Source organism: Podarcis pityusensis (genome assembly GCF_964106645.2).
Source record: "Podarcis pityusensis genome assembly, chromosome: 11".
NCBI lineage: Eukaryota > Metazoa > Chordata > Lepidosauria > Squamata > Lacertidae > Podarcis > Podarcis pityusensis.
The window spans coordinates 51,857,809-51,927,654 of NC_138036.1; the positions used below are offsets into that span (position 1 = coordinate 51,857,809).

Below are 69,846 nucleotides of genomic sequence, written 5' to 3' on the forward strand. Positions count from 1 at the left end.
GCTCATGTTCCTGTTGGGCCACAGCTCCCTCCATCTCTGGCGCCCAAGATTCAGCAACATCCTCTTCCCTCATCTGTTCTGTCAGGGCACACTCCTGAATTTAATTCCTGGGTGGGCTCCATATATTTTCCCACTGCCTGTTCAAAATTTCCCACTGCCTGTTTAAAATTTCTGATCGAATCAGTCATCAAATCCGTCTTCTCATGTAACTGTTCCAGTAGGGCATTTGTTTTATAGAAAGCACACAACAGAGCTTCTGAATACATTGTCCTGCAAGGTCAGAAGTCTATTCCCACGATTGTAATCTGTAACAGCTGCAAGCTCCCCGGAGTTGGTTACAGTTTCACAGTCTCCCTCTAGGGGGAAAACTTCTATTTGTTCTTTCTTTTAAAGACAAGTCTAGCAACAAAGTTTCCTTTTTCAGATATTTTGTCAATATTTGTTCCTTTAAAAAGCGAAGGGGAACAATGGAATCAATGTTTCTCTTCTTATAGCTATCTGTCAAAAACGTTGTCTCTGGTCAATGAGCTTCAAAAAACGTCAGTCCTAACACCCCGCTCCAGGATCAGGACGGTGGAAAGTTACTTTACTTTACCCTCCCTTCTGCAGGTTTAAACAGTCCAAAAAAATCCCCCCTCTTCTCCTGCTTCTGAAGGGGGTTCAACAATTTTAAATGATGAAAGTTAATCTTTTACAGGCGATTTTCTGAGCTCTAGTTTGCCATGTCTTTGCTTTAATCTATCTACAAAGAAACGGAAGGCTGACTTCCTGTTTAGACCTTCCCGTTTCAGTGCCAAATTGAGGTAAACTTTTAAGTCCAATTTTCCTTTCTGCTCACAAGTCCTTATTTAAAGTCCAATTGTCCGAGTTTAGGTACTCACGGTTGATTATTTTAGAAGCCAAATTGTCCCAGGAAAAAGGCAGCGCTCTCCGGCAACGGCTGTGCGGCTTCGCTCCACGGAAGAAGCAGTTGACTCTCAGCACCGCGCCACTTCCCCCTCTTCGCTTCAGAGCCCGTTAGTGGGTTCCTTTGCGGGTTGGGGGGGCGCTAAGGGTGCCCGCCGAGTCCCAGGGTCACAGGCTTCATCCGGCTGTGATTTTTGAAAGGGTCCCCGCTTCGCCGTAGTGGAAAAGACCCGTTTCGCATGGAGCTAGTCCCTCCAGATCAGAGGGAGTCCGCCATTGCCGATGGCGCCACCCCGGAAGTCCTAGGGATTTGAACCTTCTGATCGGCAAGCCCAAGAGGCTCAGTGGTTTAGACCACAGCGCCACCTGCATCCTAACCACTCCCACTACCCCACTCTTGGGTCTATGGTACAGAACACCAAGCTACTGTGAAGTGGGCATTTGATATTTGTGGGAACTTTAAGCAGAAACTATCCTGCAGAACACAGTGACCTACTAGATATTTAGAGGATGTTCTTTGGTATGAACAAATTTTTATCTCTCCTTCCATCTAATCTGGTTCATACTTCCTGATCTGTCCACACTTCCAGATCTTGGGGGGGGGGGGAAACGTCCTCATGATACCTCAAGTTATCTTCCCCTGAAGTGTGGGTGCCCAGCAAGAATGCAGGCCACTAGTGAGATTATTTATAGAATGAAATAAATGACACAAATACCCCTTGACCACCTCCAAAACAAGTTGAGTGCAAAGCAAACACTTGAGATGTACTTTCCCCTTCAATAATTTTTGAACACCCTTTCTTTACTAATTAACTGGTGGAGAATGGATGGGAGGAAAGGGGGAGAATTTTTTGCCACAACAGCACTAGTTATAACCAGTTTGTCCACATTTGTTAATCAGCTGGCTTCACACTTCCATGCAATGAATACACCAAGTGATTATTTTGAGGACAGGGCCGCAAAGTCTGATGCCATTCTCACAGTGCATTGGATAAGGGGACTTTTCCACCTCTTCTAGTAGCACAGGCAAAGCACAAACAACACAAAGAATCCTAGAAACTGGAGATCATTACAGGTGCTGAGAATTGCAGTTCTGTGAAGGGTAAACTACTGTTACCAGGATTATTGTTTTTGGTCGAAGGGGGGGTTGCACTTTAAATGTGCTTTAAATATGGTGTCTGTATGCAGCCACTTTCTACTTTCAGATCCCTTAATTGTGGTGTCCCTTAGTTATGTAATTGCATTTCAAACTTGTGTTCATTTTGCAACAGAAGATGACTGTGATGGCAGCCCGTGTGTCAAATATTTGTCTGCTGGGAACTCAGGGCACACTGTAGTGGGATCTAGTCCACATTAGCCCAGTAATTACTAACTTTGAATGCTTCACCTGTAGGTGCATAAATCATTTAATGTGTTAATACAAATGGAAGTCATTAAAACTGCAGTTGCGATATAAGGGATTGGTATTTTGACTGGAGCATAATGGAAATTTATATGATTTTGGAAGGCAAAAATAAATCATCAAACCATTAATTCTAGCACATGGGGGGGTTGGGGGTTGGTCACCTAAATTGTATAATTTGGCATCTTAATGATTGGTATTATTAATTGTATTATAATTTGGCATCGTTATAATGAGGCTATTATTGGATTGCTGTAATTGAAAATTAATAAAAACTATTATTTTTAAAAAAAGAATTCCCAAGTTGAATCTGAGGGCGTGAAGTTGAAAACTGTACAGGAGCAGTGAAGTTGTCCCAACAAGTTTTCCCACACATCTGGCAAACTTTATAGTCAAGACGGGGCATATGCCTTACTTATGAGAATTAGCCTTGTGAGAAGGTCTAGCCAGCAGGTATGTGCTCTGTTGGGACAGATTTCTTCTTCCCATGGGCAGAGGCAATGCTTGGGCCTGGGGAAAAATATTGTACCCACCTCCTCCTCTGAATCCTGTTTGGCCAAGGTACATAGCTGTCAACTTACAGATTTGAAAATAAGCGACCAGCAGCCTCGAAAATAAGGGATCAGCAGCCAAAATAAGGGATTTTCCCGGCACAGGTATGTTCAACTTCTGAGCCCCTCCGAGCCAAAGGCAGAAAGCCCAGCCAGCAGCCAAACGAAGCCTCAAGCAGTGGTTCCCACAGTGCAGCAACCCGGCAAAGGGGACGCAGCAAGGAAAACCACCGTCACCTCTCCGCTGGGAAGTGCTGAGCAAAGGCGAGTCCCCAGGCAACGCGGCCGATTTGATCGGCACAAGTCATGCAAGCTCCATCCCCCAGTCATTCTTAGACTCCTTATTGGGTGAGCAATGCAGCCAAGCAACACAGCTGGAGCCTCCTTCCTCCCTGGCCGGCAGGCAGGGAGGGAGAGGAGCTGCTTCCTTTGAAACCCGGGAAATTTAAGGGACATCATCAATAAGGGACAGCAGCGGGACACAGCTGGGATAAGGGACTTTCCCACCAAATAAGGGACAGTTGACAGCTATGCCAACATGTCTCCCCAGCCTCCAACAGCACTACCTTCCTCACAGAGAGTGAAGAAGCAGCTGGGTGTCTTGCTTCAGCATTACTGCGTGATAGGGAAGAGCTTTCCTCAGACTGGTTTCATTCTGCTGCCTCAGCCTCCCTTCCGCATGCTTGCCTGTGTTTATTTACTCCAAAAGCAACCGACTTCCACCAATTTAAAGGAGGAGAATGTTAGTTCCCTTTAAAACAATATGCTAGGGACAAATGTCCTGAAATACGCTACCAGCAGTTCAAAGCACACCTCAGGAATGGCAGGAAATGAAATTCTAGGCTGAGTGCTGCTTTCTCCTTTCGTGCTCACACACAGGCATTGACAAGAGATGTGTGCTAAAGGAAAGATGTGTCCATTTACCCCTGAAGGGATTTACAGAGCAATCGGGAAGGGGGAGAGTTGTGGCCCTTTGGATGTTACTGGGCTCCATCTCTCTTCATCCCTAACAAACGGCCATGATGGCTGAGCCCGAGGAGAATTGATGTGTAATAATATCTAGTAGGCCACAGCTACCCCTTTCCTGAGGGAGCTGAATTCTAAAGAACTGCACAAACAACACACTCTAAGGCATTTTTAACAAGGCAACTGGAAGCAGCAAGAGAAAGGGAGAGAGTTTACTGGGGAGACTGACCTGAAAAGAGAAAGGCAAAATGTCTCTTACTTTCAGCAAGATGCTGACAACACAGAGCGTTGCTTTATGTGCTGGGCTTTTGCCAGATGGCAAACCATCACCCTCACTTCCAAGCCCTCTTGTGAAACAAAGACATGTTGTGATATATATATATATTTAAAGATTTCACTCAGAGTTTGATGCCTTTTAGGAGTGTGCCACAAAACTAGGTCAGCACCACCCAAAGCCGTGAAGCGTGGCTTTTTAAAAACACACAGTTTTAGCTTAAAGATGACAGATGTTCATTGCAAGAGCCATGCTGTCACGATAAACAAAAATCATTTCTAAAGAAGTATTAAAACCCATTCCTGACTTCTGTAACCCTAAAAAATGGCCTCTCTGGCAAGGCAGCACCCCCCCCCCCCCGAATGCTTATAAACAGCAGATGGAGCAGTTAACCTACATCAAGGGCTGGGGAGACAAATTCAATTTAGTCCTTATTTAAAAGCAAACTTGACTAATTCCCACCATCCAAGGCAAGATCTAAACCAAAACACAGCCACCCTTTGAAATTCTCACTTCTCCCAATGCTGCCTTGTGTGGGTGTGATAGATCTGGCAATGGAGCTCATGGCAGAATATCTCCTCCTTCCACTCACCTGTTTGCCTCCTCCAAGTGGAAGAAACCTGGGCAGTGCTGAATGTCACATCCATTGCCAGCTGTGTCCTGTTGGAAACAGAAAAGGCCTTTCCCCTTGGGCTGCCTTTATATCCCCTCAGTTGCCAAGTGCTTTTGTGACATCACAAAAAACCCACAGCCAATGGCAACATCTGGGGAGGCATCATCTTCATTGCTTTGAGCCTCACAATGGCAGGTGCATCTATCAGTGATTGTGTGCTTGTTTATTTGGGACACGGGTGGACACGGGTCTAAACCAGTGAGCCTCTTGGGCTTCCCAGTCAGAAGATTGGCGGTTTGAATCCCTGTGACAGGGTGAGCTCCCATTGCTCTGTCCCAGCTCCTGCCAACCTAGCAGTTCGATAGCACATCAGTGCAAGAAGATAAATAGGTACCGCTGTGGCAGGAAGGTAAACGGCATTTCCGTGCACTCTGGTTTCTGTCCCAGTGTCCCATTGTGCCAGAAGCTACTGTTAGATCCATCATGAGACGTCTGCCAGCTTCTAATCACAGATACCAGCAGCCTTCAAGCAAGCAAACTTGCCTTATTATCGCTCCCTAGCATCCCACTGCCAGAGGATTGCCTCCTTCCATTCACCACTTTGCCTCCTCCAAGTGGAAGAAACTTGGGCAGTGCTGAATAGCACATCCATTGCCAGGTGTGTCCTGCTGGAAACAGAAAAGGGCTTTCCCCTTGGCCTGCCTTTATATCCACTCATCTGCCAAGTGCTTTTGTGACATCATAAGAAACTCACAGCCAATGGCAACAGCTGGGGAAGCATCATCTTCATTGCTTTGAGCCTCACAATGGCAGGTGCACCTATCAGTGATTGTGTGCTTGTTTATCCAGGACATGGGTGGCGCTTTGGTCTAAACCCCTGATCCTCTTGGGCTTGCCGATCAGAAGGCTGGTGGTTCGAATCCCTGTGACCGTGTGAGCTCCCGTTGCTCTGTCCCAGCTCCTGCCAATCTAGCAGTTGGAAAGCGCACCAGTGCAAGTAGATAAATAGCTTCCGCTGTGGCGGGAAAGTAAATGGTGTTTCTGTGCACTCTAGTTTCCATCACGGTGTCCCGTTGCACTAGAAGTGGTTTAGCCATGCTAGCCACATGACCCAGAAAGCTGTCTGTGGACAAACGCTGGCTCCCTCGGCCTGAAAAGCAAGACACAACCCCATAGCCACCTTTGACTGGACTTAACCATCCAGGGGTCTTTTACCTTTTTTTTTACCTTTGTGTCCCCCAGACACGGCACATGATTGTTGGCGTGAGGTTTTCTCCACCCCAGGGTACTTCATGAGCCTCTTGACAAGAAGATGTCTATTGTCAGTGCATGAGAAGGACGCAAGGGCTTTGAAGGTTTTTGGACAGTTGTCTTGTGTCACCAACCATAGAATGAAGAAAAGGGCTTCTTAGACTGGGGAAGAATCAAACCATGAATGATGAGTATTTTAAAAAAGTATTTATTTATACTTTTCAAGTTTATACTTTTCATTAGTTTTACAATCAATGTAACATTTCAAAATTTACTTCTTTCGCCCTCTTTCTGCGGTTCCTTAAATTTATTTTTTAATATCTTCTGCATATCAAAATTCATTTAATTATCTACTTTCAATATATACTCTTATGAAACTGCAGGTTATTGCAATAATCCTGCTAATGTTTTTATCTGTTTGCAATTTATCTGTAAATATTCAATAAACTACTTCCATTCTTTTATAAAAAGTTTGTTATCTTGATTTCTTATTCTTCCGGTAAGTTTCACCATTTCTGCATATTCCATAAGTTTTTATATCCATTCTTCCTTTACTTTTGCTGCTGTAGTAGTATACTTAAATAAGTTTCTATACAGTTTGGGTAGTTCTGTCCCTATAATTTCCGAAAGAAAAGCTTCTGGGTTGTTGTTTGTTTTACAAAGGTAATTTTGAACATCCTTTTCAATTCATTGTATATCATTTCCCAGTAAGCTTTAACCTTACTACAAGACCACCAAAACAATGAATGATGGTAAGAGAAAAATCTCCTGTCCTCAGGGAGGCTCGCCTGGTGCCTTCCTTACATATGTTTAAGTCAGTGGCGTGTGGTGAACTTTTTCATAGGGAAACAGTTAGGACCAGAGGAAGCAGCTTGCAAGGACCATGGTGGGGGGTGATGTTGTGCCTGTGAGCACCATGTCGTCTTCCCTAAGCTGGGCAGAAGCTTCCTGGGCTTGGGGAAGGAGGCACCAGGCTTCTGTCAGAATGGCAGAGCCCTTCTGCCTCCTTCCTAAAGCTAAGTGGGTTTTGGGAAGGTCACAGGAGGGCTATTGGACCTATTGGAGCATCATTCCTCTCTTCCTAAGTGAGGCAGAAGCTTCCTGGGGTTTGAGAAGGAGATGCCAGAGGAACGTTTAGGGGACTAGCCCCGTCCCCCTGGTCCAATGACCACACAGTACTGCTTTAAGTGCCAGGGGCCAGCTTTGGTGCCCTGAGTGAGGACAAAATTTACCTCCCCCCCAATAGTTTTTATTTCCACAATAATTCCTCTTGTTACAGTTGCTTTTTAAATGGATCTTCTCAGTTGGTACCCTCAGCTTTGAACCCTGTGCAGGCGAACTGCCCACAACGCCCTAAATCCGGCACTGCTGTAATCCTTGGATGAAGAGCGGCATATAAATTTATATAGGGATGCAGGTGGCGCTGTGGTCTAAACCACTGAGCCTCTTGGGCTTGCCAATCGGAAGGTTGGTGGTTCAAATCCCCACAATGGGGTGAGCTCCCATTGCTCTGTCCCAGCTCCTGCCAACTTAGCAGGTCGAAAGCACACCAGTGCAAGTAGATAAATAGGTACTGCTGCAGCGGGAAGGTAACTGGCATTTCCGTGCGCTCTGGTTTCCATCACGGTGTCCCGTTGCGCCCGAAGGGGTTTAGTCATGCTGGCCAAATGACCTAGAAAGCTGTCTGTGGAAAAACGCCAGCTCCCTCAGCCTGAAAGCAAGATGAGTGCTACAACCCCATAGTTGCCTTTGACTGGTCTTAACCGTCCAGGGTCATTTACCTTCACCCTTAAAATTTTTTAATAAGAATATTATAATATAATTAATATAATATAATATAATATAATAATATAATATAATAATATAATTATATAAATAAACAAATAATAAATAAATAAATATATTTGTGTAAAGTGCATTAGATATGGGCAAAATTGCATATAAAAATGTGTCTCTTTAGAGAAATTTACTCAAAAACACCGATGAACTTTCACGAGGTTTTTTAATTATTATTTGCACGCATTACTTAGTGTTGCAAAATGGGGAGAAACGCCCATTTCAAAGGATGTTTGTGTATCATTTTGAAAAGTGTGACTTTGATAAGTTCACGTTTGAATGCCAGCCTATTCCTATCCATAGCGCAGCCGAGCGTTTTGAACAGTGCAAACTCAGATGCTAAACCGGGTCATCGTTAATTTTGGCAACATCGCCATTCTGAAGAGAATCTGAATGAAAGGGGAGAGATTATTCTACAGAGTTCTCTAGAGTGGTAGCAGCATGAGACCAGAGCTGTTAAAGGAATGACATGGCGCTGTGAAGAAAGAGAGAGAAGGAGACGTCTTTGCCAATCGTTTGCCTGAGCCGACTACAGAACAGGGATTTAACAATCTGATGGCATCTTGGCCGAATCACAGTTTGAGCCAAGTTCCTGAGCTGAAATCACCACTCTGATTTGAATCTCCTACACCTGGCCCTGTCTTCCACAGCACTTTTGCTGAGAAAGCTTCCCCGCGGGACCATCCCTCCTCTCCATATCTGAAGGTTGCTGAGGAGCAAGTCCCATGTGCTGGTCCAACTGCAACCTGCCAAAAGCAACACTCACAGCTTGGAGGCCAGCCCAGAAATGAGGCGGGTAGGACATTTGGCAGCAACTGTGCCCAGGAGAACGAGGAGTAGATCTCAAAGTCATCCGTTATCAATGATGAATCGAAAACTTTTGGGGCAGAACTTCCTCAGAGTTGAGGGGCACCATTGCTTATGTCTGACAAAGGAGCCAGTTGTTGTTTTTCCCCAAATACGTAATTTGTACTTGAGTAATAAGTATACAGTGGTACCTCGGGTTACATACGCTTCATGTTACATACGCTTCAGGTTACAGACTCCACTAGCCCAAAAATAGTGCTTCAGGTTAAGAACTTTGCTTCAGGATGAGAACAGAAATCGCGTGGCGGTGATGCGGCAGCAGCAGGAGGCCCCATTAGCTAAAGTGGTACCTCAGGTTAAGAACAGTTTCAGGTTAAGAACGGACCTCCAGAATGAATTAAATACTTAACCCGAGGTACCACTGTACTCATTTGGTAGCATTTTGTGTGTGAGTGGGAAGGCACTTGCTCAGAGAGAGATGTTTGTTTGTTTGTATATGTGTGTTTGTGTTTGTGTGTGTGTCCCAGGTTTCTCAGATGGGGGCATTACCTAGAAAGGCAACCAGAAATAAGGTAACATCTACACACCTGAACACAACCCTTAGTTCTAACACTTCACTATAACAATGGCAGTGTGTGTCTTTTGGATGAAATGTAATAACAAAACAGGCTATCCTTAAGCATATACAGAGTGTTTTTCCTCACGCAAGTGGAGTCAGGCTCCATACGCCTGTGGTTAGGGAGATGGATTTCCAGGTCAGAGTGTATCCTTTCAACGCAGGCTGCAGCTCTAGCTGACTCTGTCGCTATTTTTTAAGACCTTGATAACAGAGAATTGCTTTTTATTTATTTATTTAAAACATTTCTTGCCCACACTTCACTGCACAGTAATTCCGGAACAATTTTTTAAAAAACGTACACCTTTAGGCACCAGGCAAAAACGTTCTTTTTTAACCAGGCCTTTGGTTGATTTGATTTACACCCTATGCCTTTTTAAAATGTTTTTTTTTTGGGGGGGGGTGTTATTGGGTTGTCGTTTTTATTTTTATTTTGTATTTTGTGGTTTTATATCTTGATTTTATTCTGTGAACTTCCCTGGGTATAGGGTGGTATATAAATTCAATTAATAGTAATAGTAATAATAATCTTTCTTCTGACCCACTAAATGTAATTATTTATTAACTTTAAAAGGTCTGGAAGGTAGGGAGTTGACAGCAGCATTCCTTCAACACAGTATCGACCACAATCACGTTCTATGTAATCTCTAGAGGAATTGAGTCAAAAGTTATTGGAGGACATTTTTTTTTCCTGATTGAAATGTTGAGATATTCACTCTCTCTCTCCCGCACACACTGGAAAAAGACTACATTGCAGCATTTTCTCCAAATTTTCCCCATTGCTATGTGTGTACATGGGGGCATGTATTGTTTTCTTTCCCACAGTGGCCTGGAACTGTACAGTGGTACCTCGGGTTACATACGCTTCAGGTTACAGACTCTGCTAACCCAGAAATATTACCTCGGGTTAAGAACTTTGCTTCAGGATGAGAACAGAAATTGTGTTTCGGTGGCGTGGCGGCAGAAGGCCCCATTAGCTAAAGTGGTGCTTCAGGTTAAGAACAGTTTCAGTTTAAGAACGGACCATCGGAATGAATTAAGTACATAGCCAGAGGTACCACTGTTTAAGATCAAGGGCAGCATGGAGGATGCAAAATGGCGGCCAGTTTTCTGCTACAACTCCTACTGGTGCCACTTGCAGTGGCAGCAATAACAAACAAACAAACAAACAAACAAACAAACAAACAAACAACCCATTTCAAAACCTTTCTGAAACAAGAAAACTGCTCCACTGGAACTAAAACTTTGGGGGAAAACACTTCTCTCCATGGAAAAACTCTGCGAGTTTTAGTTCCCACCAATCTGTGCGCTCGCAGATGAAGCGGAGAATTTTGTGAGGCCATTCTGTGCACAACTTCAGCCATGAAATTGCCTGTGTGAGCTCTGTCAGGCTCAAGGAGCAGGGCTGCTGCTGTTGCATTTGGAGAGGCGAAGAAAACAAAACAAATAAAATGCAGTTTTGAAGGATGCAAGCCCAACTGCACGACAAAGATGACCGCCTTTGCCCGAGTGGTGAATTTCCTTTTTTTTAATAAGACCAAACCCAGCCCATCCCAAAGATGTGAATTCCACATTTATTCAGTAGGTGGCAGTTAGAAGCTTAGATGAGATTTGCAGGCGCCATTTAGGTACTAATAGCAGCTGATGCAGCAGCCGGAGCCAGAGCTGCTCTGCCACAGAGAGGAGAGGGAGTAACCGGAGGGACACAAGCATTAACCACGGCCCAGAGACCTGGAGAGGAAGAGAGGGAGCTGGCATCTCAGTGACTAAAGCACAAGGAACGCCAGGAGCACCAAGGAACAGCCACCAATTGGACATAAAGCGGAAGAGGGAAGGAGGAGGGATACAGCTTGGGAGAACTAAAAAACAGCCAGCTCCCAGCCTCAGCAGAACGGCTCTACCTCAGCTACTATGACAGGCAAAAACTGAAGCATATTTATCAGACTTCTTCTTCTCAGGTAAGTCTCCTCATTTTTTATTTTTTAATAAACTCTCTCTAGAATGTTGCATAATGATCAGGATGCACATTACAAGACTGGCTGTAATCTACAATTTTCACCCGAATGAAATGTGAGGAATGTTTTGACCCATCTGCCTGCTGGAAAAGGGGTGTAAGTAATACAAGATTATTATGTTCTTTTAAAAAACAAAACCAGAGGGGAAACTTAGTGGATGGAAACATTTTGGAATGCAAAAGGGAGGAATACTAGTGAGGGAGAACTTAATAGCTCCACATCTTTCAAAATGTGCAGGTGATACATTTCGGGGTTAGATTCTCGTGGACCTTTTCTGTTTCTGAAAAAAGAGAGATAGCGCCCTGGCAAATGGATCTGAATATTTTCAAAGCCAAAGAGTAAGGCAGTGCAGGTTGGTAAGTTTTAAACAAATAGTCCCTGACATGTTTTGAACAGAGATGGGTTGGTTCTCCTGTTTTGAACAGCTGGATCAATAATTAGCCCCGAAAGAAATCAAAACAAAGACTGTTTAAGAAAATCAGTTATTTTATCGAGCCTTCCTTCATTATCTTAAAGCAAAATACCTTAAGGAGTGAAGATTCACAAAGTGTTTTCTTTGTACTTTTGCATGCCTATGTAGTTATTTTTAATAGGAATGCACATGCTTATGCAAATGTGCATTTATGCTTGTTTCCCATATATAGTTTGCAAGGTTGATTTTTTGGAATTAAGCTTGCTTTATTTTATTTTATTTTTTTAAAAATAAAATCATAGACTTGTAGGGTTTGAAGGAACCCTATGGGTCATCTAGTCTAACCCCCTGCAATGCAGGCTCCTCCTAATTCAAAGAGACTTACTCCCAAGTTTGCACGGAATTGCAGCCAGAATTTAGTTATGTGCGTGGAGTGTGGATTCCTGGTGTTGTACAGGGGCTGTGTTATAGCCCTATAAAACATATGGAAATATGTTCCCACTGGAAGTATTGCAGATCTAGAAAGTGCTTCACCATTATCCAGCTGAATTTAGCACATACTGGCACCTTTTCTTGTAACATTTAGCCCCACACAAGTTGATAATAATTATTAAATAGATTTGCCCGGAAAGCTGCGCTTGTTGTGGTTCAAGAAACTGCAGCTGTAAGGCAAGTAAGGGAGAATTGACAGAATGATGCATGGTTCATAGATTCCATAGATTTGCAGTCTTGGAAGGGACCCAGAGGGTCATCCAGTCCAACCCCCTGCAATGCAGGGATCTTTTTGCCCAATGTGAGGCTCGAACCCATAATCTGGAGATTAAGACCTGCATGCTCTACAAAGTGAGCCACGGCTGGCGTAGAGAAAGTGGCCAGAAATACTCCCCACCACCTTTCATAATACCAGAAAACTACGGTCATTCAATGAAGATAACTTCTGGAAGCTTAATGACCGATAAAAGGAAGTATTTATTTCCACAGTGTATCGTTAACCTATGAAATTACTTCCCACTGACTTGGACAGCTTTAAAAAGGGGTTAGTCAATTTAATAGAAGTTAAGGCTAGTCTAAATGTCTCTAAATGGATACTAGTCTAAATTCCAGCTACGGAATCCCAGCTATTTCCCCCATGTCCTGCTTAGTTGGCTTCCCGTGGGAATCTCCTTGACCATTGGGAAACAGGAATTAGATGGGCTGTTGGGCTGATCTAGTGGGAATCCTCTTAGGTTCTTATGCTCATTTAAGAAAGGAAATCTTTCCCAGATTTTTTTTTAAAATCCAGCCCAACCGAACTGAAACACAATTATCTGTGGACATTTAATCAGCCGGATTTCATCACCTGACACCGCAGATTTAGTCTGCAGAACTCCTCTAATTCCCCTGACAGCCGTTGCTACTTCTTAATTGAAGGTGGAGTCAATATTTAGTTTTCAAATGAAGTCAGAAAAAAGAACAGGGAAAATTGGTTCACTCAACCGCTGGCAGATGAGTTAGAAAAATTTCCTAAATACAAGAGCATTCCAGCAATGGAATAGACTTGGGGTGGTTGTGACATCTTCTTTCATGGAAACTTTCACAAAAACAACGTAAGTAAGGTGGGTCAGGCCATGGTTCCATTCTGCTTCCATCATTAAGCAGCCAGATGTCTAGCTGTGCTCAGAATATGACAGTAGTGGCTTTCCTGTGTTGTGTATATCCAGCATTTGGCTTTGAGATGTATTTAAAAATGGGAGAACTCTCTCTTCTGGTATGTGGAAGGATCTTCTTATCTGGTACTAGGCTGGAGAAGCCATGGGAGATCCATCCAACTTTGTGATTCTGTACACGTGAGGATGAAAGATCTTGGCGCATGTTTGGCCTTAGCAACATTTGAGTTCTTTCTGTGCATCATGTGCTCAGATACGTCATATTTTGTTGTTGGCATCTGTCTCAGGAGACAATGGAGGAGTGTGCCTTTGCGGGTGAAGTCAAACCATTGGAGAGTTACAGCGCCTGCTGTGGCTGTAGAGACCGATAAGGTGTTAAAGGTTTCACAACTGCATTTATTGACAGAAGGTATTTAGCTCAGGGGTAAAGTGCTGTGGGTTAAACCACAGGGCCTAGGACTTGCTGATCAGAAGGTCGGCGGTTTGAATCCCCGTGATGGGGTGAGCTCCCGTTGCTCAGTCCCTGCTCCTGCCATCCTAGCAGTTCGAAAGCATGTCAAAGTACAAGTAGATAAATAGGTACCACTCCGGCGGGAAGGTAAACGGTGTTTCCGTGTGCTGCTCTGGTTCGCCAGAAGTGACTTAGTCATGCTGGCCACATGACCCAGAAGCTGTACGCCGGCTCCCTTGGCCAATAAAGCGAGATGAGCGCCGCAACCCCAGAGCCGGCCACGACTGGACCTGATGGTCAGGGGTCCCTTTACCTTTACCTTAAAGCACCTGATCTGCATGGGGAACACCCCAGGCTCATTCCCTGGGACCCCCAGTTTAAATTATCAGGTAATAGGTGATGTGAAAGACCACTGTTGATGTTAGGATACTGTCAGTGGCTCCCGGCTGGTTGCCCAGGGAAGTATAAAGACAAGGAAAAGTTTCTTACTGTCCATTTTTATTTCAAACTTTACAGAGAGAGGCTATAGACCCCAGCCTCTTGGATAATGGCGTTGTCCTGAGTGAATCTTCACCCCCCCCCCAAATCTCTCCCACTTCCTCATTCGTTGTTCTCATCATCTCCTCTACGGGTGCTGCTACATGCCCTCTGTCTTTGAGCTCTTTGCTCTCCCACTTTTAAGGCTCACCAGGTTCTGGGAGATGTTGGGTCTAGAATGCTTTCTAGTGACAACATGTCAGCCAGCTGCCGCTCCGGTTCTGCCTCCTCTTCTCCCATTATTTCCCAACTTTTTGCCTCATCTGCCTATGAGCTGTGACCTTCCTCAAATCCCTGTTGTAAATCTATACTGTCTTCCCCCTCCCCCTCCCTGGAAGGGTCAGGATGGGGAGGCGGTCTCTGCCACTCCTCCTCCTCTGCTCAGTCCCTGACAGTTGAAGACTCTGGAGCCCACTGCATAAATGGGCAAACAATATGACCTGCTCTTAAACAGTTTCCTAGCTTCCTATTGCATCCCCCTCTCCAGCACTGGTAGGTCATAAGGTATGGAACCTGCTTTCCACTGGAAGTCTGTTTATTTTATTCTATTCCCTAAAGCATTTTTTTTCCTCCTAGTTCAGGCAGGTGTGTTGCAGAAATATCATTTATGACATTTAATTTCCATTTCTGGAATTCTATTTGTTTTCTTTTAAACCATGCCTCAGAGAACACTGTATTTTTTTCCTGTGTGTTGCAAAAGAAAATAAAACCATGTATATTTCCAGTACAATTCTTTATTGCACGGCTAGTGCTTGGACAACAGTTCAAAATGCAAACCCACCAGGTACTATGGCCATTGAATTCAAGGCAGAATTTCTTGATGGCATGAAAAATATGTGGGGCAGTTTGATAGGCAGTGCAAGATGCTGTGGTCTTGTTCCAGTGGTGAAATGAGTCGCGGTCACACTAATAGTGTCTACTTGGATGCCCAAACAATTTCCCTAGCTTCCAAAACACACATTTCAGCTAAAGATGCCCATTATAAAATCTAAGGCAGTCAACTGAGTCACCAAGGCAATTTAAAATAATTTGGAAAAACAATTAGATACTTTCTAGCACCGCAATACAGTTTCCTTTGGTGCAAGGCTGATTGAAATTATCTTATTCTGATGGCTAGAAACAGTGAACGTTTCATCTAAATTGAGCCCTCCAACATATAATAATAAATTTAACCTGGAAACAAGAATGTCATAATTTAAATGAGGATACTGTTTTTCATTTACTTGCTGATACGCATCAGCCAGGAGCCGAGGAATATAAAGAGTTAGTGAAATTTGGGGGAAAAGGAAGCCAGATTCCATCTTCTACATTCCTTAACTGAGATGCTGTCAGCACATTCTGGAAACCCCGGTAATCCAATCGACGTTGCATTAGAGCAGCAGGGAGAGAGATTTTGTGTCAGAATGACTAGTGAATACTACAGTGCTAACATCCTTCCCTCTTTTTAAGATGGATGTTCCATAAAGCAGCAGCATAGGTGAAAGCACATCAATTTCCAGGTTGCATAAGGTTCTTTCCACTAATGCTCAGCAGCTCTGACTGAAAATCAATGCTAGGCAGTAATGAGACTCGCCGAATCGCACGATTGTTTCTTTACTTTCCCCCTTTTGAATTGAACTTAAATCTTGTCACTGGAAAATGATGATAATTTCAGGGATTAAACCTCATAGCGTCAGCCCTGTTCTGAATTCTTCAGGCGACTCCATTGCTATTAACAGGCACTAGTCAGGACATTAACTTTCACAAGTTATCATAAAAAGGACAAAAGACTCCCAAGATTAATTTTGAACATTAGGGTGACTATATTATAATTGCAGTTTATAAAATATTTTTTTATAAATTGACTTTTATAAATACCTGACTTTTAGAAGACATCTGAAGGCAGCCCTGTTTAGGGAAGTTTTTAATGTCTGATGTTTTATTATGTTTTTAATATTCTGTTGGGAGCCGCGCAGAGTGGCTGGGGAGATCCAGTCAGATGGGCGGGGTATAAATAATAAATGATGATGGTGATGGTGATGGCCTATTTGAACCCATAAACCAAAATACTCGTGTCCGTGTGTTTCTTATCAATTTGGGAACTGTGGGCCATGGGGCCTTGGCACACAACAGATCTTGCCGTTTGCGGAGAGGAGATTCCTGAAGGTGGTCCTGGGGGAACACCTGCTTGAGATCCTGCAAAATTCCTTCTTGTCCTCTCTACTAGTTTGATTGATTGATGAGTATTTATAAACCACTCAGTATTTTGTTGTTGTTTAGTCGTTTAGTCGTGTCCGACTCTTCGTGACCCCATGGACCAGAGCATGCCAGGCACTCCTGTCTTCCACTGCCTCCCGCAGTTTGGTCAAACTCATGCTGGTAGCTTCGAGAACACTGTCCAACCATCTCGTCCTCTGTCATCCCCTTCTTTTTGTGCACTCCATCTTTCCCAACATCAGGGTCTTTTCCAGGGAGTCTTCTTTTCTCATGAGGTGGCCAAAGTATTGGAGTCTCAGCTTCAGGATCTGTCCTTCCAGTGAGCACTCAGGGCTGATTTCCTTAAGAATGGATAGGTTTGATCTTCTTGCCATCCATGGGACTCTCAAGAGTCTCCTCCAGCACCATAATTCAAAAGCATCAATTCTTCGGCGATCAGCCTTCTTTATGGTCCAGCTTTCACTTCCATACATCACTACTGGGAAAACCATAGCTTTTACTATACGGACCTTTGTCATGGACAAAGACAAAGACAACTCAGTATTTAGGACAATGATAAAGCAGCACCTAAAAGAAACCACTTAGTGGGATGGGATTGTCTGGAGATTTGGAGTTGGTTGTCAGCAACATGCAGGTGACATGTAGATCCATAATCTCCCTTTCTTCTCAGCCCACAGAGGCTGTGGAAGTTCTCAACAATTATCTGAAACCATTGATGGGCTGGATGGGGGTGAACAAACAGAAACTTAAGTGTCCTTGATTATGAAGACAGCTGGTCCAGTGATAGAATATCCGCTTGTTCTGGAAAAGATTCCACTCTTCTTGAAACATGAAGTTTACATTTTGGGAGTGTACTGAACTGAGACTGTTCTTAGATGGTTGAGACACGTGGTGGCTGAGATTACGAGAACTTTTGCCCAGCTTAGGCCGGTGTGGCAAATGGGTCCATTTCTAGAGAGAGCAGACTTGGCTACAGTCAACATGCCTTGGTTACATCTAGACTAGATTCCTGTAGTGTGCTGTATGTTGACACAAATTCTGCATATATATTAAAGGTGCAAGAGCCCTGAATGTTTTTTGCATCTGACTGTCCTAGTTCAATTTGGCACTGAAAGTAAAGACTGTAATACTCTTTACCAGTCAAAGCGAGAATTCTAAGGCTGGGTGCCACCACCAAAAAGGCCCTGTCTGTCAGGCTTCAGGGAATCGGCTTCCTTCCCGGTAGCAGTAAATAAGAAGAGATCAAATGAAAGGAACGTCTTACCAGTTAGATTCTTTAATAATCACAGGGAGAGACAAAAAGAACATGTCTACTAGAAATGGTGGTGCTCCCAATTAAGGCTCACTCCCCCCCCCACTCCATCCCTATTAATCTACATCACTCCTACATTTTGTAACCTGAGCTTGTACCCTCTTCACTTTCTGTTCTAACACTTTCTGAGTTCTCCGTGTCTTTGGAAAAGGGGGTGAATGCTGTCCAGAGACTGTGAATCTGTTAACTCTCTCTCTTCTAGTGTTTCTTCTGCCAGCTGTTCCCCATCCAGTATTTCCCAGCTTCCACCTTCTGAATTATGCCCCTCTGCAAACCATTGTTCCAAATCTATACCGTCCTCCTGCTCCTGGGAAGATTCAGGATCGGGGTAGGGGTTGGGGGGTGGCTCCCACCATTCCTCCTTAGTGCACCCCTCCTCAGCATGGTCTCTGACACCGTCTGACATAATCACCTGTTTCTTTTCTGTTGGTGGATGAAATATACTCAGAGCCGAGAGTGGATTTCATGCTCTTTATTCAGCTCATAGTGGTGAGGAGGAATGGAAGTTCCCCCAGAATGTCTGCTTTATATACATTATTTACACAATGGGCCCCACACAATTGGTTAATTCCAGGATTCTCCTGTAGGCCAATCAGGTTGCGGATTCACTTCCACCTGGAGCTGGATTGGGTGGCTCCTGTGGACCAATCAGACTGCTGCATTCTGGATCCTATTGTTCTAGGACCAATCAGACTGCTGTATTCTGAATCCTATTGTTCTAGGACCAATCAGACTGCTGCATTTTGGATCCTATTCAACTCTGTACATAACAGTGGAGGTATCCAGAGAATTGTCTCTGAGGAGAATCTTAATATATTGGTTGATCATGGTGTGACAAATTGGTATGATAGACCAACTTTGTGAAGGGCTGTGTAGTCTTGAAGTGTGTGAGGAGACTAAAAAAAATTAATTAATATAAATCATGTAATATCTGCAGATGCCCCACCCACATTTAATGGATGCATCTGAAATTCTGAACATGGTTCAAGAGGAGCTCCATAGACTTCCCAAAATGTACTTCATAACAACTGGTACTGAATTTGTAGTATTTTGGTTTTGATCTGTTGACCACGGTATTAAAATGATTGACAAGTGCAGCAAGCATTTTTCTCTGGAAGTGGCTTCCTTGCAACAGAATTTTCAGCTTGTTTCAGGAAGAGAAAAGGGCATCTAGTTTGTAACTAGACTATATTTTATTGCAAATGCAACATCTAAATTATACCGAAATTTACTTGATACATTTTAAGCATCAAATGCATTTTCCCTGTATGCCCACACAGAATTCATATGGTTTTTAGAAGATGGTTTGGCTGGATGTTGTCAGCTACTGGTATGAATACTTCATCCTCTGTGATTAAACTTAGCTCAGCTGGAAATATGGAACACCAGAACTGATTGTTCTCTTGCTACTTAGGCCTTCAAAATAGCAGTATTAATGACTGCTCATTGAAAACATGCCAGCTGCTTTGCTTAATCAGAAATGAAGCCCTGTGATCAATGAATGATAGACTGGTTGGGCTATTCCTCTCTGCCATTTGTGTGTGAAGACACAATGTAGAGTTGTTTGGCTCCTGAGAATGCTGCTGTCAGTACTTACTGGCACAATTGTGATATATTTCACAGCATCTAATAAGTGGCCCTAAACAGATAATCAGATTCTTTGTATCAGGATATCCTTATATCTCAGCACCCCCGCCCAATAGATGCCTGTCCAGATCCTCTTCAGAAGCCCCCAATGGCCAAAGGAGATGTGAAATTAATGGTGTGAATGCATTCAACATTGATGTGCCTTTAAGGTATGTGTGAGATTCTTTAAAACTGACCAGTTGGACAAGGGTATAACCTTGCCTCTCCCAGGCCTAGACCCTGCCCAGTGGTGGACTCCAGAAAGTTCTCCTGGCCATGGTCCCCTCCTCATTCATGCCACCTTTGAAGGTGACCGGGTAACTGCAATTAATCCAGAATGTGGCAGCTAGACTGGTGACTGGGATTGGCCGCCGGGACCACATAACACTGGTTCTGAGAGATCTGCATTGGCTCCCAGTATGTTTCCGAGCACAATTCAAAGTGTTGGTGCTGACCTTTAAAGCCCTAAACGGCCTCAGTCCTGTATACCTGAAGGAGCGTCTCCACTCCCATCAATCAGCCCGGACACTGAGATCCAGCGCCGAGGGCCTTCTGGCAGTTCCCTCATTGCGAGAAGTAAGGGTACAGGGAACCAGGCAGAGGGCCTTCTCAGTAGGGGCGCCTGCCCTGTGGAACGCCCTCCCAGCAGATGTCAAGGCAATAAACAACTACCATATTTTACTTTTAAAAGACAACTGAAGGCAGCCCTCTTTAGGGAAGTTTTTAATGTCTGATGCTGTATTGTTTTTAATATTCCGTTGGAAGCCGCCCAGAGTGGCTGGGGAAACCCAGGCAGATGGGCGGGGTATAAATAATAAATTATTATTATTATTATTATTATTATTATTATTATTATTAAGCCTGAAAGCACAGAAGTATCCCCAAACCCAGAGGGGTGTTTCATGTCCAGACACCCAACTCAGGAGCTGGCAGATCTTAGAGCCCCCTGCCAATTATCACATGAGGTTCCTGGATATGATGAATGTGATAGGGCGACCCTTAACCTTGGTCATCCCCTACCAACCATTAATCTGCATATGCTGACAAGTTCTGGCATTTGTAATCAACAAAGTTGTGGCCCAATTTCATCCCAATATTGCTACTCTGTGACTTATTCTAGGATTGTCTGTGCTTCATTGCACCTGGGTGCGCATAACAAAAACCACAGAACTATATTTATGTGCTTAACATCACATCTAGCTTGACCCTGTGGCAGCAGATCCCACAAGGTCTCTAAGTGCTTAGTTGCACTGTCAAACCATCCCCTTATACTTCAATGTTCCTTGTAATCTTAAATCTCTATCCCTCCTGTTTAAATGTCCTTGACCTATTCTTCGAGGACACTACGAACAGTTCAGAAGCAGAACAGACAGTCAGAACAGGCAACCACTGAGTGCCAGAACATGCAGTAAGCTAAAATAATCTGATTTAAGCCCCACTGCAAGGGAGAAGAAAATAAATGCAGGAATTGGTTCTGAACTGGTATGGGAGGACTATTAAAAAATTTAGCAGCCCTAGCAAGGTGGCACTACTGTATAATTTTACTTCAAAATGCTTTCTCTTATGAAACCTTGACTTTTTATGAAAACATGTTTATGTCCTGATCTCATAACCAGCTACAAGTGATCATCATAGCATCTGAAGATTGTGGTTGAGGTTGAATTCTGATGAGACAGAAGGATGGTTTTGGGGGGACAGGGGGCAGAAGGTGTGGATGACTACCTGGTCCTGAATGGGATAACTGTGCCCCTGAAGGACCAGGTGTGCAGCCTGGGAGTCATTTTGGACTCACAGCTGTCCATGGAAGTGCAGGTCAATTCTGTGTCCAGGGCAGCTGTCTACCAGCTCTATCTGGTACACAGGCTGAGACCCTACCTGCCCATATAACACCTGTCCTGAAATACCTACATTGGCTCCCAGTATATTTCTGAGCACAAGCCAAAGTGTTGGTGCTGACCTTTAAATCCCTAAACGGCCTTGGCCCAGTATACCTGGAGGAGCATCTCCACCCCATTGTTCTGTCCGGACACTGAGGTCCAGCTCCAAGGGCCTTCTGGCGGTTCCCTCCCTGCGAAAAGTGAGGTTACAGGGAACCAGGCAGAGGGCCTTCTCTGCAGTGGCGCCTGCCCTGTGGAATGCCTTCGCATCAGATGTCAAGGAAATAAACAACTATCTGACTTTTAGAAGACATCTGAAGGCAACCCTGTATCAGGAATTTTTAATGTCTATTGTTTATAATTTGTTATGTGCTGTAAGCCACCCAGAGTGGGTGGGGTATAAATATATTATTATTATTATCATCATCATCATCATCATCATCATCCAGTGGTCCAAAGCCATGTTTTTAATTAACATACCACTTTGGGCACAATTGCATGCATCTGTCTTGCACTCTGGTGTCTCAGGGTTTCTGAATGAGGCCTCATGGGTTTGGTTCTTTATTCTAAAATGATACATGAAACACTAACATCTCCTAATGTGCAGCATTTCTGCAGGGACTCTTAAGTGCATTTCCAGACAATTCTAATTTTGAACAGAAGCTTAATGGTGCCCACCCCTAAATGCAGGAAGCTACTGTTTAGACACACCTTTAGGAAAGCAAACTATTAACGATGACCTTCTTCTTTATGGCACTTGAGGGTAGTCTGTAATGAGTTTCCATCAACTTATTGAGATTACTTAGCAAGGCTCCTAAAATTCAAAAGCAAAGACTGGCCTGATTATCGTGCCACTACAATAATGGCACCACTGATTCACTAAGAAGAGGGAATGTGTGTTCTCTTAAGCAACAGTGTGCAAAATCCATTAGGAGCTGTCCATAGAAATATCAAATAAACTTACTATTTAGCGCCACTTCAGTGATTGCGGAAGCAGAAGAATCCTGTTGTTTTAAGAACCCTTATCTGAGTATGTGATGCAACAGATGTTTCTATTTTCTGTGCTACAAGGCATGAGATCATCACTTCTGCCGTATTATAATCACTCGTATTCTCTAGTGTCAATTGTCCATCAGTTCAGGGTACTTAGAAAACTTGGAGAAGATTGGTAAACGCTGTTGTTCATTAAATTGCTTACAAAATCATATCTACCAGCAGACAACTAGCAAAAAAAAGCCTCTCTGAAGAAACTAGTTCTAGGATCTTATCGAGGACAGAAAGGGAGTACCAATTTTTGTTTGCTCAGGGAAAAACCCCTCAAATGGAGACTTTTCATTACATCAGTCATCTTGTGCTTTACAGCTAAATTCGGTGTGACTTGGCTTGGTCTGCAGTCCTGTACTTAAAATGCTTCACAAAATTCTTTGTGAATTATTAATCGTCCCGATTGAAATTCTGCATGAACACTCAGAGCCCATCCTCCAGATGAAAAGGCCTGCAAGGCAGAATATCCCACACTTACAGAATATATACACTTACTTAGAAAAAAACTATGCTTTGCTTATTATTTTCCAACCCTCACCCTCTATATTTTATCCTTGGTGTGGGCAACTATTTGAAGTCCACCCAAAGGTGACTGTACCCTCGATACATGTCCTTTATTCTTGGCTTCTGAAAACCTAGGACAGTGTGCAAATTCTCTTGAGTGGGGATGGGGAACTTCAGATCTGGAGACTGAAGGCAGCCTGGCTCCAGTCCACATGTCCCCAGGCCACAGCCCTTGATAGCTGTACTTCCTGTCATCCCAGTGTTTTTGCCTGGCTGGAATGTGTCCTTGATAATGGATGTTATTTTCCCAGATAGACAAATGTGTGCCGGGGGGGGGGGCACGTAGAAACCTCTGTGTTAAGTCGTGGGTGAACCTATCAGATGACACAGCGATTCTTCAAACAGCTCTTGTTTATTCACAGGCCAGAACAGAACTGAACTAAAGGGTTCAGCCAGCCTGCTTATATAGAGCTCCACTAGAACGCAACAGTAACTATTTTCTGTAACTATCCAATCACTGAACGTCACTTTCAATCCCTTATTTGCATATGTGGACCTGAGTGAAAACTATCTACAGTATCCCCCTGCTGGCCCAGGGTGAGAACTTCAGTACATAACACTCTGCCTTTTGTATGGCTAGAATGTAGCCTACTGTACAGTAGGGGAGCAGGTGGCGCTTTGTTCTAAACTACTGAGCCTCTTGGGCTTGCTGATAAGAAGGTCGGCAGTTCAAATCCCCGCAACAGGTGAGCTCCTGTTGCTCTGTCCCAGCTCCTGCCAGCCTAGCAGTTCGAAAGCACACCAGTGCAAGTAGATAAATAGGTACCGCTGTGGGGTAGGGATAATACTTATCTAGGGATGTGGGTGGTGTTGTGGTCTAAACCACTGAGCCTCTTGGGCTTGCCGATTAGCAGGTTGGTGGTTCAAATCCCTGTGATGAGGGGACCTCCCGTTACTCTGTCCCAGCTCCTGGCAACCTAGCAGCTTGGAAGCATGCCAATGCACGTAGATAAATAGATACTACTGCGGCAGGAAGGTAAATGGCATTTCCGTGCACTCTGGTTTCCGTCCCGGTGTCCCGGTGCCAGGAGCGGTTTAGTCCTGCTGGCCATATGACCTGGAAAGCTGTCTGTGGACAAACGCTGGCTCCCTCGGCCTGAAAGCGAGATGAGCGTCGCAACCCCATAGTTGCCTTTGACCGGACGTAATTATCCAGGGGTCCTTTACCTTTTTTACTACTATACAAAAGTAAGGGTTGCATCCATTGCTTGGGCAACCTTTGCCTCTGGCCCTGCACAACCCGCCGCATCCCCCTGCAAGGGAATGTGGGTCTTGGACTGGGAAAGCTTCTAAACCCCTGCCCTACAGAGAACAGTTGGGGCTTTTTGGGGAGTCCAAAATAAAAGACATAACTTTTTAGTCCTAGTTCCCTGGTCCTTGCATTTCTTCCCGCACTATTTTTACAGTCAAACGGCCTTTTTCTTCTTCCTAATAAGTGTAATCAGAAGATTCCATGGCAGTGTATAAAAGTGTGAAAAACAGGCCAGACACCATATAAATAAACGATGGGTGATAGCCATACTCAGATCCATGGAAAAGTATTGACGTCAGTAAGGACCCTGCTCTTAGTATGACTGAATTGGATATTGCCTTGTTATCTACTAGCCATAAAAGAAGGGATAAACTGATCCTACAGAGTATCCCAAGTGTTTTCATAGGTTGATCATGCTCCCAAAATCTGATGCTCTGCAGTTACCTCTTGCATGGAAAAAAGAGTATAAGTCAGTGATAGGAATGCAATGATTTCTTTTAAATCAGCCTGCTCAGGGGCTGTAATTAAACATTTCGTTAGAGAGATTCTTTAATCATTACTTATGCTCACTTACGATAATTTTATATTATAGTGATTTTTTTAAAAAAAGAGAAACCTAGCTAATAAATTAGGACTTTCTCTATCAGAGCCAGTTAATGTGAAAAGAGTTCCTAAGTAGCAGAGGCTATATATACACCATGAGTCTTAATCCACATTACACGTCAAGTCAAGAGTATATATTAGATTAAACTAAAAGTGACTCTTTCATGGAACAAATACAAAACCTTATGAATGCACACGCTTACCAGCAACTAGGAGATTCATTGAGAGACATGCATAGCTGTCAACGTTTCCCTTTTTTAAAGGGAAATTCCCGTATTTTGAATAGGATACCTCGCAAGAAAAGGGAAAAGTTGACAGCTATGGACATGGCATGTAACAATATAGCCCAAAGGAATTATCTTTCTGCTTTTTCACAAGGAAATTGGTATTAACTTGAAATTAAAAAAAACCCCAAAATATTTCTTCATGCAACATCCAGTTAATTTATGGAGTTGCTGCTCAGACTGAAATTCCCAGGTGCCAGAAAAGGATATTTATGTATGCAACAACTGTGGCCCGTGTTTTGTTAGCCCAAAAATGAAAAATGAGCAAGGTCCCAACCAAAGAAGAAGGGCAAATTAAGTTGACAGAATATGCACAGCTTGCAGTCTTAACATAGAGAATAAGAGAACAAGAAGAACATAACGTTTAGAGATGATTGGAAAACGTTTATTTAATATATGGGAAATAATTGTGTACAGCTGAAAATGCTGGCAGCATTAAGGCAAATTCAACCGTGTGAATAAGTTCTAATGGAAGTAATAATGGAATACTGAATGGTATAGTTTTTGTAAAATATGCAGAGATTTGTGATATGCAAAATGAACCATGGAAAGAGAAGAAGGGAAGTCATTGATATTTTAAGGATGTAAAAATGAGTCCTTTAAATTGTAAAACAGAAAATTTAATAAAAAAATTATACACATAAATTTATAGAGTTGCTACAGTATGTCCTGATGCTGATAACTAGCTGATAAATTTCATAAAGGATTAGACAGAGTTGAAGACAGTTAAGTCTCATTAGCCATAAGAACAAAAAATAAAAATAGAAATGGCACTATCATAATGTTAACACTAGATCCTTGGGCACAGGGAATGCCTGTTTCAGTTCTGCTGATCGTGGGCATATTGCTGACCAGTGGCCACCAACAAGAAGCAGCAAATCTTCAATCCAGTCATACTGAGGCAAAGAGGAAGTCAGTGCAGCAAACTTACCCCACCCAGGTTTGAACTCCTTTGTAAAATGCTCTGCCAATTTCAGTTCAACACATCTTCTGTTAATTACTCTTAAGGAAGCTTCTTGGTGCAGTAGTAATCGATAGGGGCAAAATTCTGAACAAGGTGGACCTTCGGTCTGATGGCACCAAGGGATTTTATGTTTACAGCTTTCACCCAATTAAAGAAATCTTAGTTGTTTAATCACGTTCAATGAAACATTAGGAAGAACATTCTGAAGATACAAGCTGATTGACAGTGGAACAGATTGTCTCATGTGGTAGTGGAGTTTCCTGGAGGTTTTTTTACAGCGACCACCTGCCAAGGATGTTGTAGTTGAGTATTTCCTGTGTTAGCAGGGGGTTGAACACGGCGCCTCTTGGGCTTGCCGATCAGAAGGTCGGCAGTTCGAATCCGCACGACGGGTGAGCTCCTGTTGCTCTGGCCCAGCTCCTGCCCACCTAGCAGTTTGAAAGCACACCAGCGCAAGTAGATAAATAGATACTACTGCGACAGGAAGGTAAATGGCATTTCCGTGCACTCTGGTTTCCGTCCCGGTGTCCCGGTGCCCCAGAAGCTACTGTTAGGACCATTGTAAGACGTCCGCCAGCTTCCAACCATGGAAATCAGCAGCCTTCAAGCAAGCAAACTTACCTTATTATTGCTCCATAGCATCCCACTGCCAGAGGATTGCCTCCTTCCATTCACCACTTTGCCTCCTCCAAGTGGAAGAAACCTGGGCAGTGCTGAATGTCACATTCATTGCCAGGTGTGTCCTGCTGGAAACAGAAAAGGGCTTTCCCCTTGGCCTGCCTTTATATCCACTCAGTTGCCAAGTGCTTTTGTGACATCACAAGAAACCAGAAGCAGTTTAGTCATGCTGGCCACATGACCTGGAAAGCTGTCTGTGGACAAACGGTCGGCCTGAAAGCGAGATGAGTGCCACCCCACACCTCACAGTCACCTTTGACTGGACTTAACCACGCAGGGGTTTACTTTGAACTAAAGGATCTTTGAGTTTCCTTCCAACTGTGTGATTCTGTGAGTTTGAAAATATCAATTGTATTTGCATCTATTTGGATGCAAAAAAGGAGTATACTATGAGTGCAATTCAACATTGCTATTACAAATGTTTCATCTCCACAAGTATTGTAGCTTGCCAGATAGATGTGTCCTCTGCTTTCCAGACAAACTGTTCTGGGGAGTTATTGTTGTTGTTGTTTAGTCGTTTAGTCGTGCCCGACTCTTCGTGACCCCATGGACCAGAGCACGCCAGGCACTCCTGTCTTCCACTGCCTCCCGCAGTTTGGTCAAACTCATGCTGGTAGCTTCGAGAACACTATTCAACCATCTTGTCCTCTGTCGTCCCCTTTTCCTTGTGCCCTCCATGTCTCCCAACATCAGGCTCTTTTCCAGGGAGTCTTCTCTTCTCATGAGGTGGCCAAAGTATTGGAGCCTCAGTTTCATGATCTGTCCTTCCAGTGAGCACTCAGGGCTGATTTCCTTAAGAATGGATACGTTTGATCTTCTTGCAGTCCATGGGACTCTCAAGAATCTCCTCCAGCACCATAATTCAAAAGCATCAATTCTTCGGCGATCAGCCTTCTATATGGTTCAGCTCTCACTTCCATACATCACTACTGGGAAAACCATAGCTTTAACTATACAGACCTTTGTTGGCAAGGTGATGTCTCTGCTTTTTAAGATGCTGTCTAGGTTTGTCATTGCTTTTCTCCCAAGAAGCAGGCGTCTTTTAATTTTGTGGCTGCTGTCACCATCTGCAGTGATCATGGAGCCCAAGAAAGTAAAATCTCTCACTGCCTCCATTTCTTCCCCTTCTATTTGCCAGGAGGTGATGGAACCAGTGGCCATGATCTTTGTTTTTTTATATGGAGCTGCAGACCATATTTTGCACCCTCCTCTTTCACCCTCATTAAAAGGTTCTTTAATTCCTCCTCACTTTCTGCCATCAAGGTTGTGTCATCTGCATATCTGAGGTTGTTGATATTTCTTCTGGCAATCTTAATTCCGGCTAGGGATTCATCCAGCCCAGCCTTTCACATGATGAATTCTGCATATAAGTTAAATAAGCAGGGGGACAGTATATAGCCTTGTCGTACTCCTTTCCCAATTTTGAACCAACCAGTTGTTCCATATCCAGGTCTAACTGTAGCTTTTTGTTCCACATAGAGATATTGACCTCCAAAGTAGGGTTGTCATATGTCCAGAATTTCCCAGACATATCCGGAATACTGCAGTCGGAAGCAGTGTCCGGTTGGAAATCACCGGGGGGGGGGGTCTGGGAAAATTTGGATGTATGGCAACCCATGTTGACAGTATCGTTTTTGGTAATTTTCCTCAACAACTTTGCCAGAAAAAGCTCAACAGTCCAGACTTTCATTGTGTGAAAAATGGCAACCCTACTCCAGAGCCAATCTTGGGGGAGCATCGGGGGGAATCACATTGTGACCCTCTGTCTTTGTGCAGGACTTCTGCTGACGGACTCCACTAGGTGAAACCCATCCTCTGTTTTTAGATGATGCATGTATGTCACCGTTTCCCAACATTGGGTCTTCAGCTGTTTTTGGACTACAACTCCCATCATCCCTAGCTAGCAAGACCAGTGGTCAGGGATGATGGGAACTGTGGTCTGAAAACAGTTGGAGACCCAGGGTTGGGAAACACTGATGTATGTAGTTCAGCAGTAGCAGTATGGAGAGAAGGTACAATGTCTCTCCCAAAATGGTACATGCTACCTGTGGTTTGTATAAATAGTTAAATTTTTTAAAATAAAAATGCCTCTCCCCCCATATATATTATATATATATATTAGAGAGAGAGAGAGAGAGAGAGAGAGAGAGTTAAATTCATTTTTAATGAATTCATGTAATCAATTAATTAACAAATCTTGCAGCCTTACTTCCCTTATTTAACAAAAATATCAATGATTAAGATGGCTACCAGAATCAATTTTCTGTTCCAGCACTTGCCAGTTAAAATAAATGGTCAACAATTAAATAAATGACAGCATGTTGCTCTTAAGTTTATTCGGAATAATAAAAAGCCAGGGATCAAAGCAAAACTCTTACATGAGAGTAAACCGGGGGTGAAGGAGGGATTTCAAATTCCAAATGGAATGGCTTCCTCAGAGAGGTTCACCTGGTGCCTTTATTATATATTTTCAGGGGTCAGGTGAAAACTTTCCTCTTCAACCAGGCCTTTGGCTGATTAATATTCCACAGCCTTTTGAATGTGTCTGTGGGAAGGGGAGTTATTGTTTTGTTTTGTTTCGTTTTTGTTCTATTTATTTGTGTTTTTACCTTACATTTTCATCATGTCGGCGGCCCTGAGATCTTTGGATGAAGGGTGGCATATAAATTTAATTACATTACATTTAATTAATTAATTAATGGCAATAATAATACGTTTCCTGTTGACTTGGAAGACATCATTGCATAATTGCACCCCCCCCTTTTAAAGCAAGGGCAGATTGACCAGCAAAAATGCTCAACGCAGAGAACCATAGCTGTCAACGTTTCCCTTTTTTAAAGGGAAACCCCCTTATTCCAAATAGGATTCCTCGCAAGAAAAGGGAAAAGTTGACAGCTATGCAGAGAACCTTTAGTTACATGACCGACCTGGACAACAGACCTGGTCCGCATGTTCATTTCCATTTTTAAAAAATTACTTCACCGCAACAGCGTCATCCCCTTGGCTCTGTGCTATTCGTACCCAGCTTTGTCCCATCTGCCTTGTCCTTTTAGCTGTAATCACGATTGCGACATTATTCGTCGTCACGGCTCTTCTTTACTGCTCTGCCTAAGCCATAGCCCTAGTTAGCAGCTGTCTCATAGATTTAGTCAGTGTTATCCTCTGGGGGGGAAATTCCTTCTAACTGCCTCCGCTCTTGTTTCTTCCTGTAGGCTGGATTGTGACACGAACTAGACGCCTACTTTCTCTTTGCCTTCTAGAGCCTTTTCGTATCCTTTCTCTTAGCATTTTCTCAGCCCACTTGTCTTTAACATTATACTCTGGGGAGTTCACACTTCGATTGGATATGAGAAGCTGTAATGCCATCCCTGTTTCTCCATATTGTGCTGAGATATAGTCCCATTCTAAGTATTGCTGGTCATTGACTGTATTAAAGATATTTTATTTGAGTCCCATTCTAATGGCTGAACGAGGCAGAATCTTGGCATTTACGATACATTTTGAATCAGGCCCAGAATGCTTCCAGCTTTTCTGCATTAGGCTAGAGACAGAGGGAAATATCTTAATTTGGAAATTGGGGTGAAAGAGTTTTTCTCCTTTTGTTACTTAGTTCCTCCATGGCTTCTCTCTGATTTTACTTTCTAAAATTAATTACAGCGGTACCTCGGGTTAAGTACTTAATTCGTTCCGGAAGTCTGTTCTTAACCTGAGGTACCACTTTAGCTAATGGGGCCTCCGCTGCTGCCACACGATTTCTGTTCTCATCCTGAAGCAAAGTTCTTAACCTGAGGTACTATTTCTGGGTTAGCGGAGTCTGTAACCTGAAGTGTATGTAACCTGAGGTACCACTGTACAGGGTTGGAGCATTTGCAACTTGCAAGCACTTCCTGTTCCTTCATTTTATTCGCATGTTCTCTGCCCCACTCTTTCTGTACTCATCTGCAAGTGTGTGTGGATAAAATGCTGCACCCACACAAAACCCCAATTTAAAATACGGGTTAAAATACAATTTAAAATGTAGCCTCATTTTAATAGTAGCCCATAGATCAAAACCATAAGGGGAGGGAAACATAAGGGTCAGACTGAGTCCAAACCAAAGGCCAGGCAGAACAGTTCTGTCTTGCAGGCCCTGCGGAAAGATGTCAAGTCCCGCAGGGCCCTAGTCTCTTGTGACAGAGCGTTCCACCAAGTCGGGGCCAGTACTGAAAAGGCCCTAGTTGAGACCAATCTAACCACCTACGACTTGGGACCACCAAAGTGTTGTCATTTGTGGACCTTAAGGTCCTCCGTGGGGCATACCAGGAGAGGCGGTCCCGTAGGTACGTGGGTCCTAGGCCGTATCTCATTTTGCGTGGTGATGATTTACTGAGGGATACTTGCGTTCTTGTGCATTGGCTTAACACTACAAAATAATATTGATACAACTGTAAAGACAATCCTATCAAATGTGCTTTTTGGTTGTGGATGCACAGAGGCTTTTTTTTGCAGTGCTTTTTTGGAGGGGGGGGCAGAAGAATAGCAGGAGAAGGCACCCAATCCACTTCAGCACTCTATAACCTATATTTACAGGCCTAGGAATGGACACAAATGACTTCCATCAGCAGAAACCCTGTGCAAATACAACAGGGCTCTCTGCTCCCCGTGTCTCCCTGCTCCCTTCTCCAAAACTGGCTCGGGTGTGTGTGTCAGGAGAACCCCCAGAATAGCACACAGGGGTACGATAGGGGCAATCATTTCAGTGGGAATCATGGCACTGAATTCTCCCTTACACATAGAAAAGTGGTCTAGTATTGACTGTCATCTTAGCAGGAGCTGGCTGGCTTCTCCTGGAGAGCCTTCTACAGTGGTGCTTCGGGTTACAGACGCTTCAGGTTACAGACGCTTCAGGTTACAGACTCCGCTAACCCAGAAATAGTACCTCGAGTTAAGAACTTTGCTTCAGGATGAGAACAGAAATCGTGCTCTGGCGGCGCGGCGGCAGTGGGAGGCCCCATTAGCTAAAGTGGTGCTCCAGGTTAAGAACAGTTTCAGGTTAAGTATGGACCTCCGGAATGAATTAAGCACTTAACCTGAGGTACCACTGTATATGTAATTAGAAGGCTCACCCTTATTTATGAGCCACCCCTGCATTTTAGCAATTCAGCAAACACAAAGATGTGTGATGGTGTAAACAGGTAGAAGTTGGTGGGGTGGCATTGCTCAACACTGAGTTCTGCTGCCTGCTACCAACACAGGGAGGCAATGGGGAGCTTAGTGCCATGTCTCTACCTACCCCACACCTGCTGTCACAAATGATGCCAGACATGAGGCAGGTGGGTGTGGTTTGGGGGAAACTGCTTGGCAGGCCAAATTTGGGGCAGAGTTTCTCCATTTCCATTTGAAAAGGTCGAGCGAGTGCTATCCTCATCACTTCAATGTTTGGAATGTGTCTGCTCCTCTCTGTGGGAATTTACCAATAGCGAAAACGTCCTCTTTGCATGAGTCTCAAAATCATAGAAAGATAGTAAGTTATATAAATTTACGGATCTGCTTTGTACTGAAAGATGGGCATCTAAAATTGAGAAGAAAGAGCCTCATCATTCACACTGTGCAATAACATGGCTCATGTTTCCCATTGCTAGCGTCCTGGATTTATTTTGAACTATCCCCTCCACAAATTGTTAATAGATGATTCCTATTTCTTCCCACATGCAGGTTTCTTTTCCTCGTTGAGCAGCGCAAAGCTTGAAAAACCATGCCTGAACAAAGCAATGATTACAGGGTGGTGGTGTTTGGAGCAGGAGGAGTTGGCAAGAGTTCCTTGGTCCTGAGATTTGTTAAAGGCACCTTCAGAGACAGTTACATCCCTACAATTGAAGACACCTACAGGCAGGTGATCAGCTGCGATAAGAGCATATGCACTTTGCAGATCACTGACACAACAGGGAGCCATCAGTTTCCTGCCATGCAGCGTTTGTCTATTTCCAAAGGACACGCTTTCATTTTGGTCTACTCAGTCACCAGCCGGCAGTCCTTGGAGGAACTGAAGCCTATCTATGAACAGATCTGCCAAATCAAAGGGGATATAGACAGCATCCCAATCATGCTGGTGGGGAACAAGAATGACGAGGACCACAACCGAGAGGTACAGACCAACGATGGAGAAGCCCTGGCCAAAAAGTGGAAGTGTGCCTTCATGGAGACCTCTGCCAAGATGAACCACAATGTGAAGGAGTTGTTCCAGGAGCTGCTGAACCTGGAGAAACGCAGGACTGTGAGCTTACAGATTGACGGCAAAAAAAGCAAGCAACAGAAAAGGAAAGAGAAGCTGAAAGGCAAATGTGTCATTATGTGAAAATAGCACTATCTCGGAGCTGCCATCTAGACTCCTTCTTCTGACTGTACCATGTTTCAGACCTGTACACAATGGAAAAAAACAAACATGTGAGACTGTTTTATTAATAGCTGTTTTGAAAATACACCAGAAGTAAACAGTTGTGTGGAGTGAAAGCGCTACCAACCTCTCAACCCTTTTATAAATTAGACATTTAACAGCAGCGGCAGCAAAGCAGTTACAAGAAGAAAAGCAATGTCTCTTTTCGAGAGAATAGAAAATGAAATATCCACAACTAAGTACTCCCGCCGGTATCGTTGCCACTATGTAAAGATGAGGAGCTGTTAGTTTAAAATTTTATGCTAATGCTATATGTAGAATTAATGAAAGATGTATTTATCTACAAAAATATATATTTGGAAGTAGAACTAAATTTAGGGTTAAGTTAACATAGCTTTCCTGGATTGCAAGTTTATTCTCTTACAATGAATTGTGCTCTATTCTTCACATCCTTTATGATACTGATGAACACTGAACTAAGATGTCCCCCCCCACACACCTTTGTAATTTTCCTAGTGCCCCTGATTAAATATCAAGGCCTCAGTGACATCAGGCAGCACCAAATATTATTCTCTCCCATGGGATTAATAATCTGACTACCTCCCCTTTGCGAATAGATCTAACATTGCCGATTAGCTGTTCTGAGTAGCATGACAATTATCTGGTATGAGGATGCAAGGGGAGAGGAAATGTTTTTGACCCAGGGGTGAAATCTATAACACTCAACTTGCCAGATATTTCTTTTATTTTTATCTTATAATACTGAAGTAGACTCATTACATTTGACTCTCCAAAGGATTCATAGTTGATATGGGTATCAGTTGAATTAGTTGCATGTACCTGTAAACATTCCCCCCCCCCCCATTTTTTATTCTTAGCAAACATCAGATTGGCTGGGAGAAATCAGGTATTTTCTGTGAGGACAGAAAAATTTGATCTCAGTACTCATCCTTGCTGGATGGCTGGGGGCTGGGGACAGTCCCTGAGGGGTGGGGATATATGATGAGACACAGGTTTCCAAATCCAGCCTTCCCACATGTCAGTTGTGGCATCAGGGAGTAGAACAGAATTACCTGCATCTCATATGCTGACAGGTGCGGGTTCAGGATGGGCAACGGATGGACTTAGTATGGTTTGCGAATCTTGAATGACAAGGCAAAACCTCTGTGCCAAATGACATTTTCATTACAGTACAGTGGTACCTCGGGTTACAAATACTTCGGGTTACAGACTCCGCTAACCTGGAAGTAGTACCTCAGGTTAAGAACTTTACCTCAGAATGAGAACAGAAATCGCATGCTGGTGGCAGCAGGAGGCCCTATTAGCTAAAGTGGTACCTCAGATTAAGAATGGTTTCAGGTTAAGAACTGACCTCCGGAACGAATTAAATTCGTAACCAGAGGTACCACTGTACATGCGTCAAAGCAAGATGTTGCTGCTGTTTTTTAATTAAAAGCTGCATCGTGAAGAGAATGAGCTACTTTGAAGCAGAACATATTAACATTTTGGCAAGTGTGTGTATCAAAAGCTGGAAAATGCAATTAAGAATCTTTAAAAATAGCACGCACGTTACATTTCAAATGTCACCCAAAAGCTACTTAAAGGCATCCTTCGCATTGGAATACGCATTGCTCACAAATACTTTAATGCTGTGAACCCTTTAATCCTTGCACCCCCTTGCCTGAATACAAAGAGAATTGCAGACAAGCAGATGCCTGCAATATGAGACCACAGTTTATGCCCGTTTACCTTTCATGGTCCAAGGAGAAATAAGTAGGTGAGACTTAACAAGGCCTGATGCACCAAGGGTGAATACAGGATCCCTTTATGGACATTTGACCCTTATGGGACAAATGTGCATTTAGAGGGTGTGGCATTACATCAGCAGGCCCCACCCCTGACTGCCACACATCCATTTGAACTAGAGCTGTGCCCCAAAATTTAGAAATTTCTTTTCGATCATTTGTTGGGTGGCAATGGAATCAATTTCAAACCAAAAAAGACCCCAACCTTGTGCCACTCACAGAAGTGCAGTTTCTCTCTGTAGTTTCCCAGAATGCCTTGGGAACAAGGCCATGTCACAACCTGTCGCTCCCAGGGCATTCTGGGAAATGTGGCCTGAGGGAAACTGCCTAAGGCTTTCTCCAAAATATCTTGCCGGCAAGGTAAGGGACAGTTATCTCTCAAAAGGTTTGGAGGAAATCCTCTTTTTTTCCATTTCCCCCCTGGACAGTGGCAAAAAATCAGCCCCTGCTTTAACGGCAGGAATATTTTCAGGAATCTGGGAGAAATGTCAGCTCAGTCTTAATCTGAACATCTGTCAGGAGTATACACATGTAGGTGCACAACCTCTTTGCTGATATTCACATAAACACAAAGTATGTTGTGTATTTGCTCTAGATTAAATGTCTACGGAGATTAATTTTAGGTTCTGAAGAGTTATGCAAATGGTTTTGACACCCATCCAGTGGGATCTGAAGCTTTTGTTTTCAGTTTTCAGTCTATTGAAATGGCTTCCTTCACATATAGAATAGATGGGTTGAATCCAACAAGTTTCCTTCTCCAGAGGAAGCAAACAACTAGATCCATTTGGGTGTCTTCACCCAAAGAATGTACCCAAAAGCAAGTTTCTTTCCCCTTTCCCCTCCCCCCTCTTGATTTCACAGAATTGGGATTACTCCTAGAAGCAGGCATTTTAAAACCATTTCTGATTGCATGCAAGACGTTTGTCTCATTTTCTGCTGAGTGAGTCCTCTTTCTAGCTGTCAGAAAATCCAACAGCATTGAGCCAGGCAATAATTCAATACGTAACCACATAATTGGTCTGTTCTGCCTTCAAGCCAGCGCTTTGGCAAAGGTTTTCATCTTTTCCATTTGGGATTCGATTAAGAAAAGTGACAAACCAAAAGAAAGACGTATTATGTGAGACATCATGTAGCTGGATGTTAAAAAATAACAGGCTATATACAGCCTTTGAAGTGAATGGGCATCTTGAATAGGACTCTCAGGACTAACTTATGAAAAGCATCAAAACTCCAGGGGGATTGACTTGTGGCTGGCTGTGGCCATCCACTCGGAGCTGATATGTTTCTTAACTGAGGTCCATGGAAGCTGAATAGTCCAGCTCCAACCCATTTGAGGCCTTTCCTTGCTGGCATTTACTTTCTCCATCCCAAGCAATAGAAAATCCTGAAAATCTCCACAGAGAGGCAGCTAGCTAGTTGGATAAAGTATTCCATCTTTGGAAACTGCATGGGCTCCAAAGTCTCCCACGGTAAATCAATGCCCCTCTTTGGAATTTAGAGGCTGCCTTTAGCGTGAATTGCTCTCCTGGTCCTCTTCTAGGTTTCAGCTCCTTTCCCAGGGTTTCTGTTTTATTTCTTTGCTATTTCTTTATTTATTCTACCCATTTAAATTGCCTAAGAAAGCTGGAGGTACCAACAGACCCTCCAAGTGTCCCTGTTTTCCAGGGACAGTCCCAGTTTCTGATTTGACCCCAGAATGTTCTGCTTTTCCTTAGGACGTCCTTATTTTTACTGGAGAAATACTAGAGGGTATGGTAGGACATCCCTATTTTTGTTGGAGAAATGTTGTAGGGTATGGAGTTATGTGAACCCCGAGCCAAGGAGATAAGTAACTACACAACCTTCAGAAGACATATAAGGCAGCCATGTGTAGGGAAGTTTTTAAATGTTTTATTATATTTTTATATATGTTGGAAGTTGCCCAGAGTGGCCAGGGCAACCCAGTCAGATGGCTGGGGTATAAATTATTATTATTATTAGATGCACTTTCTTGGGGGTTTTGTTCTTGGTTGGGTTTAATATAGAGACTGTTGTGTATATTATTTTTGTTATTATTTGAATAAAGGTAAAGGGACCCCTGACCATTAGGTCCAGTCGTGACTGACTCTGAGGTTGCGGCGCTCATCTTGCTTTATTGGCCCAGGGAGCCGGCGTACAGCTTCCGGGTCATGTGGCCAGCATGACTAAGCCGCTTCTGGCAAACCAGAGCAGTGCACGGAAACGCCGTTTACCTTCCCGCCGGAGCGGTACCTATTTATCTACTTGCACTCTGATGTGCTTTCGAACTGCTAGGTTGGCAGGAGATTATTTGAATAGGACGCACCTATTTTATCATCAGATACATTTTGGAGGGTATGCAGTAACAAAACAATGCAAATGAAACAACAGTCCAACCAACTAAGGGAAAAAAACGCCAAGAAAGTGGGAATATATGCACAACATCTAATGGCAATGAATGCACTAAGGGAGCACACAGTGTACAGCCTGCCATTTCATTTACTGCAGCAACAGAAGTATCTTTTGAACTTCTGATAATTTATTGTAGGGCAATTGTGTTTTTCTCCTATATCTTGAACCAAATAAACATACACTTTCCTGGTTTTAAATTGACTGGAGGCAGGTGGTTTTGCACAGGAACTGAAGGTGGGGTTTGGACAGTGATCATTGGCATGAGAATCAGGGCATTAGAAACATGCCTGTTTTTGCAGTATCAAAAGGTTGGCGAGTATATAACAAAGAGCAAGCCTGCAGGATACCGTTGTCCCAGAACAGCCAGTAATATATACCTTTTACAAATGCACAGAATCCCCAAAGAGAAAGCTGTTACAAAGCCTTCTTAACTTCATTGCAGCTTATATAATGTGAAGGAAGGTTTGCCTAATCCCTAAATGCAGCGAGTGATTGCAGTCCTAATCCATTTGCACCCACGAAACCTAAAGAATCAAATTTAGACATCTAACTTGCCTAGTAAAAAGCTATTTCAGACACATAAGGCTCTGGCAAAGAATTCACTGTTACATGTACGGATAATATCTTTTTGTTCCTTGTTGACCCCACACTCCAAACAATATAATAAGCCATGACTATGTTTTATCGCCTTGCATTTATCTGTGCAGGGCTAGTATAGAAGCAATATTTATTCCTGGACCAGTAATTCTAAGGTGGATATATTTTATATTGTACCCTTCCGTTGTCCTTGTAATTTATAATAGATTTTACATACATGTGAGTTTATCAAAATATTTGTTTTGCTATAACTGGTATAAGGTGGGGTGGGCTTTTTTTTTGATAGATGGAAGAAACTCTTAGTGGGGGAAATTAGTTGTACAGCTTTATTCCAGTTTGTGGTTTATTTCCAAGTGTGATGCTAATAGACATGAGATATTTGAAAATGTACACACACACACACACACACACACACACACACAATGACATGTTTCAAACTTTCAAGGAATTTCAGCATCATGAAAACATAATATGGACACGTATGCTATTCACAAAGCATGGATTTTATATAAGTGCATAAGCTAAGCTATATAGTTATCATTCAGATGTATTTATTGTTGCAGTTTCATTATATCTAATATTTTATTCAGCCACAGTTAACATGTAATTTGTGCCTACAAGTTTCTATGTTTCCCGTGATATTCTGTATATAAGGTATACAAAATAAACGTTTTAAGTTACAAATATTAGCCTTTGTCTTTTGAATTGTTTGAACAGTTGGAGTAGTTGGGGACATGGGCATCAAAATAATCAGCAGCTCCTACCAGTATTGCCCCTTTGTTGAGAGCATCAACAGAGGCCAATCCCCAGGTATCCTAATATCTGAAGTGGCAGAGTTGATGGCTGGGATAAGGACTTCCTTGACAGGTCCTCTAACCTTCACCAGGCTGGCGGTGGTACGGCCTGGCCACTTCCCATGTCCTCGATCCTCGCAGTATTCCTGGATGTGGCCATTGTTTGGTCCAATTTGCTTGAGAGGCAGAAATGGCATAAGAGTCCATACCCAGCAGGCATTAATCGGGCCAGAAAGAAAGCAGTGCATGAATGGCAGGTTGATTTGGCACCCCGGCATTACATTTGACCAGGTGAAAAGAAAGAGGTAAAGGACCCTGGATGGTTAAGTCCAGTCAAAGGCGACTATGGGGTGTGGCGCTCATCTCTGCTTTCAGGCAAAGGGAGCCAGCGTTTGTCCACAAACGGCTTTCCAGGTCATGTGGCCAGCAGGACTAAACCGCTTCTGGCACAACAGGACACCGTGATGGAAACTAGAGCGCACGGAAACGCCATTTACCTTCCCACCACAGTGGTACCTATTTATCTAGTTGCACTGGTGTGCTTTCATACTGCTAGGTTGGCAGGAGCTGGGACAGAGCAACGGGAGCTCACCCCATTGTGTGGACTCGAACTGCTGACCTTCCAATCAGCAAGCCCTAGAGGCTCCGTGGTTTAGACCACAGCACCACCCGCTCCCTGTTTAACCAGGACACCTTATATCACAACAATGGGGTGCACCTAACTGAGTTAGGCAACCAGATTTGGCTAGACAATCTAGTCGAGGGCAGAAAGGGATGTGAAGGGGTTGGCAGCAAGCCTTGACTGTTTCGATTGGTGGTTAGGCATTCGGTAAGCCTAATAATAATAATAATAATAATAATAATAATAATTTATTATTTATACCCCGCCCATCTGGCTGGGCCTCCCCAGCCACTCTGGGCGGCTTCCAAAAGAATATTAAAATACTATAATACATCAAACATTAAAAGCTTCCCGCACCAGGGGTGCCTTCAGATGTCTTCTAAAAGCCTGGTAGTTGTTGTTCTCTTTGACATCTGGTGGGAGGGTGTTCCACAGGGAAGGCGCCACTACCGAGAAGGCCCTCTGCCTGGTTCCCTGTAACTTGGCTTCTCGCAGTGAGGGAACGGCCAGAAGGCCCTCGGAGCTGGACCTCAGTGTCCGGGTAGAACGATGGGGGTGGAGACGCTCCTTCAGAGAAGTCTTGGCTGGAGGGAAGGTTGTAGTTTCTGCCTGCCTCTCCTTGCTTAACGGTATCCTGTTAAAGGGATCTGTGAGGAGTTGTTTGTGTCCGACATCCAGGCGAGGGCTAGGGCCATAGCACTCATCAAAGCGGACCCCTTGGGGGTACCCCTATTTGATGTAGGCCATAGGGCTCCCTGCAAAATGTGCTTTACCCTTAGATACACTCCCAGCAGATGGGCTGAATAAAGGGCTTCACTCAATGCCTATGCCCAACCTTTCCCATCTGTAACAATGACCGCTCCCCACATTAAATGGGGGGCAACCTTTGTGTGTCGCGCGCAGCCCCTGGACCCTATGCGGCACTATTAGCACAGGCTTGGCTTTGCCTTCCCCAGGTGGGGTACCTGGGGGTCTCTGCCTATCTCAGTCAGTTGCTCAATCCCGCCTGGAGAGGCGTTGCCAAGGTGATCAGGCCAGGTAGGGGGAGGGACAACCCTACCCACACAATAGGGGGAGGATCTTACCTGGGAATCCAGAGCTTCTCCCACCCTACCCACCCTCAGTTAAGACTTCTTTTGCAGGTTAACCTTTTCTCCACAGGTACGTGGGCGCTGCTACGTCAAGGTTGCTGTTGAAGGGCCGGAAAGGAATTCTCCTGCATTGGCAGGTTTGCCTTTCCCATAGCTAAACATCACAACTTTGGCAGTATCAGGCCTTGGGCAGAATCCTTTAGTCTATCTTCCCTAAATGGGGGAGGGTGTGCAGTGGTGACCCACGCCCCCTCCTCTTTGCAGCGGTGATACCAGGGCTCCCCGTTAAAGGGGTTGTTTTGAGGGGAGGCTTTGGCCATACTCCTAGAGGTTGTCATTGCTCTCTCCTGTGACGGCGGTGTAACGGGGCGGGCTCTCTCTGCTTGAACATATGTTCTCCAGAGCCAGCCCATCTCCCTCCAGCCTCTGGATAACCCTGATGCTCCCCAGATACCCGGCAGGGGACTGGGAGGGATAAAGGCCCATGCCTGAGCCAAGGTCTCCCCACATCTGAAACATAATAAAGTTGTGGCCAATTTTAATCCCATAGCACGTTGTCTTGATTCATTATTCCACACGGGGGCTGCCCAGGGTTTGGGGGACTCGGCCTGTCCACGCAAATCAAGTTGTGGCCTATTTCTCAAATCAAATAGATTCCCCAAATCTATATGCTGCTATCTTGCATGGTTATTCGTTACATAGGGAGCAATGGGGTCACAGGGCCTTGGTATGCCACAGTGCCTCTATAAGGCATACTCTTCCTATGGCTGCTCACCAGGCCCCTGGCTTGATGAGTTGAAAATGCCAACCCAAAAATATTTCATCTACCTGTGTTTTGAATGCTCAGTAAAGTTGCTTCTGCTGTTTTAAGGTTTATTTATATTTGAGCACTGAATTATTTTAGCGTAATGTGTTGCATCCATTATTGACATTCTGTGGAAGAATATTTTATTCAAGAGGAGCTGCCATTAATGGAAGAAGAGGCACACCATCTTCCAAGCTGTTCCGGAGAGTTCCGCAAGCATTTGCCACCGATTTTCAGGGGTGCAGGGATGTTTGTGTGTGGATTAGCAAAAATTGCCTCCCTTTTCTTTCATCAGTGGAGGCCTCCACTAGACTGAATACAATGAAAAAACACTGGAAGCAGCATTATTAAAAGAAGAAACAAGCAACAAAGGAGAAATAGATAAATCAATAAGATCAGTGGGGTTGTTTTGTTTTTTTAATGAAGCCACTAAAAACCAATGACCTTCCTAAAAAAGGTCTCTCCATACTGGCAGAAAACCACTAGGGAAGTGAATAGCTTGGCTTTCCTTCTGAATAAAGAACAGCTGGGGAAAGCATTAGACTAGATCATTGCCCTATCGCTAGGGGCAATCCATACCAAAACAGATTTTCTTGGCCTGACTCACCCCTGGCTAGGGATGTGAAGATCTGTCCATTTCAGTTTCTTTCCACTTCTCATTTCCACATCACCTTGCTTTTTCTTTTCTTTTTTAAAAAGTGCTCACGAAAATTCTCACAATCTTAGTGCAAATTTCTCCTAATGCAGACATTTTGTATGCAATTTTGTCTCTCACATTTCCCCCCAAAGCAATTTTCCCCAATATACTTCATGCTTGCATGTTATTTTCATGAATATATTTTAATGCACACCATATTCTAGTATATGTCTTTGTACCCATTACTATGCTGAAAAAATGGCTTGGGAGGGGGGAGGTTAGCCATCTGCTAAGGTCTAAGTTATATATTAAGGGTTGGTGGATAGGCACTGCCAATCTGTGTCTCCCTGATCAAATGTTATCGAAAGAATCATTCCACAGAGCGTGTGGCAACAACTGTACATGTGCTAGGAGCTGCAAGGAAGTGAGGAAAAATAAAACTGAATTTAAGTCTCCTCTTGTCTTATTGTATGTCTCCTAAGAATGTGTATTTTGTGCCTTAAAAAGTACAAATCAGAAGTTGACAGACACTTATTTTTAGCAACCTAGGCACAGTCTGACGTGGCAACAACATCCTGTCTGGCAAGAGGTCTATGAATGAAGCCTCTCTAAAAATGGGTTGTGCTGTAGCTTAATCACTCAGACGAGCTTGATCAATTAGTAACTTTGACATGATAGCAAAGAGAAACAAATGCTGCTATGGTTAACTTGCAAAACAGATAGCTGAAGGTTTTCTCATTGTAGAATCGGTTCTGTTCATGCATGTGAATTTCTGCACTATCGGCATGACATCGTCATCAAAATGCCAGCCCATGGTGTTTTGTATTTTGATGGGTAATCCATATTGCCATACCTGTCCTTCCATTTGTTCCTCACCTCAGCATAAACCAGCCATTTTGCTTCTTGCAGACTAGAAGGTACAAGGCTGGCTTTTGTTTCAGCTGGAACGCACTAGAACTCACTTCTGGCACCTCTCAGGTGGGTGCCATTGCCATTATAAGAGAACAAAGGAAGTATTCATGGTGAGTTCCGGCACCTCTTTTTCTTGAATAATAATAATAATAATAATAAATAATAATTTATTTGTATGCAACCCATCTGACTGAGTTTCTCCAGCCACTCTGGGCGGCTCCCAACAGAACATTAAAACAGAATAAAACTTCAAACATTAAAAACTTCCCTAAACAGGGTTGCCTTCTGATGTCTTCTAAAAGGCAGATAGTTATTAATTTCCTTGACATCTGATGGGAGGGCATTCCACAGGGCGGGCGCCACTACCGAGAAGGCCCTCTGCTTGGTTCCCTGTAACCTCACTTCTTGGCACTCGAATGTACAAGAGTGTGAGCTTCCAGTTCCCACATGCTTTAAGCCGTTTACATACTGTCTTCTCTTGTACATCATATACGACAAAGGTATGCTTCAATTATGCATTCTCAAAGTATTTTTAGTTTTAATTTTCCTTATTCTACTTGTTAATCGGGCGCAACTCTGTTCCAGTAGATTCTGATAGCTCGATGACTAAGGTATTTAGCAACGAAACATTGTATTACCAGAATGATGTCCAAGCACTGAACCACTAGTATATCACAAATGAACTCTTTATTTACTGTGTTTGCTATTGTTTAAGATTTTGGAAAGAAACTACTTTTGCCATTTTTGTGGATGTTTATTGTTGCCTACAGATAGTTGCCATGCTGATATTATCTTGTGTTGATTTCAGTAGTCATTGTATCACTACCCACTGTTTTACTGACATGCTGAAAGCTGACATTTCAACAACCCAGTTCAGAGGAGCTTTTTTCTCAACATATGTAAAAGATTACCTTTGAGACTGTGGCCCTGTAGATGCAACTCCAATTATCACTGACCATGGGCCAACCTGGCCGAAGAGGATGGGAGTTAGATTCCAGCAACATCTGGAGGGTCAGAGGTTTCCCATCTCTGCTGTAGAACGTAACCATTTGATTAAGATAAACGAGACTCTTCAAGGCAATGGACTACAGTCTACTACAGCATTCTGCAGGACAGAGAATGATGCATGGGATTGTCCTGTAAGAGCTGTTTGACCTAGAACAGACTCCCTTGGGAGCCTGTGGACTCTCCTTCATGGGAGGTTTCTAAGCAGAGGTTGGATGGTCATCTGTCATGGATGTTTTAGCTGAGATGCCTTCATTGGAGGGGGCTGGACTAGACAATTCTCAGGATCCCTTCCAACTCTACAATTCGAGGTAGGGATAATATTTATCTAGGGATGTGGGTGGCGCTGTGGTCTAAACCACTGAGCCTCTTGGCCTTGCTGATTAGAAGGTTGGTGGTTCAAATCCCTGTGACAGGGTGAGCTCCCGTTGCTCTGTCCCAGCTCCTGCCAACCCAGCGGTTCAAAAGCACACCAGTGCAAGTAGATAAATAGTTTCCGCTGTGGCGGGAAGGTAAATGGTATTTCCGTGCGCTCTGGTTTCCATCAGTGTTCCGCTGCACCAGAAGCGGTTTAGTCCTGCTGGCCATATGACCTGGAAAGCTGTCTGTGGACAAATGCTCGCTCCCTCGGCCTGAAAGTGAGCTGAGCGCCACAACCCGATAGCCGACTTTGACTGGACTTAACCATCCAGGGGTCGTTTACCTTTACCTAATATTTACCTGCCCTGTGCTACTGAAACCTAATTGCGGAGCTCAGCAGCCTCTCTCTGAAAGAAAAGCATGCACTGTGTGAGTTAACTGGTGCACTGGTGCTGTGAATGCAGCCCAGACCACCAGATATGAGGGGATGGCCTGCCCACTTCTTAAGTTTCATGTCGATACTGTAAGACCAATGTGTGCTAGATCAGGAGGCATGTAATGCAGTATCTCGATCACTTGATATATAAATAGTTTCTTCCATGATTTAGCTCAATCCTAGACATTTAAAGCTGCAAAGTAGCCTGTGCCAGAATGTAACAGGTGGTGTTTTACAACTGAACAACAAGTGCTGTTAGCAGCTTAATCTCAGAAACACCGTGTTTAAGGGAGCATCCCTACCTACACCAAACATTTATCCTAAAACATATTATTTAAGTGTGGGATGGAATATCACAGCGGTAGACTCTGCAATTGTCTTTCATTGCTGCCAGAGATTATTTTTTTTTTTGCCAATGCCATAAAATTATAAGAGTGGTTAACTTTAACATGTTTCATCTTACTTGTACTAAGTAAACAAAGCTAAAAACACGGAAACTGCCAAGCTCGCCAAATATTTATTTGCAATCGGCATCCAATTGCATTCTAATGAGTTCTTGCAGTTTGACCATCTCAGCCTGGCAATGTCTCTTTGAAAACCTAAAGTAGGATCTGGTTGTATTTGTTGCGACAGTTTTTCACACACAAACAGCTTTATTGCAGTCCATAGACCCAAAATACACAGTACAGCAATAGTATACATCAACAGTTATTCAGGTGTAAGATCGCTAAGAGAAAATTATATGAAAATGATATATCGATGGTCTCTAACACCGAGTAAATTGGCAAAAATGTATAAATCTAAATCAAATAAGTGTTGAAAATGGAAATACAAAGAGGGTTCTTTTTTATCATATGTGGTAGTCTTGTAGTAAGGTTATAGATTACTGGGAAATGATATATAATGAATTGAAAAGGATGTTTAAAATAACCTTTGTAAAAAAACCCAAAAAACAAACAAACAAAAAACCTCAGAAGCTTTTCTTTTGGAAATTATAGGGACAGAACTACCTAAACTGTATAGAAACTTATTCGTGTATGCTACTACAGTGGCAAGAATGTTTGTTGCCCAAAAATGGAAAGAAGAAGAAGTCCCAGTGAAAGAAGAATGGATATAAAAACTTATGGAATATTGAGAAATGGCGAAACTTACTGGAAGAATAAGAAATCAAGACAGCAAACTTTTTATAAAAGAATGGAAATGGTTTATTGGATATTTAAAGATAAATTGTAAACAGATAAGAACATTGGCAGGATTATTGTAATAACCTGAAGTTTTATAAGAGTATATATTTAAAGTAGATGAATAAATGAGCAAATTAATATGCAGAAGGTATTAAAAATAAATTTAAGGAACCACAGAAAGAGGGAGAAGGAAGTCAAGTTTTGAAATGTTAAAATGATTGTAAAATTAGTGAAATGTAGAAATCTGAAAAGTGTAAATAATATATTTTTTTAAAAAAATAAGGTGTAAGTTCGGCCTTCCTACAGAGGAGCTTTGGCCTGTACATACTGATTTCTGATTTTTACTGCCTCTGAGAGGAATTTTGCTACGGCCAGTGTAACAATATCAATCTCATCCTCAATCTTATCCTCAAGAAGAACCTTGACATCAAAAGAATAAGCAATTCCAGCTTATTCTGTTAATATTGGATTGATTAGATGCTGCCTAACCTGTTTATACAGACTACAGTGTAATAAAATGTGTTTCATACATTCAGCATCCTGGGAACATGGACACAGCCTTGCTTGGTATGGGACACCAGCCAATCTTCTGCTCAGATGGGAAGACCTGCTGCAAAACAATATTTGACAAGGTCTTCTCTAAGAATGCTGCAATCACTGGAATTCTGCTGATGTGTGCAATGATGTCATAAAGCTGCCTATTGGTCCTGAGTGTTCTTGATTGCCGAGGTTCAACGTGGCTTCCTCATAAATCACATTTTTCTTCCCAGGGAAACCATCAGGAAGGCCTCCAACACTTCACCATACAGAGTTTGGTGCATAGCTGTCAACTTACAGATATGAAAATAAGAGACCAGCAGCCTCGAAAATAAGGGATCAGCAGCCAAAATAAGGGATTTCCCCAGCACAGGTATGTTCAACTTCTGAGCCCCTCCGAGCTAAAGGCAGAAAGCCCAGCCAGCAGCCAAACGAAGCTTCAAGCGGTGGTTCCCACAGCGCAGCAACCCGGCAAAGGGGATGCAGCAAGGAAAACCACCGTCACCTCTCCGCTGGGAAGCGCTGAGCAAAGGCGAGTCCCCAGGCAACGTGGCCGATTTGATCGGCACAAGGCATGCAAGCTCCACCCCCCAGTCGTTCTTAGACTCCTTATTGGGTGAGCAACGCAGCCAAGCAACACAATTGAAGCTTCCCTCCTCCCTGGCCGGCAGGCAGGGAGGGAGAGGAGCTGCTTCCTTTAAAACCCGGGAAATTTAAGGGACATCATCAATAAGGGACAGCAGCGGGACACGGCGCTGGGATAAGGGAGTTTCCCGCCAAATAAGGGACGGTTGGCAGCTATGGTTTGGTGCTCTTTAGAGAATGATAGTGACATCATGATTTCATTAGCAAGATCCTCTATGGAAGAGATTAAAATACTAACTTGGTAAGCCTGAGGTTTTGTAGGCAACTGAGAGACTTCTCTGAACAACATGAAGAGCCCAGTCCATTATAGGCCTGCAATATTGTGGTGCAATCTTGAATGGTTTCCTTCTGTTTGGGACAGGACTATGTTGTGATGTGGAGTCAGGGCCTGCAGCAGCCTTGTGTTACATTAGCCACTTTCTAGTTCTCAGAGACGTGGGTGGCACTGCGGTCTAAACCGCTGAGTTTCTTGGGCTTGCCGATCAGAAGGTTGGTGGTTCGAATCCCTGCAACGGAGTGAGCTCGCATTGCTCTGTCCCAGCTCCTGCCAACCTAGCAGTTCAAAAGCATGCCAGTTGGCAAGTAGATAAATAGGTACCGCTGTGGCAGGAAGGTAAATGGTAAGGTAAACCAGAAGCGGCTTAGTCATGCTGGCCACATGACCTGGAAGCTGTACGCCGGCCACCTCGGCCAATAAAGCGAGATGAGCGCTGCAACCCCAGAGTCGGCCACGACTGGACCTAATGGTCAGGGGTCTCTTTACCTTTAGCACAGGGAAGCTGGTTCTTTTTAGAAGGGCTTGTGGAATGTGCTCTTGTTTCCTCTGACAATCCCTTAAAAGAAAAAGAAAAACGAAAAACAGGAGCCCATTCTTTCTGAGGTGTTTTCAAAATCAGGATGACACTTCCCAGAGGTTGCAGAAACTGAGTTGTTCTGAAATACTGCAAGATTAGAAATGATGAATTTTCACCTAGGCTGAGCATGTCTTATGAACTAGCAATTTCTGGATTACAAATATCTCATCGGCAGCTTTAGCCGCATACGGGGGGGGGGGGGGAGGCAATTTATTACTTTTCTGTGTAATAAGCATTTGAGGTAGCTTTACCTGCAATAAAGAATGAGATGACTGTGCCAATATTATGCTTCAATTTATACAAGGTCCTGCCATCCAGTATGATTAACAGTCTTGCAACAGAGAGTGGATGGAATAATCAGCTAATTGAAAAGAGTGGTGAGTTCTGTTACAAAACTTCGGTTCCATCCATTATGCTAAGTTTGCGCATGAACTTTGAGAGTGTTAATTATTAGTATTAAAAGAATAGTAAGTGCTTATTGTAAAAACTTCTTTTCGGGGTTTCTTTACCCTAAATTTAATCCTATATATAATTACCTGGTAGTAAGCCCTACTGAACCTACTTCTGAATAGACATAACATAGGGTTGTGCTGTTGATTTCTGCTCAGTATACATTTATTTATAATGCATGTAATTATAGGGGTAATTGCACCTATAGTTGCAAAAATGCAACAAGCAATGGCAATGAGGGGCAATCATACTTTGATGATCAATTGCCAATGCTTTGTGAATGTGTTCACCAAGGAGAAAAATGCACACAGATTAACAACCATATTATCAAAAACCTTCGGTTTCTGTTACCAGAAATAAAACTGGTGGTGGTCACTGATGTTCCTAATCTCCTGGTTTGGTATATGAATTTCACCCAGCTGATATTGCTAAATCATAGCATGAACCAGGAGCCATGTTCCCTTTAAGTTCTTCTCGGACCGGGATTGTTAAATGAGATTCTGCACATAGCACAATAAAGCTTTCAGCAGACCAGCTGCACAAAGCCAAGTGCTACGGAGCACGCAGAGAAGTGTATTCAGGTTAATCCATTTTCTTTATTGTTAAGTGTGTCATAGATTGCTGGGTACTAGACTGCCCACATAAACAGCCTTTTGTTTGAGTATCTCCTCTGTTTGGATCAATAATCTTGACTGTTTCTTGCAGACATTTAATGTGGCTTTTGCCCTTTCTCCAGACTTAAGCTCTTACCTCTCCCCGGGTGGGTTGGTTTGGAGTAAGGATATTGAATTTCCAAGTATCTCTCTGTTGTGGTTGATGCAATGGGGTAGGTGCAGGGCAGTTAAAACCAAGGTGCTGTGGGTTAAACCACAGAGCCTAGGGCTTGCCGATCAGAAGGTCGCCGGTTCGAATCCCCATGACGGGGTGAGCTCCTGTTGCTCGGTCCCTGCTCCTGCCAACCTAGCAGTTCGAAAGCATGTCAAAGTGCAAGTAGATAAATAGGTACCGCTCCAGTGGGTAAACGGTGTTTCCGTGCACTGCTCTGGTTCGCCAGAAGCAGCTTAGTCATCCTGTACACCGGCTCCCTAGGCCAATAAAGCGAGATGAGCGCCGCAACCCCAGAGTCGGTCACGACTGGACCTAATGGTCAGGGGTCCCTTTACCTTTATATAATTCTCAAAGGTCAATACTGTAAGACACATCTTTCCACATCCTGGACAAGAAGCTCAAGAAGAAAGGTAGGACACCACAGAGAGATCCAAAATAGCAAGTGGCTCCAACATGCTTAGGAATGGAAATTATTTTTGCAGGGTCATAGCACCCCTTCAAGGTTCACTCCTTGCTTAAAGGAGCAGCCACCATGCCCCTCACTTGGTATTCATTTTCTTGGACAGTGGTACCTTGGTTTACAACCATAATCCGTTCTGGAGGTCTGTTTGTAAATCAAAACAGGTTGTAACCCAAGGCGTGCTTTCGCTAATGGGGCCTCTAAAAAAATTTGTTCGTAATCCAAAATAATAATAATGATGGGTTGCAATAAAAAGAAATGTTTGCAAACCAGGACATGCACTTCCGGGTTTGATGTGCTTGTAATCCAAAACGTATGCAAACCAAGTCGTATGCAAACCAAGGTACCACTGTATTGTATCACCTTACAGGTAGAGTGATGAGATGGCATGGAAATGCAAAGCGTTCCTGGTGTGGAAAGGGATGGTTTTGTAGAAAATGCAAGTTTGGAGGTTACTGAATCTGGTGGTCCCAGTTCTGGGTTTCTGCCTCAAAGAGCTCCAGTGTGATAGATAGGTTCAGTCTATATGACTCACGTCCAGAAAAACAGATGGTAAAGGGCTTATTCCTCCTACACTCAAATTATGCCATTAAAAGCCATGGCCTGTAGTAATATCTATAGAGATTTATACTTGTATATGAAGTTCATTTCGCTGTGGCAGGTAATTGGCTGTTTCCCATGAGCCTCCATTTTGCATCTCGCTTTCCCCCACCCCAGCCCCTGTTCTGTACCTGGCTCCATTTGGAGGGTCTCAGCGATCTAGAAAAAAACAAAACAAAACAAAACAAAACAAAGCAGATCTTATAAGCCTGAAGTCTCTTTGCCCTGATCTACTCTTGGTAACCTCTGAAAACAATACCAAACAAATCATAAAAATAAGCCCTTCATATTTAAAACAGCAAACAAAACTTGAACGAATTTATATGTTCAATCATTTAAATGGGTGCAAGCTCGCATTTGCTTCTGGCAGACCAGTTTTGGAGGAGCTGGATCTCCTAGCATGACTGAAATAAGGATGAGTGGCAGGCCCCTGTTTTCCTAAGTTTGTTTTTGTTTCCCCTGCTGTCTGGAATAAGTTCTGCTTTAATGCCCCCATCTGGTTTCTGTGCCTTCTTGAAAACCTTCTTCACACATTTGCAGAAATCTTCTCTGTCTGAGTTAAGAAATGGCTCCTTTCTTATTTTGTTCGAAATAGAACTATGAATGGACATGCACTTGGTGTGTGTGTGTGTGTGAGAGAGAAACAATTTCATATGGAATAACTATGTGCACCTTATTTCTTGCTCCCTCTTTCAACGAAACAAGTTAAGACAAAGGCTTGGAAGGTGATCTTAGTGTGTGATGAACTCAGGCATAACAGCACAGTGTGCCACAATCACAACCACTGTTGCCATGTGACGATTCCAGTCCCAACCGCCACAAAACTCACATAAACAAAACTTATGTCTAAATACAGTGGTACCTCAGGTTACATACACTTCAGGTTACATATGCTTCAGGTTACAGACTCCGCTAACCCAGAAATATTACCTCAGGTTAAGAACTTTGCTTCAGGATGAGAACAGAAATCGGGCTCCGGTGGCGCGGCAGCAGCAGGAGGCCCCATTAGCTAAAGTGGTGCTTCAGGTTAAGAACAATTTCAGGTTAAGTGCGGACCTCCGGAACGAATTAAGTACTTAACCAAAGGTACCACTGTAAATTCCAGTTAGAAAACAGCCCCCCAATACAATACTAGAAATTGTGCTAAGAATAAGAAGCCATACTCTATAGGCTGCCCCTGTGTCTTATTGTAGAGAAGAAAGCCATCTTCTTTCTTGAAGGAGTCCTCTGTCTGAAAGGTTGCCTGGTCCAGAAAGCCAAGAGATATTCAAGTGTAGTTAAACATGCAGAATCAGGAAAGCTGTTAGTGGTAAGAAGGTTTATTTCAGAAAATGGAGGTGTTGCCCAAATGAGGAGAGTCACTAGGTTAAAGGCACAACACAGATCCCCACCCTTGAGTTACAGGGATGGCAAGGGAGTCAAACGTGTGTTAAAGGAGCAAAAGGAGACGACAGAGACACTGAGTGAATTCTTTGGATCTTCGTTTTGGAAGATGTAGGACAGATCCCTGGGCCTGTAACTTTCTCAAGAACTGAGGCAAATACTGTTGACAACAGCAAAGTTCTAGGTCTTGCTGACAAACTTAAAAAATAACCAATCATTGAGTTCATATGGCGTCTGCCCAAAAGTCATTAAAGAACTTAGATGTGGAGATGCTGATCTTCCAACAAAATTGCCAGAAGCTCGGCGGTTCGAATCCCCACGATGGGGTGAGCTCCTGTGGCTCTGTCCCAGCTCCTGCCAACCTAGCAGTTTGAAAGCACACCAGTACAAGTAGATAAACAGGTACCGCTGTAGCGGGAAGGTAAACAGCCTTTCCGTGTGCTCTGGTTTCCAACACGGTGTCCCATTGTGCCAGAAGCTACTGTTAGGTGCATCATGAGATGTCTGCCAGCTTCTAATCACGGATACCAGCAGCCTTCAATCAAGCAAACTTGCCTTATTATTCCTCCTTAGCATCCCACTGCCAGAGGATTGCCTCCTGCTATTCACCACTTTTCCTCCTCCAAGTGGAAGAAACCTGGGCAGTGCTGAATGTCACATCCATTGCCAGGTGTGTCCTGCTGGAAACAGAAAAGGGATTTCCCTTGGCCTGCCTGTATATCCACTCAGTTGCCAAGTGCTTTTGTGACATCACAAGAAACCCACAACCAATGGCAACAGCTGGGGAGGCATTGTCTTCATTGCTTTGAGCCTTACAATGGCAGGTGGACCTATCAATGATTGTGTGCTTGTTTATTCAGGACACGGGTGGAGCTGTGGTCTAAACCACTGAGCCTCTTGGGCTTGCCGATCAGAAGGTTGGTGGTTCAAATCCCTGTGAGGGAGTGAGCTCCTGTTGCTGTGTCCCAGCTCCTGCCAATCTAGCAGTTCGTAAGCATGCCAGTGCAAGTAGATATATAGGTACTGCTGCAGAGGGAAGGTAAACGGCGTTTCCATGCACTCTGGCTTCCATCACGGTGTCCCGTTGCACCAGAAGCGGTTTAATCCTGCTGGCCACATGACCCGGAAAGCTGTCTGTGGACAAACACTGGCTCCCATGGCCTGAAGTGACATGAGTGCCACAACCCCATAGTTGCCTTTGACTGGACTTAACTGTCCAGGGGTCCTTTATCTTTTTTTACCTTAGAATCCTGAAAGGCACCAGGCGCGCAAGAGCTACACGTGTGCAGTGGTGCTAGTGGGGAAGGGGAAGGGGGGACTGTTCCCTCAACAGAGCTGGCCTTATCAAACAGCAGCAATGGCATCAGGCAGTGCAGGGGGAGGGATGGCAAATTTGTGGCTCCCAGACTACTACTCAGTTGTCTCTGCTGGAGTCCCCCTGTGGCTCTCCGGAGCCTTCTCCTGACCCTACTTCATACCACCCCATCCAGCGGAGAGAGTGGTACAGCCTAGATCAGGCATAGGCAAATTCGGTGTTAAGTTGTGGGTGAACATATCAGATGACACAGAGATTCTTCAAACAGCTCTTGTTTATTCACAGGCAGAACAGAACTGAACTGAAGGGTTCAGCCAGCCTGCGTATATAGTGCTCCACTAGAACGCAACAGTAACCATTTTCTGTAACTATCCAATCACTGAACGTTACTTTCAATCCCTTATTTGCATATGTGGACCTGAGTGAAAACTATCTACAGTATCGCCCTGCTGCCCCAGGGTGAGAACTTCAGTATATAACACTCAGGACCAGCGTTCAGGGAGGATGGGAGTTGTAGTCCCAAAACATCTGGAGGGCTGACTTTGCCTATGCCTGGCCTAGAGCATCCTGTTCTCACAGTGACCAAGCGGATGGCCGTGGGAAACCCACAAGCGGGATTTGGGCACAGGAGTGCTCTCCCCTCCTGTGGTTTCCAGCAATTGGTATTCAGTAGTACTAGTGCCTCCACTGTGGAGTCAGAGCAGAGCCATCATGGCAAGTAGCCTTCAAAAGTTCTCCATGAATTTCTCCAATTCTCTTTTAAAGCCATTACCTTCTCTGGTCGGGGTGAGTTCCATAGTTTAACTATATGCTGTATGAAGAAGTATTTTCTCCTATCTTTGCTTCTTTCTTTTATTTCATCTATGGCTCACTTTTCATTAGGCATTCCAAAGCAATTTGCAACGCAACAGAACAGTGACATATCTAAAAATGGTTAAAACAATTGCATATAAAGAAATAATTTAAAAATGATTCTAAATATCAAAACAAATACTGATAAAAAAGCAATACTGAATGTGAATTTCATTCATTGCTGAAATATTAAAAAACCCCAAAAGGACTGCATATCTGGCTACTAAATTGCAGTTAACTTGAAAGTTCCACTTCAATATCTTATTTCCCAATATGCCTTCACAATTCATCCGAGACGCCTGCAATAGATATTGCATCATGAAATAAAAAAGAAAGACAACTGTCCTTCAAAATCTGTACTTTGACGAATTTTGAGCTGCAGATCTTTAACAAAACAAAAAGTGTACAAAAACGTACTATGGGATAATATGCACAAAGATGCATGTATTGGGGGGGAAATACAGAAAAATACATCATATTAGGAAATGTCTATATCAACTTACGCAAAATTGCATGCAAAATATGTATATTAGGAGAAACGCACACTAAATGCTAACAAATTCCATGCAGACTTTTTTTAAAAACATGCAGCAAATTGAATTTATGATTGGGAAAGAGAGAAATTGAGAGATTTATCCAGCCCTATTCAAGAGTTCACTGTTGTTGTTGTTTTTAAAGTAACACAATGTCTGGTGAAATAAGGCTTTAGAGCAGGCTTTGAACAGCTCCCTGGCAAAGGCATCCCAAACAGAAAATGCTTAATCATCATGACTGAATCTGCCTACAGAAACTTTTATGGGAAGACAGAAGAGGAGCAATACAGCAGTAGGTTGTCACTAAGCAAACAACTGCAGGAATGAATGGTTTAATGAGTATTGGCTGCAATGTTGCCAGGTAAGCAAATAAGTGATCAAAGCAGAAGGAGCCAAGTCCGAGGTAGACACAGGTTAAGAAGGAGAAGTGTGTGGCAATCAATAGCAAAACATGGTGCCAAATGACTGCCGTAGTCCCATGCACCTGCCAATATGTGGCGACGAAGCATTATTTAGAATGGAAAATGAATCAGGAAAGGGGAGGAAAGCCTTCTGTGCGCTCAAAAATATGCAGCATTTTGCAAATGCCATTGGAGTGGGATATGGCTAACCTGTGAATTCAAAAATAGGACAGAACTAAATAATTGAAAAACAGAGGTGGGTGGTTGTTGTTTTTAGAAAAGGGGGGGGGGGGGAGTCAGTGATCTCCCACACCACAGGCCAATCCCGACAAGCTATGCATTTTTATCTTCTCTTGATTACACTGGCAGCATTGACACAGCTAAGCATATCCTGAATGGGATTTGAAAGAAGGCATACTCTTTAAATCCCTTTCAGGAGTGCACAAATTAAAAGGGGTATATAAAAGGATGTCCTTACAGTCAGAAGGTTTTTAGTCTTCTTTTGCTGAAGCTGTGGACACTCTTTCAAGTGATAGGCTGGTGGGCCTTGGTGCAAGCAAATTGACTTGCGGTATTCCAGTCTAAACCACTGCGCCTAGGGCTTGCTGATCAGAAGGTTGGTGGTTCAAATCCTCACGATGGGGTGAGCTTCCATTGTTCAGTCCCAGCTCCTGCCAACCTAGCAGTTCGAAGGCATGTCAAAGTGCAAGTAGATAAATAGGTACCACTCTGGCGGGAAGGTAAACGGCGTTTCCGTGCACTGCTCTGGTTTGCCAGAAGCGGCTTAGTCATGCTGGCAACATGACCTGGAAGCTGTCTGTGGACAAACGCCAGCTCTCTCGGCCTATAGAGCGAGATGAACACGAAACCCCAGAGTCATCCACAACTGGGGTCCCTTTACCTTTATTCCAGTCCACAACCTGAACAGGCAGATTTGTTGCTAGATATGTATGTGAATTCTCAAGACCTTGAGATTTTCTTCCGGTTTCCTCATCTAACAAAGGGAAGTGAGTAGCTGCAAGGGAAGAGGGCCTTTTCAGTGGTGGCGCCCTGCTAGAGCAAAATTTGAGTAAAATCAGTACAGTTTTGAAAGGGTCAGTCTGCTGTCTAATTGGTATCCAGCAGACAAATACCAGCTCCTTGATCTCAGGAACCTTCATGCAAAATATTGATGCAGATGAACCAGAATGATGTTCAAAACAGAAATAGGATATAATAATAATCATATAGAAACCTATTAAAATAACATGATATTATTCTGAAATTAACAGTGACCAGACCAAAATTATCCTGGGAAGGCCAGTTGGAATTAAAAATGGCATTAATAGGTCCTGATACCCATTGCTGTCCACAGCATATATGTAAATATTAGTTTTATACAAGATCTCATAATATGCAGTGACCTGTCATTCAGATGGATGAGGAAAGAGGAAGATTTACTGTTAGATCTCAGAAACATTGAAATGAAGAACTTCATAGACTGCGATTCCTGCTAAAGATTAATTCAATTCAGTAAAGACTAAGATACACTAGATACAATTTTCAATAGAAGATTAAGGAGAAGAAACAAATATGAGACAGCAATATGATTTATTCTTTCCAAACATTATTCTGAAATTAGAGTTAGTCATGGCTCAGTAGCAGCATATAAATGGAACAACTTGCTTGGAGAACCATTTATTCTAACAAATGAGTTGAGCTAAAGGGAAGTCTTAGAAAGGTTTTCAGACTGGTTGATAATCCTTACGGTTTTAGCAGGGCTGAACAGTTGTGTTGAAGCCATGCCAAAGTTTCTCAAAATTAGACTTTGGTTCAGATGTAATGGGAAATGCATGAAACTCATTTCTTATTGCTTTCCTAGCAGCGAGAACAATCAAACAGAGACAAAAGTGTTTGCTGGGGAAGTCACATGAGGGAGAAAAGAAAAGCTTTCCTACCCGAAGCTATCACTACCCTAAGAAGTCTCAAAGCGACTAACATTCTCCTTTCCCTTCCTCCCCCACAACAAACACTCTGTGAGGTGAGTGGGGCTGAGAGACTTCAGAGAAGTGTGACTGGCCCAAGGTCACCCAGCAGCTGCATGTGGAGGAGCGGAGATGCGAACCCGGTTCACCAGATTACGAGTCTACTGCTCTTAACTACTATACCACACTGGCTCTCTGATGATGATGATGATGATGATGATGATGATGATTTATTTATTTATTTATACCCCGCCCATCTGGCTGGGTTTCCCCAGCCACTCTGGGCGGCTTCCAACAGAATATTAAAATACAATAATCTATTAAACATTAAAAGCTTCCCTAAACAGGGCTGCCTTCAAATATCTTCTAAAAGTCTGGTAGTTGTTTTTCTCTTTGACATCTGGTGGGAGGGCGTTCCACAGGGAGGGTGCCACTACCGAGAAGGCCCTCTGCCTGGTTCCCTGTAACTTGGCTTCTCGCATCGAGGAAACCGCAAGAAGGCCCAGCACTGGACCTTAGTGTCCGGGCAGAACAATGAGAGTTGTAGACCAACAACACCTTGGGGTGGCGTGGGGGTACAGGTTCCCAGGCTCTGCTTTAACAACACATTAACAAATTAAACTGCTAAAGGGTTTTGGGATGAGTGTTTTACTCCTGTGAAAATACACTCGAGAGATCTCAGGCCATATAAGAAAACCTGATAATAATGAGAGCCAAGACTTATAAATATAGATAGCAGTTCTAGAGCAAAATCTGCTAATTTTTGGTGCTCACTACAACCTGTGATCATTGAAATGAGACCACTTAAAAGGCAATAATAATAATAATAATAATAATAATAATAATAATACAAAGACCTTTTAGTGCATCACTGAAATAATACATGTGGTTAGTTTGAAACTAGGAACTGCCTATACCATGTTGCAAATTCTGTATATTTAACTGCATATGACATTATGCATATTGCGTCTATAATTACCCTAAAATAATTACATTAAAGGTTTTGGATAATGCAGTTTCAGCTTACTGAGTCCTGCGATGTAAAAATACTGGTTGTAAACCAATATAAAACAATGGAAAACAACTTGTACAAAAGGGGACTTGCTTTGAAATAATATGCAGTTGGAAATGTTGACAATAGGACCCGTGGGATGAGGTGGTGAGATTCAGAGAAATCTCATTTTATGGATATGTATTTGGCATCGTAATTAATTTTTCATTTATAAAATCAAATAAAAATGATTTTTTTTTAAAGCAGACTTGCTTAAGTGTGTAACTAACCAAAAAGTAAGTTTAAAAAAAGAGATGAAGTCAAGATGTACCTTTCAAAGTGCACAAATGAGGCACCCTATTCTTAACAAAATAGTTTTCACACCTCGTGCTTTATGAACTACTTTTCATACCAAACTCTAGGGTGGCTGTTGAAAGAGACAGATAATTAAGAGTGAACGAATATTCCTCCCCAGTTCTAGGAAAATTACCAAAGCCCCCTGCAGTGTTACAATATGTTATCTCTCTAGGCTCCTTCTTTGCTGTTAGATGGCATTTGCATACTCTGGCTTCCTTTTGGCTAGAAGAAGGGAGGGGGGAAAGAACTCCCTGGGTTTCAGCATCCTTCCATCTCCTCATTTACAAAGCTAATATTAAATACACCCTGTTGAGTGCAATGTGGATTTTCATGTCCAATTTCTTTTCCAGGTTTTGTAGTATTGTTGCATGGCAACAACGGGTGTGTGTGTGTGTGTGTGTGTCCCAATGACCACCCTCACATGTTTGGGGAGCTCTGCTCACCACCACTGATACACCTGCTGGACACAAACCCTGCTGAGAAAAGAGCAAAATAGATAGGTTTGGAAGATAACGTATTTTTCGCTCTATAAGACACACTTTTTTCCTCCTAAAAAGTAAGGGGAAATGTGTATGAGTCTTATGGAGTGAATGCAGGCGGGAGGCTCTGCTCAGCGCTCCCTTTAAAGGGAGTGCGGCTCTCGGGGGAGCCTTCATCCCACTGTCCTGAAGAGGCTTCAAGCGGCTATCTGAGAAGCCAGAACAGCAAGAGGCTATCCCAGAAGCCAGATCCCTCTTGCTGTTCTGGCTTCTGGGATTCAGAATTTTTTTTTTCTTGTTTTCCTCCTCCTAGGTGCGTCTTATGGTCTGGTGCGTCTTATAGAGCGAAAAATACGGTAGGTGTTTTCTCCTAATATACACAGTTTTTCAAAGCAATTTTCCAGAATGTAATGCATTGTTTAATGTTATAAAGCCTTAAACGTCTCAGGATCTCAATACCTCAAGGAATGCCTTTCCTCATATGAACCGACCCAGACCCTGTGATCATCATCTGAAGTCCTTCATGTGCCTCCTTCTTGAGAAGTTTGGAGTGTGGCAACACGAGAACGAGTCTTTTCTGTGGTGGCTTCCCATTTGTTGAATGTTCTCCGCAAGGAGGCTCGCCTGGCACCTTCACTGCATATCTTTAGGTGCTGGGGGGGGACACTTCTCCCAGGCCTTTGTGGCTTAGGGCCCTCGTATTTACGGGACCACCTCTCCTGGTATGCCCCGCAGAAGACCTTAAGGTCCATGAATAATCATAGTTTAGAGGTCCCGGGCCCTAAGGAAGTCAGACTATCCTTCAGCAGGGCTTTTTCAGTGATGGCTCCGACCTGGTGGAATGCTCTGTCCCATGAGACCAGAGCACTGCAGGATTTAACTGCCTTCTGAAGGGCCTGTAAGACAGAGCTATTCTGCCTGGCTTTCAATTTGAACTTAGCCTGATCTTTTATTCCCCTTCCTTCCCTCCCCCTCCCCCTTTTTATGAAGATTCCCCACTCTGGGATCCCATAGCTAATTCTCTCCTGGTCTCCTCACTGACCCAAATAGGACTAATTTAGCCAGCTAGCCCTGATGATCATCTAATGTTTACCGGATGGATTTCCCCCCCTAAATTGATTTTTGAATTCTGAATTTATTGTTATTAACATTTTATACTGTATTTTATGCTGTTTTTTGTTGCATCAATTAAGTGTTTTAAATTTGTTGTTAGCTGCCCTGAGCCCAGTTTTCTGAACAGGGAAGGGCGGGGTATAAATAAATTATTATTATTATTATTAGTCTAATTAAACTGTCTGTGGCCTTTTAAACTGTGTGTATGGGTTATTGTTTTTATTTGTTACTATGGTAAGTATTTTTGTGTTTTTATACTGTAGAGTTTGGATTTGATATCCCGCCTTTCACTCCCTTTAAGGAGTCTCAAAGCGGCTAACAATCTCCTTTCCCTTCCTCCCCCACAACAAACACTCTGTGAGGTGAGTGAGGCTGAGAGACTTCAGAGAAGTGTGACTGGCCCAAGGTCACCCAGCAGCTGCATGTGGAGGAGCGGAGACTCGAACCCGGTTCCCCAGATTAGGAGACTACCGCTCTTAACCACTACACCACACTGGCTGTAAACACAGGACTGTAACTGTCCTGTGATCCTCTGATGAAGGGTGGTATAGGAAACAAACAAGTATGTGGTAGAAATGTAAAAAGGTAAAAGGGTATTGGGAAATGATTTATAATGAATTGAAAAAAAAATGTTTTAAAAGAGTCCTTTTTGTTGGGGATAGCCCAGTCTGAAATTCCCAGGTGTCAGAAAAGGTTATTTAGGTATGCAACAACTGCAGCCCGTGTTTTGTTAGCACAAAAATGGAAAGTGAGCGAGGTCCCAATCAAAGAGAATTGGCAAATTAAGTTGGCAGATTTAACATATCGAATAAGAGAGCAAGAAGAACATATGTTGGAAAAAGATTGGAAAACATTTACTGAGTACAGTGGTACCTCGGGTTAAGAACTTAATTCATTCCGGAGGTCCGTTCTTAACCTGAAACTGTTCTTAACCTGAAGCACCACTTTAGCTAATGGGGCCTCCCGCTGCTGCTGCACCGCCAGAGGATGATTTCTGTTCTCATCCTGAAGCAAAGTTCTTACCCAAGGTAATATTTCTGGGTTAGCGGAGTCTGTAACCTCAAGCGTATGTAACCTGAAGTGTATATAACCCGATGTGCCACTGTATATGGGAAATAGCTGTATACAGCTAAAAATGCTGGCAGCATTAAGATAAATTCAACAGAGTAAATAATTTTTGATGGATGTAAAAGCAGAAAAATTATTTGAATGATTTGAGTAAAATATGCAAGGATGCATGATATGTAAAATGAAGCACGGAAAGAGAAGAAAAGAGAAGAAGCACTGGATATTTAAATGTTTGTAAAATGTTTATTTGAAATTGTAAAACAGAAAACTTAATAAAAATTATTATAAAAATGGGGAACAAACAAGCAAACACACAATGTTATTTCTACAGATATATGCATTTTAGGCTCACTTTACTGCAATAGATGCATTTTGTACATGACTTGCTGGAAAGCCATATGACAAAATTCGAAGAAGGGTGAATTCTGAAGGATGGCTATGTTTCGATTCTAATATGGTCTTGGAAAGTGCAGATTTGATAGATTCTCCTTTAAATGCAAACTGGATCAAAATTTCCCTCCTTCCCTAATAGCACTGTATGTATTGCGCGCGCACACACACACACACACACACACATTCACAATTTTGTACTAATAATGTCTGTATTCCTATCAATTATTTGGATCCTTTTTTTGCCACAGAACAGATATGAGTCAGAGGGTTTTAAAAAGCTGTGATAACGGCCTCAATGAGTGTTAGGCAGCAGTATTAAGAGCCTCGTTCATATGCATTCTTACTCTAAAGTAAGTTTATTGAATTCACTTGAGGCTTACTGCAGAGAGAGTGATCATAGCCCATATAGCAGAAATGTACTGATCTTTCCATTATGGGCCATGGTGGAATAAAGAGGAAGAAGAAAAGAAGAAGGAATTCAGCTATCATTAAGCTTAGCAATTCCTAGCTGCTCTTTAAAAGCAGCGGCTTTTATGGCTGTCATTCCTTTTTCAAAACTTGCATGCGCCTTCATTTTATCTGCAAGCAGAGGCTTCGAATTTCTCAGAGTGGGGATTATGTAACAACCTGGTAACAAAGGACTGTGCTACGGCTCTCCATTAAAGCATTTGCAGGTTTGTGCATTGGAAGCACAGTTAGCTGCTTTCTAAAGCAATGAGCAGAGTGTTCTTGCCAGCTGCTCATTGTTCACCTTCTCAATATATATATACCTTTTGAACTCAGTACCCTCACTACCATTTTGATTTTCCCTCTTGCACCTCTACACCAGCAGTAGCTAACCTGTTGTCAGGATGCTGTCAGTGACTCCCAGCTTGTTGCCCAGGAAAGTATAAAGACAAGGGAAGTGAAATATACTCGGAGTCGAGAGTGGATTTCATGCTCTTTATTCAGCTCATAGTAGTGAGGAATGAAGGTTCGCCCAAAATATCTGCTTTATATACATTATTTACACAATGGGTCGCACGTGATTGGCTAATTCTGGGATTCTCCTGTAGGCCAATCAGGTTACGGATTCACTTCCACCTGGAGCTGGATTGGGTGGCTTCTGTGGACCAATCATACTGCTGCATTGTTCTAGGACCAATCAGACTGCTGCATTCTGAATCCTATTGTTCTAGGACCAATCAGACTGCTGCTTTTTGGATCCTGTTCAACTCAGTACATAACAGGAAGGTTTCTTACCATCCTTTTTTATTCAGTAATTACAGGGAGAGGCTATAGAACCCAGCCTCTTGGATAATGGCATCGTCCCAAGTGAATCTCCACCCCCCCCCCATTTCTCCCACTTCTGAATTCATCACTTCTACGGGTGCTGCTTCATGCCCTCTGTCTTTGAGCTCTTTGCTCTCCTACTTTCAAGGCTCGCCAGGTTCTGGGAAGGGGGGTAAGGAATGTTTTCTAAAGACACTGAGTCCATCAGCTGTTGCCCGTCTGTTGCTTCTTCTTCCTTCTCTCCCATTATTTCCCAACTTTCCCCCTCATCTGCCTCTGAGCTGTGACCTCCTGCAAACCCCTGTTGTAAATAACCATAGTTTAGAGGTCCCGGGCCCTAAGGAAGTCAGACTATCCTCCACCAGGGCAGGGCCTTTTCAGTGATGGCTCCGACCTGGTGGAATGCTCTGTCCCATGAGACTAGGGCCCTACAGGATTTAACCTCCTTCCGTTGGACCTGTAAGACAGAGCTATTCCGCCTAGCCTTTAATTTGAATTCAGCCTGATATTTTATTTCCCTTCTCTTTCCTCCCCCTCCCCTTTTATGAAGATCACCCGCTTTGGGACCCCACAGCTAATTCTCCCCTGGCCTCCTCGCTGGCCCAAGTAGGACCAATTCAGCCAGCTAGCCCTGGGGATTATCTAATGCTTGGTTCCCCTAAATTGATTTTTGATTTTTATTGTTATTCATGTTTTTATACTGTATTTTATGCTGCTTTTATAATTGTTTTAAATCTGTTGTTAGCCACCCTGAGCCCGGTTTTTGAACCGGGAAGGGTAGGGTCTAATTTATTATTATTATTATTATTATTATTATTATTATTATTATTAAATCTATACTGTCTTCCCCCTCCCTGGAAGGGTCAGGCTGGGGAGGCGGTTTCTACCATTCCTCCTCTGCCCAGTCCCTGACACTTGTAGCCTGCTCTATGTTGTTGAACTATCATTCCCATTGTCCCCACTCAGCATAGCTTATGGTAAGGGATGATGAGAGTTGCAGTTTGGCAACACGTCTATGCCCACCAAATCCTGTCCCAGTCCAGCACTCCAACCACTGAGGAGGGATATAAATGAAATAAACTCACTCACTCACTCACTCACTCACTCTCCCATGCACACACAGACTTCTAGTAAGTCTCTTCAAAATGGAGGTGTCCTTTTGACTTAAAAAAAGGGAAATCCTCAACTTTATTTTTAAGTTTCTAAACACACTGTTACAAAACTTGGTGCCTCTCCCTCTCCCTGCAAGAGGTGGCAAGAGCTCATGGGGTTCCAGGCACTCACCCAGGGTCTGTGTTTCTTTGGAGAATTGAGACATGGCAGAGACTGCTGTAGCTTTAAGAAATATGTTTTATTCACCTATTTACACCTTTTGTCTGCATGGAGGGAGTCCAGATCTTAGAGCATGGTCATTTCAAGAGGGGCTTGTCCCCCTCAGCAATGCAGTCCTGGAGCCCAAGGCATCTCTCCCAGCCAGCCTTCAGCCAGCCTGCCCAAGATGGATCCCAGTCCTACCCCCCTGCCCATAACATCTTGCTCAAAAACTCTCTTTTCCTGTCACCTCAAACACACACCCCATCACCTTGACAACGTCTGTCTCCCTAAGCCAAAGGATTCCTCTCAGATGGCCCAACAACCCCTTTTGTCATGTTAACAGATCTACTCTTCGCTAGGCCATCCAGGCTGGTTTACATAAGCCAAGGCTTTTTTTCCAGCAGGAATTCAGGGAAACTCAATTCCAGCATCTCTTAGGTGGGTGCTGTTGGCATTCTAAGAGAATGAGAGAGCTGTTCATGGTGAGTTCCGGAACCTCTTTTTCTAGAACAATAGCGCTGCAGTCCAGGAATCTGCTGTCTATCACAGCTCTGCAGTTTGGACTGTCATCCATATCCCAATTAATCAAAACCCTACCATTTATTAATTTCTAGAGTTCAGGGGGTCTCCCCCCCCACAATCTATAACAATGCATATAGAATGGAGGTGCCTTCTACAGGACACAGTTGTTCTTCTCTATTAATCATAGTTGCAGTTTAGCCTTTCTGAATGCACTCAGGAGGATAACACCGGGCTATATAATTTATCCTTACAAGAACCCTGAGAGGTAGGTAAGGCTGAGAGATGATAACCTACCCAAGGCTTCGTAGCTGAGCACAGATTCCTACCCAGACCTCCTTGGTTCAGGACCGAGAAACCCCATCCATTAGACCAGTTTAGTTCCCTGTGCCTAGTGCTGAAGACAAGCATAAAATGGACCTAGGAGCCTTGTTTCCTGTGGAAAGCCCACTCTCTTCTTCACAGTGCTATGTCAGCAAAAAGCCTCCGCAGGATTGAAATACCAAAATGTGCCATCAAAAGCTATTTTTAAAGTGCAGGCACTCAGGTTTACAAGCGGACAAATTGATGGTTGCTGCATTTCTTCTTCAAACGGGACAGGCTGTCAGGCTGTGCTGTATATACAAGATTATCTTGAACTGCAGCTCATGTTGTTCCTGCCACAACAGGGACAGAGGAACCAAAAGATAATGATTAATCCCAGCGAAGCAGTTTGATATCACTGGCTGAGTTTCAGTTTCTGCATTGTTTTGGGAAGTGAGAGTTATGCAGGTTTGCCCCCCAATAGTGCTACTGGCTAATCCATACCTTTGCAAGTATATTTCTCCATTGGCTTATTTCTCCATTTTATTTTTGCCCATAGCCACGATACAGGTGAAGGGACACGGGTGGCGCTGTGGGTTAAACCACAGTGCCTAGGACTTGCCGATCAGAAGGTCAGCAGTTCAAATCCCAGCAACGGGAGCGGTCCCTCCTCCTGCCCACCTAGCAGTTCGAAAGCATGTCAAAGTGCAAGTAGATAAATAGGTACCGCTCCGGCAAGAAGGTTAACGGCATTTCTGTGCGCTGTTCTGGTTCACTAGAAGTGGCTTAGTCATGCTGGCCACATGACCCAGAAGCTGTACGACGGCTCCCTCGGCCAATAAAGCGAGATGAGCGCCGCAACCCCAGAGTCGGCCACGACTGGACCTAATGGTCAGGGGTCCCTTTACCTTTACCTTTACGATACAGGTAGACTAAAGCCCTCTTAAGGGTTTATGGGCTCTATGGAATGAGCCCACTCTGACACTATTCTAGTCCCCTCCAGGCACATGAGGGAAGATGTGGGGGACGCCCTGGTCCTGAATGGGGTAACTGTGCCCCTGAAGGACCAGGTGTGCTGCCTGGGAGTCATTTTGGACTCATAGCTGTCCATGGAGGCGCAGGTCCATTCTGTGTTCAGGGCAGCTGTCCACCAGCTCCATCTGGTACACAGGCTGAGACCCTAGCTGCCTGTGAACTGTCTCGCCAGAGTGGTGCATGCTCTAGTTATCTCCTGCTTGGACTACTGCAACACGCTCTACGTGGGGCTACCTTTGAAGGTGACCCAGAAACTACAACTTATACAGAATGTGGCAGCTAGACTGGGGACTGGGAGTGGCCACCGAGACCATATAACACCAGTCCTGAAAGATCTACATTGGCTCCCAGTAAGTTTCTGAGCACAATTGAAAGGGTTGCTGCTGCCTTTAAAGCCCTAAATGGCCTCGGCCCGGTAGACCTGAAGGAGTGTCTCTACCCCCATAGCTCAGCCTGGACACTGAGGTCCAGCTCCGAGGGCCTTCTGGCGGTTCCCTCACTGTGAAAAGTGAGGTTACAGGGAACCAGGCAGAGGGCCTTCTTGGTAGTGGCACCCACCCTATGGAACAACCTCCCATCAGACGTCAGGGAATTAAACAACTATCTGACTTTTAGAAGACATCTGAAGGCAACCCTGTATCGGGAATTTTTAATGTTTGATATTTTATTGTGTTTTTAATATTCTTTTGGCAGCTGCCCAGAGTGGTTGGGGAGACCCGGCAAGGTGGGCAGGGTATAAGTAATGAATGATGATGATGATGATGATGATGATGATGATGATGAGTACAGGAGGCTCCCTACTTCAGAAGTCCACCCTCCTTCACCTCACCTTCACTGGTGGAGGAGGTACGTTTGTCTCCATGCCCTCCCTGCTGCACATTTCTTTTGACACAGAACAAGGAAACCTGAAGAGGGCTTACATAACAAGCTGATGTGAGCCAAGAAACAAGGAAAATACCTCCCCATTCTCCTTAAGGCACTAATCGGGATTTGTTTTCTGATTTAAATTGTTTCGTACTTATGTAGTCTAAGCTGCCTAGAGACATTTATGTTCGATGACAGCAGGCAAATGCTGCAAATAGCAAACTAGCTAATCGGAGACAGGAGAAATTCCCTATCTGGTGTTGGGAAGGGTCTCAAATTCAGGAGCAAAGGTTCTGAACTGAGTCATCCCCGAGGCAGGAATCCTGCCCAAAAAGCCACTTCCTTGTTTGGTGGAATTGTCTCCTGTCTCAGAGTTTTTGCACACTTTTCTGGAATGAATGCTGTCCACGGCATTTATTAAAGCAAAGCACAAAGCCGATTAAATCCAGAGTACTCCAAAGCCAGTGGCCTCCTATCCAAATATGTGCCAAGGATGTTGGACTGGAAGCCAAGAGACGAATGACCAAATGAGAATATCTTTTAAAACCTGTATCACAGAATGTGGCTTATTCATTTTCCTCAACTAATAAGTAACCACAACACATTTCCATTCCATATCTTGGTGTCTGTAAAGTCAGGAAAAGTGACAAGACTGATCACAGTAGGCCCTGTGGAAATTACAGTGATCAAAGAAAAAAAAGGGGGGGGGGAATTGCAGGTTTCAATAGAGAATATATGCCGGCTTATTTGTTTACTCCATGGGATGCTAACTAAATAATTAACTAAATCCTGCTGGGTCTTTAAAAGCCTTTGTGTTTCTTCATAGTAATGAGCTGGCTCATTTAAAACAAACTGAAGAACTAGGAATTGCAGTGAAAACTTAGGGGGCGGAACTAACGATGTTCAAGTTGGGGTTTCAAGGAACCAGCGCTGCTCCATTGGATTTCATAGCACTTACTTCTGAGTAGATTTGTACAGGATTACTCTTTAGGTATGCACTCCTACACACAGAACCTGTGAGTAAGTCCCACTAAATCCAAAAACAGTTACCGTACTTTGAAATAGAGACGCATAGGATTGCACTGGAAAAGTGATAACCAGCACCTTGAATTGTTTCCGTCTTAACCACAGAACCATGTCATATCTTTAAAGGGAATTTTGACCAGATGGTGCTGCTGGAACCCCTGCACAAATGGGGTGCTTTTGCAGGAGCCCCTCGTCAATGCAATTTCTTTAGTAAGCTGGGCAAACTGCCTCAGTAGCAGCATTACAAGAATTTCCATTCTCCCAGAGTATGATTCACAACCCCAGGCGATTGTTCCATTTTTGCAAGCTGAATTCTAGTCACATAGCATCCTATAACTGCTCAAATAACTTCGAAGGTAATAGATATTCAACACCCAACTGTTTGGACATTTTGTATTGGTAGAACGTTGTGAGCCATTGTTTTTAAAGCTGGTGCTGCTACACAGCATAAAGGTTTGAGTTGCAACTACATCCTGAAACTTTGTTGCTGTCGGCATCCTTCGGGGGTCGAGATGCCAGCTGGCTCGCCCCCAGCTGGATCATACCCTTCCAGCCGTGACGAACCCCCTATCTCTGGTGCGATGTAAATCAGCGACTCAGACTTCAAAAGCCTGAGCACGCTATATTAGCAGAACACACTGCGCAAACATAACAGGCATGAGGCTTGTGGAAACATACTAACAGCTAAAGATTTATTAAGCATAAATCAGGACAAAGAAAACATGTCGTCCCCCTTTCTTCTCGTCAGAGAGACAGAGAAAAGCAAAAGCTACACACACAATGGAAGTTCCCAGCAAGCTGTGCTGGAACGTAAACAGACATGTGACACGCAACAATCCCATGTCTGGTCCTTAAGGTGTAATGGAATTTCCCAACAGTTGCCTTTTCTGGGATAGTTCTGTTGGTAGAACACGAGACTCTTAATCTCAGGGCGAAAGATTCCTGCGTTGCAAGGGGTTGGACCAGACCAGGGGTAGGCTGTTGGAAAAACGCCCGGGAATGCCGCCACCTTCCCAAGACACCGGGGCGTCTCTCCGATTGTCACTCTCTGGCTGTAAATCTTCCTCAGTCCAGAGAGACCGGTGATAAGAGACTTCTCCCTCCTGAAAGGAGCACACTCATCCTCTGGCATCTCATTGCAGAAGAAAGAGACAATCAGCAGCTCTAAACTGCTTTATTTACAGTCTATATACAAAGAATCCATCAGCGTGTCTGTGCTCTCTCAGCAGCAGTACAGAAAAGCATCACATACAGAAATGAAAGTGAATTCTCCAACAGTCCTGAGACTTCCTGTCTCATGCTCTCAGACACTCACATGATATAAACAGCCATAGTCCTACTTGCTGAGCAGCTTGGGTAGATAAAAATCCTAACATAGGCAACCTAAGGCCCGGGGCCCAAATGCGGCCCAATCGCCTTCTCAATCCGGCCCGCGGATGGTCCGGGAATCAGCATGTTTTGATATGCGTAGAATGTGTCCTTTTATTTAAAATGCATCTCTGGGTGATTTGTGAGGCCTGTTGGTGTTTTGACATGAGTGGAATGTGTGCTTTTACAGTGGTACCTCGGGTTAAGAACTTAATTTGTTCTGGAGGTCCGTTCTTAACCTGCCACTATTCTTAACCTGAGGTACCACTTTAGCTAATGGGGCTGCCGCGCGATTTCTGTTCTCATCCTGAGGTAAAGTTCTTAACCCAAGGTACTATTTCTGGGTTAGCGGAGTCTGTAACCTGAAGCATCTGTAACCTGAGGGACCACTGTATGTAAATCCAATCAATCAATCAATCAATCAATCATTCAATCAATCAATCGGATGTCTGAGGTTATCCCAGGTATTGTGGGGACCGAAGCGCCCCAAACCTCTAGGAGTTGGCTCCTATGCCTGCAAGAGGAGCCTTACCACACTGCTTTAGAGAGGGTGATCAGTTTTCAGCAGTGCCCTAAATGCTCCAGAACCTCACATCGGCCCTTCATCTATTCCAGAAGAATGGCAAGCGTGTGGCCTGCCTCTGACTGATGGGAGCTGAAGTCCAATAACAGGTTGCCCATCCCTGCTATAAAAGAATGTTTGCCTCCCCCCTGCCACCCTAAATGCTCTACTGTATAGTCCCTGTTCCCAAAAGCCCAATCAAAACGTTAAGGCTGGACATGAAAAGAGGAGAATTATTCTTAAGTCGCTCCCTGCCTTGATCTTTAGAGCACATTTCAAGGAAATGCCCTAATTATTCCACCAGAAACATCAATGCTTATTAATGAAAGAACTGCTATTTATAAAATGCTGAAAGAAAAACAACCTATAAAATGTATGAAAGAAATAATTATTTTTCTGTTGTCAGCCAGATTCAGATGCCTGAAGGGACCAGAACTCTGTCCAATGAACACGCTTCATAAATAGGCCTTGGCTGCAGTCTTAATTATCAAGTACAAGGCTCCAAAGTCCAAGAAAAGTTATCCAAGTAGCCTGGTCAGCGACAGTGAATTGGAGAATTACTTTGCATCTCTCAAGAAGAGATTGCAGCAAAACATCTTCTGCTTAGTATAAGGGAAGGGGTTCTGCTTAGTTTGCTGAGCACTCAG

General features: G+C 43.6%; 1 protein-coding gene across 1 annotated transcript; it reads left to right on the plus strand.

Moving 5' to 3' along the window:
• The first annotated feature begins 10,842 nt into the window (after positions 1 to 10,842).
• Positions 10,843 to 38,551, plus strand: DIRAS2 (DIRAS family GTPase 2). The gene is made up of 2 exons (XM_080973238.1): positions 10,843 to 11,180; positions 32,378 to 38,551. Exon 2 carries the CDS (start codon positions 32,418 to 32,420, stop codon positions 33,015 to 33,017), a length of 600 nt encoding a protein of 199 aa, XP_080829364.1. The 5' UTR covers positions 10,843 to 11,180; positions 32,378 to 32,417; the 3' UTR covers positions 33,018 to 38,551.
• The last annotated feature ends 31,295 nt before the right edge of the window (positions 38,552 to 69,846 follow it).

Coding starts and splice junctions, on each gene's coding strand:
- DIRAS2 (XM_080973238.1), top strand. CDS start 32,418: ATGCCTGAACAAAGCAATGATTACAGGGTGGTGGTGTTTGGAGCAGGA.